This window comes from Ambystoma mexicanum, chromosome 5q (assembly GCF_040938575.1).
Source record: "Ambystoma mexicanum isolate Mex_15411 chromosome 5q, UKY_AmexF1_1, whole genome shotgun sequence".
NCBI classification, from domain to species: Eukaryota; Metazoa; Chordata; class Amphibia; order Caudata; family Ambystomatidae; genus Ambystoma; species Ambystoma mexicanum.
Genome location: NC_090933.1, coordinates 151,191,176 through 151,263,264, shown reverse-complemented (window position 1 = coordinate 151,263,264; position 72,089 = coordinate 151,191,176). Strand labels below are relative to the sequence as shown.

At 46.1% G+C, this 72,089-nt stretch overlaps 1 protein-coding gene across 1 annotated transcript; it reads right to left on the bottom strand.

Moving 5' to 3' along the window:
• Positions 1-41,556: 41,556 nt before the first annotated feature.
• Positions 41,557-50,809, bottom strand: LOC138497304 (uncharacterized). The gene is made up of 8 exons (XM_069620663.1): positions 50,485-50,809; positions 45,203-45,407; positions 44,056-44,921; positions 43,659-43,739; positions 43,443-43,581; positions 42,961-43,124; positions 42,170-42,416; positions 41,557-41,784 (listed from the first exon to the last, which is right to left on the bottom strand). Exons 1-7 carry the CDS (start codon positions 50,608-50,610, stop codon positions 42,336-42,338), a joined length of 1,662 nt encoding a protein of 553 aa, XP_069476764.1. The 5' UTR covers positions 50,611-50,809; the 3' UTR covers positions 41,557-41,784; positions 42,170-42,335.
• Positions 50,810-72,089: the final 21,280 nt, after the last annotated feature.

Below are 72,089 nucleotides of genomic sequence, written 5' to 3'. Positions count from 1 at the left end.
CCGTTGCAGGACCACTTCGATGTTACAATCTCTCTAGCTTTTAATGTTCACACCCTTTCGGTTGGATACCTAAAAGAGACTTTCGAATGAGCACCCACGTGATGCCGGACCACTCTGTCTACGGTATTGTATCTTAGCTTCAAAGTTCTTTAAGGCATCTGCTGTCTCAATAATCTTCTTTATAAAATGTTGCCACTTGCAGCCTTGGTTTCCACACAGACCAGTCTGGTATCAGTCTTCCCTACTCACTGGTTGTGCTGACTTCACTGGCGTTGCTTTGTTGTTGTAGCCAAGGACAGTACCACAGCGGCATACGCTTCTCCTTGCCTCAGCTATCGATGTGGGAGGGCCCAGGGTACCTCTGACACACAATGCAGGATTCTTTAGCTTTAAGTCTAGGTCTTACGTCTCCTATTCTCGAAGGCTCATGAAAGATGCAGTTTTTCAGTGAAAAGGTCAAGGGTACTTCCCTCTTTGCAATCCTCTTCGGTCTTTCCGTCTTCTGCCTTGTTTTAAACTGCCATCTTGGAACTGCTGCTTCCTCGTGTGTGCTTTGCCTTGCTCAGAGGAGTTGGCTTTTGTGCTCCTCCTTTTATCCATGTGAAGAAGTGTGATGGAAGTCGGGTCTGTGTGATCAACAATTGCCAGACCCTGCCTGACCATTGTAGTGGGACTTGTCAGGTATACAGCTTGGGTGTTAGTCCATTTTCCCTCACAGTCAGCTGTCCGTGAGAAAGTGTTTGTGTTGGAAAAGGGGGGTGAGTCCCTAGGTATCTTTCCTGGTAGGATGGCTAAAAGTGTTGCATGGTAGGGGATTCCACATCTTGCCATTCAGTGCCCCACTTCCACTCCCAGAAGACCCATTCAAGTGATCCTCCCGCACTGGTCCATCCCAGGAACTGGATCCAAAAATGATGGCCATGTCCTGGCCACTTGGATAACAGCTAGCCGGGGACTAGCGGGTGAGACACCTTCAGGTTTCTCAAGGAGATAGGAGGCTGTTACAGCGGGGAAGAGCTAGGGAAGACAGCCCACATGGGAGGTTGCTTGTAGCCAGTAAAACAAAGATTATGACCTGCTTAAGCAGGAGTGTTCAAACAATCAATATTGTTAAATATTTTATACAATTTACCGCCATCTACGAGAGTATCTTTAGAACTACTTTGAATGATAGGGTGAGAATTGTAAAGGGAATACATCATGGCTATCTGCCACCTGTAAAGTCAAAAGCAATGACCTGCTTGCCGAGTTAGAAACCCCTTAGCCTGCTCCGGAGATTCTTAAGATAAGGCTCTGTTACTATAAAGATGAATTGGCTAAAAGGAGGGTGGAGATTACAAATAATAACTGGGACAATTTACGTGAGTCAGCCATGTGGAAGGATAGCATAACCTTTCGGAATATTGTAGCTAAGAACAGTAACAAATAGGACATGGGATCCTGAGAGATACCTGACGTCCATATCCACAATAAGGATTGGATGAATTATTCCAGGATCGTCATGTGGTAGATGGAAATGTGGCCTGTGGGAATTGAGTAGCTTTTCCAGGGGAGGGTACTTTAAGCCCAATTACACTGCAGGAAATGGTGTATGTTTTAGGCAGACACAAGCCTCCTAAATTTCCTGGGAATTACGGTGCACCAAATTACATTTTCTGCTTCCAGACTGATCTGTGGATCCCAGGTCTTGTACAAGTTGTAAATGCTATAATTTCAACCAACTGCCGCCCCTAAGAGTTGGAGAAGTGGGAGATTTGTAAAAAAGGTAACATATCTAACCCATCCATATATTGTCCAGTTACTTTAATGGATGGTACTTCAAAGGTGTTGACAGGAATAATAATGAAAAGGTTGAAGGATTGGGTTTATGAGAAGAATATTTTGTCTCACATACAGCAGGCATGTAGGGGTAGTACTGGTATAGTTCACCAAGGTATATATCGATCCTGGCCAAATATTTGAAAAATCCTAAGATCCCCTATCTATATGGCCATCATGGATTTGAGTTTGGAATTTGACCCCATGGATAGGACACCCTTAGCTGCATGTGTGTTCACAAACCTTTGCATAATACGATAGTGGTCCTGCATGAAGATTGTAGATTTTGTGTCTGTTATGGAAAAAGGGTGAATTGAAAAGAAAGGTATAAGTTGCAAAAGGGGACCGACAGGCAGGAGTTGAAGTGAGTGCGAACTATAGGGAGCAGTCCCACTACTTTTATTTTTTACTGTTAACAGTTCCATTATGTTTTGCACCCATTTTCATATTTCCAGAACTGTACTTTTTGAATTAAAAACATACCTTTCATTCTACCCTACATACAGCTAACTGGAACCCTACATTTACGAAGACTTGATGACAAATTGGCCTTGGTGGGCTCCATCTGGTTTCATTTTAGCCAAGGACCAATGGAAGAGGTCCAGCTACCACTAAGGGCTGATCACGAGTTGGTCGGTAGCCCTTAAATGCAGCAGTAAGAGAGTTACCACTGCATTTAAGGGTCCACCCAATCTCGAATCTCGAATCAGAAGTTGAAGTGTTTATCCCCAGTTTAGAGCTCAGAGCTGGGGGTAAACACGCTGTAAAAATGCTCCTTTTTGGTGCAATTACCGCCAGAATTATGGCGTGTTTATCCCCAGTTATGGCGTGTTTATCCCCAGCTCAGAGCTGGGGGTAAACACGCTGTACAAATGCCCCTTTTTGGTGCAATTACGGCCAGAATTATTACTGCATGGTAATTGTGCTAAATATTCCCCATTGGGTGCAATGGACCCAATAGGGAATGGTGACTAACAGTTACTGCCAAACCCGTGATCTGGCGGTAATATCGCTAGATGTGTGGGTGCTAATGTTAATATATGCAGGCGGTATCCCAGGCGGGATACCGCCCAACTCATCATTAGGTGCTAAGGGCCTGATCACGAGTTGGACTTTGGGCGGTAATGGTGTTACCGTCGCATTGAAGGGACTGCCTAATCTCGAGTCTGGCGTGATTACCCCGAGCTCAGAGCTGGGGTAAATATGCCGGAAGAATGCTGATCTCCAGTGCAATTACCACCAGCGGTATTACAGCATGGTTATTGCGCTGAAAATTCCCCATTGGGTCCGATGGGCCCAATGGGGAATGTGGACTAACGGTTAGCACCCAACCCGTGATCCAGCGGTAATACCGCCGGACGGGTGGGTGCTGAGGCAAATAAAGTTGGGCAGTATCCCAGCAGTAATACCGCCCAACTCGTGATCAACCCTAAGAAAGAATTACCTCCTCATACCCCAATCGCACTGATTTTTATTTTTAAATGGTCATGTTGTAATCTCAGGTTGAAGGCTTAGACGTTATAGTCAATAAAGGTACAGGTTATTCCCAAGGGAGTCTATTTTTAATATCAGCTGTCTATGTGGGATATGTCCCTCCATGTCACTGGACAAGCATGTAGGTGTAATGCGAGACTTAGTGACTCTTCACTTGGACTATTGTCACCTTCCCCAGGTTCCAACATGTCGGCACGTGTTCCACTATGATCCCATCGAGTTCACAGTTCCACTACATTTTTGGTACACTTCTACCACTACCGACAAGGTTGTGTGCAGGCCCCCTTCCTTTTAAATTGTATATTAATTCACTTGCAGGCAATTTAGAGGCTATTGAGGCTGATGCACCTCATTGTGGAAATAGGAGATTCACAGTTGTACTCTAAGCTGATGACACAGTGTTTCTAGGCATGACCCCTAAGCCATTCCAATAATTGGTGAACAAGTATTCTCATTACGTGTCCTCTATGGGTCTGATAGTAGAACAAAATAAAAGCTTTGTCATTTGCTTCTCTGGCATCAAACATATCCTTTTTGATGGCCAATGGCTTGCCATCTGTGATCATTTTAATTGCTTGGAAATTCGATTTAACCTGAAGCTGAAGTGGGCTGAGCACTTTGAGAAAGTGGCTGTTAAAGTAAAGCAGGTTCAGAGGTTTTTTTTTTGACACGCCAAGACTCTTCATCATTATTCAGTTAACCACCTGTGATCAATGTATAGGGGCACGGTCATCCCTGTGAGGTTTGCTGTAATAGGAATCTGGACCCCTTACAGAAAGCGCAGAATGTCTTTCTTGCTTACCTTTTATCTATTCCATCAGTGTACATGACTCACTTAGAGATGGCTTCTATCTGACTTACTGATTTCTTAATGGAAAGGAAATAATTGTGAATTGACAAGAGCTGCTTCCGACAAGAATTAGATATCCTTACTCATCTGTAAGAAAATAGGATGGTGGGCTCACTTTAGGTGCCAATGGTATAAGCTGGACCTGGAAACATGTTTCAATAATCAAGAAAGTTACACACAAATGTCGAAAGGCATGATGAACGATACATTGCTTCATCTTTTTGCCCAAAAATACAGTAGACGTGATGTCTCAGAGACTGCAAGTTGGACCTTATTTACCCATGTCACTTACAGCTGGGCTGCAGCCTATCTTTTAAAGTTTACAAATATTCAACATAGGATTTTTCTCAACAAGGGAAGATTTACTGTACTTCCTCTGTAGCCGGTGCCATGTAAGTGGTGGAAGGACCAGATAGCAGAAGACAATTCCACTTGTCCACAGACCTTGGCACACATTGTCCTCTCTTACTCTCTATATACAGATATTAGGAAGGGGTGCTATTGGGTATTTTAAGAGCTAGGGGATTGAGGGAGCACAGAGCAGCACATATGCTTTTATTGCTTCCTTGAATGTGTAGGTGCTTTTTTCCTTTAATGGCTATTTTAGAGGGGCGTGGATGGGGAGGACCCATTTGTTCTCATGATCTGATTAAAATGAACACCGTGTTCCACAGACTATATACATATGTACATGTGGGCATTACTAGGGAAGTAGTTTTATATCTGGCACCCCTATTCATTCCATTACTATCCTAATGGCATGCGATGGCTATTAACTCCCCGCATAGTGCTGTTGCTATAGTTACATTTGTATTGGTGGTTTTTTATTACATATTCCAAAAGGATTTGATTGTAATCCTACTACAAGATGTAGTCAAATTAGTTTTAGCTTAGGTTTGAATTCAGTTTCATTGGATGCAACAAGAGTTAGTGTTATACGTTTTTTAATTATGATGATACGATTTGTGTATCTTTTTGTATTGTTTGTTGTATTATTGCATTAGTTGTGTTTTTGGATTGCTTTATACAAAATAAGCATTGCTGATGCTGAATTGCAAGGTTGTTAATGAATAGTGAGAAATGATTCGCCACTAGGAAACACCCGTGCCTGGCTTCTTTGTCACCCTTGAAATTGGAGTTACACTCTCCCTCAAGGACCGTTAGATTGAGTATTACCGTCAGTAGCCCCTTTCGGATTAGCGTTAACCATAAATTGTTCCAAGGTAACCCATGGAAGACTGCCTTTAGGTCCACGACAACCATGACTCGGCACATTTCCCTCAAGTTCACCAATAGTACTGAGGCCTCTACGGAAGCCTGCTTGCAGATGGGATGTTATCTTGTAAGTCAGGGTCCAATCTTCAAGGTGGGCATGAAGTGCTCCACCAAAATTCTTTCATGAGGAATCAATTAGCGAGATCGATGGTAGTGAGACGGCATGTCTCTTCCACCCATCTTATATATCAGGGCTAACATTACGTGATGCCAGGAGCTGGGGACACTTCCACTTAATAATATTAAGTTAAACACAACTGTGAGATACAGCGCCCAAATGAATACCTCATCTGTAAAGAGATCCAAGGGACACAGTCAGGACCATATGATGTATGTGATGTCTGTATGAGTATTCATTAGCTACGTGTGCTATTGAAAAAAATCAACAAATAACGATTTATTTGATCACTGTATTAGGACGTGATTCATAATGCAGATTCAATGCTCCTAGAGGTACTATATAATGTTTGAGAATGTGCAAAAAACTATAACAACAAGGTGTTCCCGTGAAAAAGAAAAACTTTAAAGTAATTTGTAGACTCAAGGCATTTATGAGGTAAATATCGTGACTGAATCACACAATTTATAGAAAGATGGAGCCTATTAGACTGTTATCATACACAGTACAGATCATTGAACAAGGAAACCAACAAATAATGAATTGATTAAGCGTAAACAAGTATTTTTATTTTTAAAAATGTTAAAGAATACATTCATAAACAAATAGACTAGCAAAGAGACATTGGACAGTCAATTAATAAACAAACAAGCTAACAGAGTATATTAATATGTGCATACACCTGTGTAGGCATAAATATACCAATGAGGAGGTGATGATTGAAAAAACACATTCAATGAAAAAAGTAAATTGTATCCGAAGCAGTTTCGCTTGTCAGCATATGCATTTAACAAATATGCACATACATTTTGTAGTTGAAAATTATAGAACTAAATTATTAAGGTGGCACAAAACAATATCCTAGGAACGAGCGTAACTCTCTGTCCCTGGGTAATTGATCTCTTGTTGTGCGGAGCGGGTGTGAGCAGCTGCCGTTGCAGTGCCCAGCCAGCAGGTTGAACCCTTCCACGGCCCCCGTGGGCCCCCAGTGAGTGTTTTTTCTTGGGAACTTGTTTTTTTTTAAATTGTATTAACGGGCCCGCGCTCTGAGCGCTTGTTCTACCCCCCTGCAGCCACTTCCTGGTCCTCCTTCCCTCCCGCCTCCCTGCCCGCCCACCCCCCCTTCTGATTGGTGCAGACGGTAGTCCCTCCAGGACTACTGGACGGCTGCTGTCCCCGCTCGCCTCTTGTTGAGCGGAGCGGGTGTGAGCAGCCGACGTTGCCGTGCCCAGCCAGCAGGTTGAACCCCTGCACGGGCCCCGTGGGCCTCCAGTGAGTGTTTTTGCTTGAGAACTTGTTTTTTTTAAATTGTATTAACGGGCCCGCACTCCGAGCGCTTGTTCCCCCCCCCTGCAGCCACTTCCTGGTCCTCCCTCCCTCCCGCCTCCCTGCCCGCCCACCCTCTCTTTCCCCGCTCCTATTGGGTGCCTTCCTGGTTTTACTGAACATCCTGGGCAGCCCCCCTGCCCGGCATCCCCCTTCGGCTAAGGGCCCCTCAGGCAAAGGGCGGCTCCCACTGCTGCGGCTCCTGTTGTGTCTGCAGGTGTCCGCAGGGGACGCCAGGCGCCAGCCCCTGTCCTTCGACCTCCTGCTCACCCCTCCTTCCGCCCACTAGCTGTTAACCTCTGCCGTTCTTCATGCACTAATCCGCCTGACTTAGTACCGCATTGTTGAAACCTAGGCCTTTTCTCCCTCTCTAGGACTCTCAAATTTAGGGGGCGCTTAACTATTTATATTGCTACCACCGCTGACACTGTATTGTTGAAACCTAGGCCTTTTCTCCCTCTCTAGGACTCTCAAATGTAGGTGGCGCTTAACTATTTGTATTGCTACCACCACTGGCACTGTATTGTTGAAACCTAGGCCTTTTCTCCCTCTCCAGGACTCTCAAATTTAGGTGGCGCTTAACTATTTGTATTGCTACCACCACTGACACTGTATTGTTGAAACCTAGGCCTTTTCTCCCTCTCTAGGATTCTCTAATGTAGGTATGTCTTCTCTCCTGTCTTTAATGCCCTCTGCCTTTCTACGCTCACCTCCTTAGTACCATTGTCTTGTCCCACTCTCCTGCGCACTTGCCTCTCGCTGTCTTGTCTTGTCTGTCTACCCCCTACACCCCCCCTCAACCCCAATTTACCCCATGGTGCTCTCTGTCTCCCCTATCTTTTCAAACTGCTTCTCTATTGACTATCCTGCTCTCCTCACTAAGTCTGGTAGGAAAAAGTTTAAAAAGGACATCCTGGTCTCCAACCCAGGCCTCCCTATCGCCAACACCTACATCAGTGCCTCCTCCAACGAAACTCTCACCAACATCCTCTTTGTCGTTCCTTCACCAGATCTATGGACCCCTCATATGGTCTCTGTTCTATCTCCTTTCTCCTCTTCTCCCATTAATGGTGGTACCCGTTGGGACGCCCTCCTGGCCTCCTTCCTATCATCTAAGGTCATCATTAATGTCTACTCTAATGGGACCATCTTGGTCCAAGGCCCTCAGGCCAACCTTCATCTCTTTGATAGACGCTTTCCGCACCTCATCAACTTCCTTTCCTCTCCTGCTGTCCCCTCCTCCCTTACCTTGGCTACCTTGCCTTCCCCTTCCCTCTCTGCCCCCTCTCGGGCGCTCTCTACACTTCCGCAGGGCATACCTCTGATCTGTACCCCTCCTCGGAAGTCCTTCAAGGTGGGAAACCTTCTCCACATTGCCACTCTTAACTCCCGCTCTGCGGTCAAACACTCCTCTGATATCTGCCGCCTTCTTGAAGAACTTGACCTCGATGTCCTCAGTCTCACTGAGACATGGTTTACGGCCAGCTCTGTCACCAGCTTTGACACTCTTCTACCCGATGGCTACAAGATCCTCTGTTCGCCCAGGCCCAATCGCTCTGGGGGTGGCGTAGCCCTTATCTTCCCTGAGTGGATTCCTGCCTCTGTCATCCGTACGCAGGCCTACTCCTCTTTTGAATGCCTCGTCTGCAGGCTCTCTCTTTCACCTAGCCACTCCCTCACTGTGGCTACCATCTATCGGCCACCTGGTCTGGTTTCCTCCTTCCTCTCTGAGTGGGCTGACCTCTCCTCCTCACTCCTGGCCTCAACCACTCAACTCCTCCTTCTGGGAGACTTCAACATCCACCTGGATGCCTCCTGTCCCCCCACTGAACTCTTTCGTGACCTCTGCGACTCTCTCTCACTCACCATTCTCCCCTCTGGCCCGACTCGTTCTGCAGGGCACACTCTTGATGTTCTGATCTCTTCTGACCTTCCCCTCTCTGTCCCTCTCTCCACTCCTCTCTCCTGGAGTGACCACTTTCTCCTATCCTCCCACCTCACCCTCCCTACCCCGCAGGCCAAGCCACCTCTGTCACTGCCACCCACCTTCTTGGTCACCCAACCTATGAAGCGTGTGTCAATTGAGGCTTTCGCCACCACCTTCTCACCCCCTTCTCCCCCCTTGGCTGACTCTCGCCCTGACACATCCCTCTCCACGCTCCACTCTTCTATATCTGATACTCTCGATATCCTTGCCCCTGTCATGCGAATCCGTCTGAAGCCCAAAGCCAAGTGTAACTCCTTGTATGACTCAGACCTTGTCTCCCTTAAATGCAAGTGTAGGGTTGCCGAGAGAAAATGGCGTGCTTCAGGCTCATCCTCTGACAAACTGGCATGCCGCCTGCTGCAAAGGCAATACCGGCTCTCCGTCCTCACCAAGAAAAGAGCCCATATCCAAGCCCGCGTCACTGCGGCATCTAACAACTCGGCTGAACTCTTTAAAATCTGCAAGGAACTGGCCAATCCTGCCGCAGTCTCTACCTCTCCTGTCCCTTGCCAGGCCCTCTGCACGGCACTGGCTTCTCACTTCATTTCAAAAACTCAGGACATCCTGTCTTCACTCTCCCTCTCTTACCCCCCTCCCGCTATTCCCTGCTCCTCCTCCGGCCCATCTGCAGCCACCCCTCCTCCCTCCTTCTCTGCCTTTCCCCTTTTCTCTCCAAACGAGATTTCTAGACAAGTCCGATCTATGAAAGTCTCGTCAAAACAGGTTCACCCCTGTTCCTCCAAAACGATCAAGGATCACATCGACTCCCTGGCACCTGCCCTGGCAGATTTCTGCAATCACTCCTTTGCCACTGGAGTCTTCCATTCCCCCCTGAAGCACTCCCTCGTGCACCCTCTTCTTAAGAAACCCTCTGCCGACCCCTCCTGCCCGGCTAACTATCGGCCAATCTCCATCACACCCTTCCTGGGCATGCTCCTGGAGAAACTGGCCATCTGACAGCTCAATCTCCACACTGAATCTGTTGGTTGTCTTCATGACCATCAGTCTGGCTTCAGAGCTGCCAGAGCACGGAAACCGCTCTCCTGAACATCCATGAAGACCTACTCACCAACCTCGAATCTAACACCCCTTGCGTTCTCGTCTTGCTTGATCTCTCTTCTGCCTTTGACACGGTCAACCATGCCATCCTGCTCAACCGTCTCCGTGATAACCTGGGTATCACTGGTCAGGCCCTGGCGTGGCTTACTTCTTTCCTCTCTGACCGACCTTCCCAGGTCCAACTTGGGGTCAACCATGACATCCTGCTCAACCGTCTCCGTGATAACCTGGGTATCACTGGTCAGGCCCTGGCGTGGCTGACTTCTTTCCTCTCCGACCGACCCTCCCAGGTCCAACTTGGGTCCTTCCTTTCCGACATCTTTTTCTCTACCTGTGGTGTCCCCCAGGGATCAAACCTCTGTCCCTGGCTGTTCAACCAATACCTGGCACTCCTTGCCCACCGCATCGCCGCTCTCTGTCCCAACTTTCAGTGCTATGCTGATGATACCCAGCTCATTTTCAGGCTACCCTCAGCCTCCTCATCTCCTTCTCTCATCTCTGACTGTCTGTCTGCCATTCAGGAATGGTGTGCCGCCAACAACCTCTGCCTTAATGCCAGTAAGACTGAGATTCTACTCATCGGCACACCCACTCCCTCCTTCTCTGCAGCTCTCTGGCCAGCCTCTCTTGGCCCTCCTCCCACTCCCACCTGCAAGGCTAAAAAGCTTGGGGTCATCTTCGACTCTGCACTCTCCTTCTTCCCTCACATCTCCAACGTCTCCAAGAAGTCACACTACCAGCTGCACCTCCTTAGAGGTATTCTTCCTTTCCTCTCCTTCCCCCAGAAGCTCATTGGGCCTCATTAGGACCCAGGCGGTAAGGGGTTTACGGCGGCGTAAACAGCGCCGACCCTTACCGCCTGATTCCGAGGTCCCTTAGCGCCATGGAGGATTTAACACCTGCTTTTAGCAGGTGTTAAAATCCATGGCGCTAAGGGACCTTGTTGTTAATTACGCCACCGTAATTTACGGTGGCGTAATTAACACCTTCCCCACTCCCATTATGCCCTATGGGGCAAAAATGGGAATGGGGAAGGGTAAATGGGTTAATGGGGACTTACCGCCCCGCCAACCTCGGAATGGGGCGGTAAGTCCACCAACCACCATGGCGTAAACGTAGTTTACACCATGGTGGTAAAGGTACGACCCAGGCGGTAACTTACCGCCTGGGTCATAATGAGGCCCATTGTCTCCAGAGCCTTGGTCCTCTCCAAGCTGGACTACTGTAACAGCCTCTATCTAAATCTGCCTGCCTCTACTCTCCGCCCTCTGCAACTTATCCAGAACAGGACTGCAAGACTTGTCCTTGGCCTCAAGCCCAGGGATCGTATCTCTCCAGGACTGAAATCTCTGCACTGGCTCCCAGTGGCTGCAAGGATTAAGTTCAAAACCCTCTGCATTGTACACAAGGCCTTCTGGGGTCAGGGACCGAAATACATTCAACTCTCTCTCTACCTAAATATCTCCCTTCTCAAGCTCTTCGCTCATCTGCCTCCAACTCCCTTAGGGTCAGTCGCTTCTCCAAGCAACGAGTTGGTGGCAGATCACTCTCTTCAGCAGGGGCCTCTCTCTGGAACAGCCTTCCTGACTCCCTGAAACTTGAGGAGAACCATCTCCGGTTCCGGAAACACCTCAAAACCCTCCTCTTTGCTTCTGCTTTCTCTCCTCCCCTCCCTTGCTGAATTCCTGACCATTATTGCCCTGGTTACCTGGCCACCCTTTTGATCTCTGGCCCAGGTCACGTCAATTACCCACCTGCACTGCCTCCCTGGCAACCCCTGCACTTGGGGACCGTTTTTCTGTATCCTTCAGTCCCCTTACTAGCACTTACGTCTGCACTTCCTTGCACTTGCCACTAGCTGGCTGTTTATGTGTCATATGTATTCCACTTCCCATGTACTGCACTTCCCCTCTCCCTTCCCCTGCACACTTTTCCTTTCCCCCTTCCCATGCACTTGCGCGATCTGAATGACACCTGGCCTAGTAGGATCGTTGTTTGTCCTCCCATTGCCCCCCCCTTGCCTCGTCACGCCTTGAAACACCTGTGTTATGCCATATCATATCATAGCAAAATACTTCATACCATCATGTTGTGCAAACAGACAGAAGAAAAGTCTTTTGACTTAGAGGGACAAAAAAATGTCATTAACAGAAAGGGTCGACCTGGTAATAAATTCCAGGGTGAGGCTGATACAAAGAAAAAAGCCTATGCCATCCGCATTATTAAATTAGTATATGCGTGTTGGGCCACCGAGTCTAGTAGAAGTAGTGGAGAAGGATCCCCAAACTAGTACAGTGGCACAGTGGCCGTTTTGGTGGTAGAAAGAACAAATGCACCACCTTTGTCAGGAAAAAATAAGTTTCTCTATTCAGCCCCGAGAGAGAAAAAGGGTAAAATTGTTGAAAACATATAGCAAACGACCGGAAATACCAGTTCAAGACATCTTACAGGAAAAAGGCTGAGCAAATGCCCTTACATTAGAATAGGAACCATCTAAGTAAAAAGTAATTATTTAGAGCGTGGTGCTGAGTGACCAATCCCAGAGAGGATTTACCTGTGGAATGTCTCTTGTATTCTAGAGTTTAGAGAGAAACCTTCACCAGTCATAGAGAGTGAGAGCAGTATTAGAGCTTAACCAGCCCACAGTAAGTGCAGCACAAGCTTCAAAATGTTGACAACATAAAACGTGCTACACCCAGCAGTGTGTTAAAGGTGTAGGAGATAGTTTAGAAAAAGAAGAAATGTCGGGTAGCAGCAGGTAGGCACATGCCTGGGTGACCTACCTAAGAGCCTTGTGCTAATCAGAACTATGAGCATTTCGTTAGATGGTGGTGAAGAGAGAACAAAAAGTTCCAAGATAACAGCTCCATCGTCAAGTTCTTATCAGGATTAAAAGGCTGTGTTGCAGGTTAACGCCTCTAATCAATATCAGGGAATTCATCTGATAGCGCCAACAGAGAAAAAATGACTGAACAGACACGGACATACTAGGTCAGTGCCATGAATAAAGAAGGAAGTTATTGAGTGATATGGACCACAATATCATGTTGTTAAACCGTGCTTACCAAAATATGATACCGCTGATTATGTCCGTAGATGCAGCAATTAGAACATAAAAGCTTCAACAATTTAAGTTCCTCAGCAGTGACTCTATGTTAAGAAAAAGAGAGAGAAGAGACAGAATATCTTGATTAGCATTGGGGTGCCCCGTAATGCTACAGGGCGTTGTGAATGCATTTACAATAGTACTGTCGGTAAAATATGTAATATGCCGCATTGCAATCTCACCTGTTGGTGTAGATGATTGTTTCTGGGGCGGCACAGCGATCGCGTACTGTCCGCAGCAGCTGGAGCCTCCAGCCTGTGTGGTGACTCACGCAAAGCATCCAGGTGGGGAACCAATTGGATTGTATGCGGAAGTATCTACATCCATGGGCAAAGAAAGAGGACAACCTAAACTGCCAATGTGCAGTAATAAGGACATGAGGAGAACTCAATGTCAGAAACTAAATCGAATAACAAATTAAACCATATATGAAAGAGCAAGACCATATAAATTGAAGGGAAACTAAAGTGGGTTTAAAACTCTAAAGTAAGTTGCCCTCTTTTTCATAAATCCTATTACTTACACTCACTGGTCTTGTTCAAACTACCATGGCGGAGAATTAGCTACGACGATGACCAGGTTCGAGCCATACTACGCGGTCCCTCACTTTTTGACCCAACAGGTTTAAATCAAGCAGCAGCCAATTATAATTCTGGCAATGATTTATTGAAATTAAAGAAGAAGAATTTCCGCACTACTCTACATGGTCATTTTCTTAAAGAGTACCTTAAAAATAATATCATTCCTACTGGCCTTATTGTTCGTAACGAACCTTGCTGTTCCTAGAATATCAGGAATACAAAACAAACTTTAGCCACATTGCTACCAAATGTAGCCGCAATCTCATGGTGCTAACTATTTCTATGGTTCAGCGACTTGGAGACGTGGTACAGCAAGAATTAGACACTGCAGAACAACTTTTTGCCAATGATACCACCAATGCTAACGCTAAAGAAAAGCTTATCGAAATTAATAAACAATTTCAAGAATTTAAAGACACGACCCTAGCAAAGAAAACCAAAAGACTTGCTAAAGATATTCAGGACTTTAAATTAGAATCTATTTATCCATACTTCGATCCTAATTATCTACAAAATATCAATAACTGCCGTAATCAACCAGGAAACTCCCAACAGCACCAATGCTGGGTCACGTTCTCAGGGAGTAGTAGTAACTCCTCTGGCTCTGACAGTGACTACTTCTTTCCACCTTATTACCCTCAATTCAGAGGGTACCCACCTTTTATAGGCACAGGCCCATCAAAGGGACCAGGCCTCAGCTGGTTCCCCCCACAATTACAGCAATGGGGGACCTACGAGCGATGAGCACGGCCACACAGGAGGAACAGCAGGCAACAATGGAGCTGTTAGACCTCCCTATTTTCAACCTTTCGCAGAGCTCACTATCTCAGACAGAAATGGCAGTCCTAGCTAAAGGGCTTACGTTTATTCCAGCACACCCCACAGACTGGTTTACTGTCCATACTGAGATTAGGAAATTCTTTGGAGCCATTCGGCTCAAAATATTTTTTCAAGAGAAAGACAATCCTATTGAATAAATGGTGGTAAGGTTCTCAGGGTTCCCCTTTATGCCATCTGTCAGTTTGTCATCTGCAGCATTATCATCAATGACTTGAACAAGCCCATCAATAGGCTGCTTGATCTTCATTCCCAACTTCGATTTCTAGTCACTTAAGTCACTTAAAAAATAACTGTTGCAAGACTGCTCGTGGCCTAAAAACAAAGGATTTTAAATCCTTTCTGATTGTTTCTACCACCTCTCTAAGCCCATACATACCTTGGATACAAATTTGTCATTGCAGTTAAAAGAGTCAGGCTGATAGAATTGTCTTGCGTGTACACTTCGTTTGTAGAAGTTTCTGTCTTAGATGTGATAAGGTCCTTAACTCTTATCCTACTTGTATTCATTGCCATTGTCTCTTCTTTTTACTGGGCTCCTTTTGACCTTGCCTAGCATTTGACATTACTGTTCTTGTCATGGGCATGGAGTTTTCCCAGCAATAAGTCCCCATGTCTGAGTTTTCAGACGAATTATACCTAACTTGCGCCAGCAAAAAGAACAACTATCAGTTAACACAGTATATTCCTCAAAGACTACTGTCAGATCCGCTTGGGGATGATGGACTAGGGCTTGACAAAGGTGTGCATTTAGTCATATCACTGCCCCTTTGTGAATGGATACTATTTCCATCGTCATTCAATGATACTAAAGAGGCTTCTTTGTGTATCTGAGCAGGTATTGAGTATGTCTTCCCTCCCTCGCATGATGGCTGTCAAAGGAGCTCATTAAGGGTAAGTGTTCTTCCTTCAACCCATTATATTTGTTTGGGGGCACGCCCTTTCAACGTCCCCATCACCCAAGCATCGGTATTTCTAGCACTGCTAACATATACTTCAATGTCGTTGTCTATTTCTGCCCTTTCTTAGATGTTCACTGTGCTTGTTCTGTGTTGGTGGTGATTTTAGACACTCTAAGGTGGATGTAGTGTTCTCAAAGCCCTTTAATAATACCTCAATCTCACATATTAATTATTATGCCTCAGTAATCGGTTTCATAACTTCCATCAATTTCTTTGCTGCATGTGCTGCAGGTGCAGAAAATGTTGTGTGGGCATGTCACCTTTCACTAAGTGCCCTTAAACTGTCGACACGTGTTTCGGCTTTTTCAAAACATAGGGCCTATATACTTTATCCCCATTACATCTCAATGTAAGTACTGAGGCATCTACGGAAGCCTGCTTGCAGATGGGATGTTATCTTGTTAGTCAGGGTCCAATCTTCAAGGTGGGCATGAAGTGCTCCACCAAAATTTTTTCATGAGGAATCAATTAGCGAGATCGATGGTAGTGAGACGGCATGTCTCTTCCACCCATCTTATATATCGGGGCTAACATGGTGTGATGCCAGGAGCTGGGGACACTTCCACTTAATAATATTAAGTTAAACACAACTGTGAGATACAGCGCCCAAATGAATACCTCATCTGTAAAGAGATCCACGGGACACAGTCAGGACCATATGATGTATGTGATGTCTGTATGAGTATTCCATTAGCTACGTGTGCTATTGAAAAAAATCAACAAATAACGATTTATTTGATCACTGTATTGGTATGCCGAGGACGTGATTCATAATGCAGATTCAATGCTCCTAGAGGTACTATATAATGTTTGAGAATGTGCAAAAAACTATAACAACAAGGTGTTCCCGTGAAAAAGAAAAACTTTAAAGTAATTTGTAGACTGAAGGCATTTATGAGGTAAATATCGTGACTGAATCACACAATTTATAGAAAGATGGAGCCTATTAGACTGCTATCATACACAGTACAGATCATTGAACAATGAAACCAACAAATAATGAATTGATTAAGCGTAAACAAGTGCTTTTATTTTTAAAAATGTTAAAGAATACATTCATAAACAAATAGACTAGCAAAGAGACATTGGACAGTCAATTAATAAACAAACAAGATAACAGAGTATATTAATATGTGCATACACCTGTGTAGGCATAAATATACCAATGAGGAGGTGATGATTGAAAAAACACATTCAATGAAAAAAGTAAATTGTATCCGAAGCAGTTTCGCTTGTCAGCATATGCATTTAACAAATATGCACATACATTTTGTAGTTGAAAATTATAGAACTAAATTATTAAGGTGGCACAAAACAATATCCTAGGAACGAGCGTAACTCTCTGTCTCTGGGTAATTGATCTCTTGTTGTGCGGAGCGGGTGTGAGCAGCTGCCGTTGCAGTGCCCAGCCAGCAGGTTGAACCCTTGCACGGCCTCCGTGGGCCTCCAGTGAGTGTTTTTTCTTGGGAACTTGTTTTTTTTTAAATTGTATTAACGGGCCCGCGCTCTGAGCGCTTGTTCTACCCCCCCCTGCAGCCACTTCCTGGTCCTCCTTCCCTCCCGCCTCCCTGCCCGCCCACCCCCCCTTCTGATTGGTGCAGACGGTAGTCCCTCCAGGACTACTGGACGGCTGCTGTCCCCGCTTGCCTCTTGTTGAGTGGAGCGGGTGTGAGCAGCCGACGTTGCCGTGCCCAGCCAGCAGGTTGAACCCCTGCACGGCCCCCGTGGGCCTCCAGTGAGTGTTTTTGCTTGGCAACTTGTTTTTTTAAAATTGTATTAACGGGCCCGCACTCCGAGCGCTTGTTCTCCCCCCTGCAGCCACTTCCTGGTCCTCCCTCCCGCCTCCCTGCCCACCCACCCTCTCTGTCCCCCCTCCTATTGGGTGCCTTCCTGGTTTTACTGAACATCCTGGGCAGCCCCCCTGCTCGGCATCCACCTTCGGCTAAGGGCCCCTCAGGCAAAGGGCGGCTCCCACTGCTGCGGCTCCTGTTGTGTCTGCAGGTGTCCGCAGGGGACGCCAGGCGCCAGCCCCTGCCCTTCGACCTCCTGCTCACCCCTCCTTCCGCCCACTAGCTGTTAACCTCTGCCGTTCTTCATGCACTAATCCGCCTGACTTAGTACCGCATTGTTGAAACCTAGGCCTTTTCTCCCTCTCTAGGACTCTCAAATTTAGGTGGCGCTTAACTATTTGTATTGCTACCACCGCTGACACTGTATTGTTGAAACCTAGGCCTTTTCTCCCTCTCTAGGTCTCTCAAATGTAGGTGGTGCTTAACTATTTGTATTGCTACCACCACTGGCACTGTATTGTTGAAACCTAGGCCTTTTCTCCCTCTCCAGGACTCTCAAATTTAGGTGGCGCTTAACTATTTGTATTGCTACCACCACTGACACTGTATTGTTGAAACCTAGGCCTTTTCTCCCTCTCTAGGATTCTCTAATGTAGGTATGTCTTCTCTCCTGTCTTTAATGCCCTGTGCCTTTCTACGCTCACCTCCTTAGTACCATTGTCTTGTCCCACTCTCCTGCGCACTTGCCTCTCGCTGTCTTGTCTTGTCTGTCTACTCCCTACACCCCCCCTCAACCCCAACCTACCCTATGGTGCTCTCTGTCTACCCTATCTTTTCAAACTGCTTCTCTATTGACTATCCTGCTCTCCTCACTAAGTCTGGTAGGAAAAGGTTTAAAAAGGACATCCTGGTCTCCAACCCAGGCCTCCCTATCGCCGACACCTACATCAGTGCCTCCTCCAAGGAAACTCTCACCGACATCCTCTTTGTCGTTCCTTCACCAGATCTATGGACCCCTCATATGATCTCTGTTCTCTCTCCTTTCTCCTCTTCTCCCATTAATGGTGGTACCCGTTGGGACGCCCTCCTGGCCTCCTTCCTATCATCTAAGGTCATCATTAATGTCTACTCTAATGGGACCATCTTGGTCCAAGGCCCTCAGGCCAACCTTCATCTCTTTGATAGACGCTTTCCGCACCTCATCAACTTCCTTTCCTCTCCTGCTGTCCCCTCCTCCATTACCTTGGCTACCTTGCCTTCCCCTTCCCTCTCTGCCCCCTCTCGGGCACTTTCTACACTTCTGCAGGGCATACCTCTGATCTGTACCCCTCCCCGGAAGTCCTTCAAGGTGGGAAACCTTCTCCACATTGCCACTCTTAACTCCCGCTCTGCGGTCAAACAGTCCTCTGATATCTGCCACCTTCTTGAAGAACTTGACCTCGATGTCCTCAGTTTCACTGAGACATGGTTTACGGCCATCTCTGTCAGCAGCTTTGACACTCCTCTACCCGATGGCTACAAGATCCTCTGTTCGCCCAGGCCCAATTGCTCTGGGGGTGGCGTAGCCCTTATCTTCCCTGAGTGGATTCCTGCCTCTGCCATCCGTACGCAGGCCTACTCCTCTTTTGAATGCCTCGTCTGCAGGCTCTCTCTTTCGCCTAGCCACTCCCTCACTGTGGCTACCATCCACCGGCCACCTGGTCCGGTTTCCTCCTTCCTCTCTGAGTGGGCTGACCTCTCCTCCTCACTCCTGGCCTCAACCACTCAACTCCTCCTTCTGGGAGACTTCAACATCCACCTGGATGCCTCCTGTCCCCCCTCTGAACTCTTTCGTGACCTCTGCGACTCTCTCTCACTCACCATTCTCCCCTCTGGCCCGACTCGTTCTGCAGGGCACACTCTTGATGTTCTGATCTCTTCTGACCTTCCCCTCTCTGTCCCTCTCTCCACTCCTCTCTCCTGGAGTGACCACTTTCTCCTATCCTCCCACCTCACCCTCCCTACCCCGCAGGCCAAGCCACCTCTGTCACTGCCACCCACCTTCTCGGTCACCCGACCTATGAGGCGTGTGTCAGTTGAGGCTTTCGCCACCACCTTCTCACCCCCTTCTCCCCCCTTGGCTGAGTCTCGCCCTGACACATCCCTCTCCACGCTCCACTCTTCTATATCTGATACTCTCGATATCCTTGCCCCTGTCATGCGAATCCGTCTGAAGCCCAAAGCCAAGTGTAACTCCTTGTATGACTCAGACCTTGTCTCCCTTAAACGCAAGTGTAGGGTTGCCGAGAGAAAATGGCGTGCTTCAGGCTCATCCTCTGACAAACTGGCATGCCGTCTGCTGCAAAGGCAATACCGGCTCTCTGTCCTCACCAAGAAAAGAGCCCATATCCAAGCCTGCGTCTCTGCGGCATCTAACAACTCGGCTGAACTCTTTAAAATCTGCAAGGAACTGGCCAATCCTGCCGCAGTCTCTACCTCTCCTGTCCCTTGCCAGGCCCTCTGCACGGCACTGGCTTCTCACTTCATTTCAAAAACTCAGGACATCCTGTCCTCACTCTCCCTCTCTTACCCCCCTCCCGCTATTCCCTGCTCCTCCTCCGGCCCTTCTGCAGCCACCCCTCCTCCCTCCTTCTCTGCCTTTCCCCTTTTCTTTCCAAACAAGATTTCTAGACAAGTCTGATCTATGAAAGTCTCGTGAAAACAGGTTCACCCCTGTTCCTCCAAAACTATCAAGGATCACATCGACTCCCTGGCACCTGCCCTGGCAGATTTCTGCAATCACTCCTTTGCCACTGGAGTCTTCCATTCCCCCCTGAGGCACTCCCTCGTGCACCCTCTTCTTAAGAAACCCTCTGCCGACCCCTCCTGCCCGGCTAACTATCGGCCAATCTCCATCACTCCCTTCCTGGGCATGCTCCTGGAGAAACTGGCCATCTGCCAGCTCAATCTCCACACTGAATCTGTTGGTTGTCTTCATGACCATCAGTCTGGCTTCAGAGCTGCCAGAGCACGGAAACTGCTCTCCTGAACATCCGTGAAGACCTACTCACCAACCTCGAATCTAACACCCCTTGCGTTCTCTTCTGCCTTTGACACGGTCATCCATGCCATCCTGCTCAACCGTCTCCGTGATAACCTGGGTATCACTGGTCAGGCCCTGGCGTGGCTTACTTCTTTCCTCTTCGACCGACCTTCCCAGGTCCAACTTGGGGTCAACCATGCCATCCTGCTCAACCGTCTCCGTGATAACCTGGGTATCACTGGTCAGGCCCTGGCGTGGCTGACTTCTTTCCTCTCCGACCTACCCTCCCAGGTCCAACTTGGGTCCTTCCTTTCCGACATCTTTTTCTCTACCTGTGGTGTCCCCCAGGGATCAAACCTCTCTCCCTGGCTGTTCAACCAATACCTGGCACTCCTTGCCCACCACATCGCCGCTCTCTGTCCCAACTTTCAGTGCTATGCTGATGATACCCAGCTCATTTTCAGGCTACCCTCAGCCTCCTCATCTCCTTCTCTTATCTCTGACTGTCTGTCTGCCATTCAGGAATGGTGTGCTGCCAACGACCTCTGCCTTAATGCCAGTAAGACTGAGATTCTACTCATCGGCACACCCTCCTTCCCTGCAGCTCTCTGGCCAGCCTCTCTTGGCCCTCCTCCCACTCCCACCTGCAAGGCTAAAAAGCTTGGGGTCATCTTCGACTCTGCACTCTCCTTCTCCCCTCACATCTCCAACGTCTCCAAGAAGTCGCACTACCAGCTGCACCTCCTTAGAGGTATCCTTCCTTTCCTCTCCTTCCCCCAGAAGCTCATTGTCTCCAGAGCCTTGGTCCTCTCCAAGCTGGACTACTGTAACAGCCTCTATCTAAATCTGCCTGCCTCTACTCTCCGCCCTCTGCAACTTATCCAGAACAGGACTGCAAGACTTGTCCTTGGCCTCAAGCCCAGGGATCGTATCTCTCCAGGACTGAAATCTCTGCACTGGCTCCCAGTGGCTGCAAGGATTAAGTTCAAAACCCTCTGCATTGTACACAAGGCCTTCTGGGGTCACTGACCGAAATACATTCAACTCTCTCTCTACCTAAATATCTCCCTTCTCAAGCTCTTCGCTCATCTGCCTCCAACTCCCTTAGGGTCAGTCGCTTCTCCAAGCAACAAGTTGGTGGCAGATCACTCTCTTCAGCAGGGGCCTCTCTCTGGAACAGCCTTCCTGACTCCCTGAAACTTGAGGAGAACCATCTCCGGTTCCGGAAACACCTCAAAACCCTCCTCTTTGCTTCTGCTTTCTCTCCTCCCCTCCCTTGCTGAATTCCTGACCATTATTGCCCTGGTTACCTGGCCACCCTTTTGATCTCTGGCCCAGGTCACGTCAATTACCCACCTGCACTTGGGGACCGTTTTTCTGTATCCTTCAGTCCCCTTACTAGCACTTACGTCTGCACTTCCTTGCACTTGCCACTAGCTGGCTGTTTATGTGTCATATGTATTCCACTTCCCATGTACTGCACTTCCCCTCTCCCTTGCCCTGCACACTTTTCCTTTCCCCCTTCCCATGCACTTGCGCGATCTGAATGACACCTGGCCTAGTAGGATCGTTGTTTGTCCTCCCATTGCCCCCCCTTGCCTCGTCGCGCCTTGAAACAGCTGTGTATAGGCGCATTATAAATGCCATATCATATCATAGCAAATTACTTCATACCATCATGTTGTGCAAACAGACAGAAGAAAAGTCTTTTGACTTAGAGGGACAAAAAAAATGTCATTAACAGAAAGGATCGACCTGGTAATAAATTCCAGGGTGAGTCTGATACAAAGAAAAAAGCCTATGCCATCCGCATTATTAAATTAGTATATGCGTGTTGGGCCACCGAGTCTAGTAGAAGTAGTGGAGAATGATCCCCAAACTAGTACAGTGGCACAGTGGGCGTTTTGGTGGTAGAAAGAACAAATGCACCACCTTTGTCAGGAAAAAATAAGTTTCTCTATTCAGCCCCGAGAGAGAAAAAGGGTAAAATTGTTGAAAACATATAGCAAACGACCGGAAATACCAGTTCAAGACATCTTACAGGAAAAAGGCTGAGCAAATGCCCTTACATTAGAATAGGAACCATCTAAGTAAAAAGTAATTATTTAGAGCGTGGTGCTGAGTGACCAATCCCAGAGAGGATTTACCTGTGGAATGTCTCTTGTATTCTAGAGTTTAGAGAGAAACCTTCACCAGTCATAGAGAGTGAGAGCAGTATTAGAGCTTAACCAGCCCACAGTAAGTGCAGCACAAGCTTCAAAATGTCGACAACATAAAACGTGCTACACCCAGCAGTGTGTTAAAGGTGTAGGAGATAGTTTAGAAAAAGAAGAAATGTCGGGTAGCAGCAGGTAGGCACATGCCTGGGTGACCTACCTAAGAGCCTTGTGCTAATCAGAACTATGAGCATTTCGTTAGATGGTGGTGAAGAGAGAACAAAAAGTTCCAAGATAACAGCTCCATCGTCAAGTTCTTATCAGGATTAAAAGGCTGTGTTGCAGGTTAACGCCTCTAATCAATATCAGGGAATTCATCTGATAGCGCCAACAGAGAAAAAATGACTGAACAGACACGGACATACTAGGTCAGTGCCATGAATAAAGAAGGAAGTTATTGAGTGATATGGACCACAATATCATGTTGTTAAACCGTGCTTACCAAAATATGATACCGCTGATTATGTCCGTAGATGCAGCAATTAGAACATAAAAGCTTCAACAATTTAAGTTCCTCAGCAGTGACTCTATGTTAAGAAAAAGAGAGAGAAGAGACAGAATATCTTGATTAGCATTGGGGTGCCCCGTAATGCTACAGGGCGTTGTGAATGCATTTACAATAGTACTGTCGGTAAAATATGTAATATGCCGCATTGCAATCTCACCTGTTGGTGTAGATGATTGTTTCTGGGGCGGCACAGCGATCGCGTACTGTCCGCAGCAGCTGGAGCCTCCAGCCTGTGTGGTGACTCACGCAAAGCATCCAGGTGGGGAACCAATTGGATTGTATGCGGAAGTATCTACATCCATGGGCAAAGAAAGAGGACAACCTAAACTGCCAATGTGCAGTAATAAGGACATGAGGAGAACTCAATGTCAGAAACTAAATCGAATAACAAATTAAACCATATATGAAAGAGCAAGACCATATAAATTGAAGGGAAACTAAAGTGGGTTTAAAACTCTAAAGTAAGTTGCCCTCTTTTTCATAAATCCTATTACTTACACTCACTGGTCTTGTTCAAACTACCATGGCGGAGAATTAGCTACGACGATGACCAGGTTCGAGCCATACTACGCGGTCCCTCACTTTTTGACCCAACAGGTTTAAATCAAGCAGCAGCCAATTATAATTCTGGCAATGATTTATTGAAATTAAAGAAGAAGAATTTCCGCACTACTCTACATGGTCATTTTCTTAAAGAGTACCTTAAAAATAATATCATTCCTACTGGCCTTATTGTTCGTAACGAACCTTGCTGTTCCTAGAATATCAGGAATACAAAACAAACTTTAGCCACATTGCTACCAAATGTAGCCGCAATCTCATGGTGCTAACTATTTCTATGGTTCAGCGACTTGGAGACGTGGTACAGCAAGAATTAGACACTGCAGAACAACTTTTTGCCAATGATACCACCAATGCTAACGCTAAAGAAAAGCTTATCGAAATTAATAAACAATTTCAAGAATTTAAAGACACGACCCTAGCAAAGAAAACCAAAAGACTTGCTAAAGATATTCAGGACTTTAAATTAGAATCTATTTATCCATACTTCGATCCTAATTATCTACAAAATATCAATAACTGCCGTAATCAACCAGGAAACTCCCAACAGCACCAATGCTGGGTCACGTTCTCAGGGAGTAGTAGTAACTCCTCTGGCTCTGACAGTGACTACTTCTTTCCACCTTATTACCCTCAATTCAGAGGGTACCCACCTTTTATAGGCACAGGCCCATCAAAGGGACCAGGCCTCAGCTGGTTCCCCCCACAATTACAGCAATGGGGGACCTACGAGCGATGAGCACGGCCACACAGGAGGAACAGCAGGCAACAATGGAGCTGTTAGACCTCCCTATTTTCAACCTTTCGCAGAGCTCACTATCTCAGACAGAAATGGCAGTCCTAGCTAAAGGGCTTACGTTTATTCCAGCACACCCCACAGACTGGTTTACTGTCCATACTGAGATTAGGAAATTCTTTGGAGCCATTCGGCTCAAAATATTTTTTCAAGAGAAAGACAATCCTATTGAATAAATGGTGGTAAGGTTCTCAGGGTTCCCCTTTATGCCATCTGTCAGTTTGTCATCTGCAGCATTATCATCAATGACTTGAACAAGCCCATCAATAGGCTGCTTGATCTTCATTCCCAACTTCGATTTCTAGTCACTTAAGTCACTTAAAAAATAACTGTTGCAAGACTGCTCGTGGCCTAAAAACAAAGGATTTTAAATCCTTTCTGATTGTTTCTACCACCTCTCTAAGCCCATACATACCTTGGATACAAATTTGTCATTGCAGTTAAAAGAGTCAGGCTGATAGAATTGTCTTGCGTGTACACTTCGTTTGTAGAAGTTTCTGTCTTAGATGTGATAAGGTCCTTAACTCTTATCCTACTTGTATTCATTGCCATTGTCTCTTCTTTTTACTGGGCTCCTTTTGACCTTGCCTAGCATTTGACATTACTGTTCTTGTCATGGGCATGGAGTTTTCCCAGCAATAAGTCCCCATGTCTGAGTTTTCAGACGAATTATACCTAACTTGCGCCAGCAAAAAGAACAACTATCAGTTAACACAGTATATTCCTCAAAGACTACTGTCAGATCCGCTTGGGGATGATGGACTAGGGCTTGACAAAGGTGTGCATTTAGTCATATCACTGCCCCTTTGTGAATGGATACTATTTCCATCGTCATTCAATGATACTAAAGAGGCTTCTTTGTGTATCTGAGCAGGTATTGAGTATGTCTTCCCTCCCTCGCATGATGGCTGTCAAAGGAGCTCATTAAGGGTAAGTGTTCTTCCTTCAACCCATTATATTTGTTTGGGGGCACGCCCTTTCAACGTCCCCATCACCCAAGCATCGGTATTTCTAGCACTGCTAACATATACTTCAATGTCGTTGTCTATTTCTGCCCTTTCTTAGATGTTCACTGTGCTTGTTCTGTGTTGGTGGTGATTTTAGACACTCTAAGGTGGATGTAGTGTTCTCAAAGCCCTTTAATAATACCTCAATCTCACATATTAATTATTATGCCTCAGTAATCGGTTTCATAACTTCCATCAATTTCTTTGCTGCATGTGCTGCAGGTGCAGAAAATGTTGTGTGGGCATGTCACCTTTCACTAAGTGCCCTTAAACTGTCGACACGTGTTTCGGCTTTTTCAAAACATAGGGCCTATATACTTTATCCCCATTACATCTCAATGTAAGTACTGAGGCATCTACGGAAGCCTGCTTGCAGATGGGATGTTATCTTGTTAGTCAGGGTCCAATCTTCAAGGTGGGCATGAAGTGCTCCACCAAAATTTTTTCATGAGGAATCAATTAGCGAGATCGATGGTAGTGAGACGGCATGTCTCTTCCACCCATCTTATATATCGGGGCTAACATGGTGTGATGCCAGGAGCTGGGGACACTTCCACTTAATAATATTAAGTTAAACACAACTGTGAGATACAGCGCCCAAATGAATACCTCATCTGTAAAGAGATCCACGGGACACAGTCAGGACCATATGATGTATGTGATGTCTGTATGAGTATTCCATTAGCTACGTGTGCTATTGAAAAAAATCAACAAATAACGATTTATTTGATCACTGTATTGGTATGCCGAGGACGTGATTCATAATGCAGATTCAATGCTCCTAGAGGTACTATATAATGTTTGAGAATGTGCAAAAAACTATAACAACAAGGTGTTCCCGTGAAAAAGAAAAACTTTAAAGTAATTTGTAGACTGAAGGCATTTATGAGGTAAATATCGTGACTGAATCACACAATTTATAGAAAGATGGAGCCTATTAGACTGCTATCATACACAGTACAGATCATTGAACAATGAAACCAACAAATAATGAATTGATTAAGCGTAAACAAGTGCTTTTATTTTTAAAAATGTTAAAGAATACATTCATAAACAAATAGACTAGCAAAGAGACATTGGACAGTCAATTAATAAACAAACAAGATAACAGAGTATATTAATATGTGCATACACCTGTGTAGGCATAAATATACCAATGAGGAGGTGATGATTGAAAAAACACATTCAATGAAAAAAGTAAATTGTATCCGAAGCAGTTTCGCTTGTCAGCATATGCATTTAACAAATATGCACATACATTTTGTAGTTGAAAATTATAGAACTAAATTATTAAGGTGGCACAAAACAATATCCTAGGAACGAGCGTAACTCTCTGTCTCTGGGTAATTGATCTCTTGTTGTGCGGAGCGGGTGTGAGCAGCTGCCGTTGCAGTGCCCAGCCAGCAGGTTGAACCCTTGCACGGCCTCCGTGGGCCTCCAGTGAGTGTTTTTTCTTGGGAACTTGTTTTTTTTTAAATTGTATTAACGGGCCCGCGCTCTGAGCGCTTGTTCTACCCCCCCCTGCAGCCACTTCCTGGTCCTCCTTCCCTCCCGCCTCCCTGCCCGCCCACCCCCCCTTCTGATTGGTGCAGACGGTAGTCCCTCCAGGACTACTGGACGGCTGCTGTCCCCGCTTGCCTCTTGTTGAGTGGAGCGGGTGTGAGCAGCCGACGTTGCCGTGCCCAGCCAGCAGGTTGAACCCCTGCACGGCCCCCGTGGGCCTCCAGTGAGTGTTTTTGCTTGGCAACTTGTTTTTTTAAAATTGTATTAACGGGCCCGCACTCCGAGCGCTTGTTCTCCCCCCTGCAGCCACTTCCTGGTCCTCCCTCCCGCCTCCCTGCCCACCCACCCTCTCTGTCCCCCCTCCTATTGGGTGCCTTCCTGGTTTTACTGAACATCCTGGGCAGCCCCCCTGCTCGGCATCCACCTTCGGCTAAGGGCCCCTCAGGCAAAGGGCGGCTCCCACTGCTGCGGCTCCTGTTGTGTCTGCAGGTGTCCGCAGGGGACGCCAGGCGCCAGCCCCTGCCCTTCGACCTCCTGCTCACCCCTCCTTCCGCCCACTAGCTGTTAACCTCTGCCGTTCTTCATGCACTAATCCGCCTGACTTAGTACCGCATTGTTGAAACCTAGGCCTTTTCTCCCTCTCTAGGACTCTCAAATTTAGGTGGCGCTTAACTATTTGTATTGCTACCACCGCTGACACTGTATTGTTGAAACCTAGGCCTTTTCTCCCTCTCTAGGTCTCTCAAATGTAGGTGGTGCTTAACTATTTGTATTGCTACCACCACTGGCACTGTATTGTTGAAACCTAGGCCTTTTCTCCCTCTCCAGGACTCTCAAATTTAGGTGGCGCTTAACTATTTGTATTGCTACCACCACTGACACTGTATTGTTGAAACCTAGGCCTTTTCTCCCTCTCTAGGATTCTCTAATGTAGGTATGTCTTCTCTCCTGTCTTTAATGCCCTGTGCCTTTCTACGCTCACCTCCTTAGTACCATTGTCTTGTCCCACTCTCCTGCGCACTTGCCTCTCGCTGTCTTGTCTTGTCTGTCTACTCCCTACACCCCCCCTCAACCCCAACCTACCCTATGGTGCTCTCTGTCTACCCTATCTTTTCAAACTGCTTCTCTATTGACTATCCTGCTCTCCTCACTAAGTCTGGTAGGAAAAGGTTTAAAAAGGACATCCTGGTCTCCAACCCAGGCCTCCCTATCGCCGACACCTACATCAGTGCCTCCTCCAAGGAAACTCTCACCGACATCCTCTTTGTCGTTCCTTCACCAGATCTATGGACCCCTCATATGATCTCTGTTCTCTCTCCTTTCTCCTCTTCTCCCATTAATGGTGGTACCCGTTGGGACGCCCTCCTGGCCTCCTTCCTATCATCTAAGGTCATCATTAATGTCTACTCTAATGGGACCATCTTGGTCCAAGGCCCTCAGGCCAACCTTCATCTCTTTGATAGACGCTTTCCGCACCTCATCAACTTCCTTTCCTCTCCTGCTGTCCCCTCCTCCATTACCTTGGCTACCTTGCCTTCCCCTTCCCTCTCTGCCCCCTCTCGGGCACTTTCTACACTTCTGCAGGGCATACCTCTGATCTGTACCCCTCCCCGGAAGTCCTTCAAGGTGGGAAACCTTCTCCACATTGCCACTCTTAACTCCCGCTCTGCGGTCAAACAGTCCTCTGATATCTGCCACCTTCTTGAAGAACTTGACCTCGATGTCCTCAGTTTCACTGAGACATGGTTTACGGCCATCTCTGTCAGCAGCTTTGACACTCCTCTACCCGATGGCTACAAGATCCTCTGTTCGCCCAGGCCCAATTGCTCTGGGGGTGGCGTAGCCCTTATCTTCCCTGAGTGGATTCCTGCCTCTGCCATCCGTACGCAGGCCTACTCCTCTTTTGAATGCCTCGTCTGCAGGCTCTCTCTTTCGCCTAGCCACTCCCTCACTGTGGCTACCATCCACCGGCCACCTGGTCCGGTTTCCTCCTTCCTCTCTGAGTGGGCTGACCTCTCCTCCTCACTCCTGGCCTCAACCACTCAACTCCTCCTTCTGGGAGACTTCAACATCCACCTGGATGCCTCCTGTCCCCCCTCTGAACTCTTTCGTGACCTCTGCGACTCTCTCTCACTCACCATTCTCCCCTCTGGCCCGACTCATTCTGCAGGGCACACTCTTGATGTTCTGATCTCTTCTGACCTTCCCCTCTCTGTCCCTCTCTCCACTCCTCTCTCCTGGAGTGACCACTTTCTCCTATCCTCCCACCTCACCCTCCCTACCCCGCAGGCCAAGCCACCTCTGTCACTGCCACCCACCTTCTCGGTCACCCGACCTATGAGGCGTGTGTCAGTTGAGGCTTTCGCCACCACCTTCTCACCCCCTTCTCCCCCCTTGGCTGAGTCTCGCCCTGACACATCCCTCTCCACGCTCCACTCTTCTATATCTGATACTCTCGATATCCTTGCCCCTGTCATGCGAATCCGTCTGAAGCCCAAAGCCAAGTGTAACTCCTTGTATGACTCAGACCTTGTCTCCCTTAAACGCAAGTGTAGGGTTGCCGAGAGAAAATGGCGTGCTTCAGGCTCATCCTCTGACAAACTGGCATGCCGTCTGCTGCAAAGGCAATACCGGCTCTCTGTCCTCACCAAGAAAAGAGCCCATATCCAAGCCTGCGTCTCTGCGGCATCTAACAACTCGGCTGAACTCTTTAAAATCTGCAAGGAACTGGCCAATCCTGCCGCAGTCTCTACCTCTCCTGTCCCTTGCCAGGCCCTCTGCACGGCACTGGCTTCTCACTTCATTTCAAAAACTCAGGACATCCTGTCCTCACTCTCCCTCTCTTACCCCCCTCCCGCTATTCCCTGCTCCTCCTCCGGCCCTTCTGCAGCCACCCCTCCTCCCTCCTTCTCTGCCTTTCCCCTTTTCTTTCCAAACAAGATTTCTAGACAAGTCTGATCTATGAAAGTCTCGTGAAAACAGGTTCACCCCTGTTCCTCCAAAACTATCAAGGATCACATCGACTCCCTGGCACCTGCCCTGGCAGATTTCTGCAATCACTCCTTTGCCACTGGAGTCTTCCATTCCCCCCTGAGGCACTCCCTCGTGCACCCTCTTCTTAAGAAACCCTCTGCCGACCCCTCCTGCCCGGCTAACTATCGGCCAATCTCCATCACTCCCTTCCTGGGCATGCTCCTGGAGAAACTGGCCATCTGCCAGCTCAATCTCCACACTGAATCTGTTGGTTGTCTTCATGACCATCAGTCTGGCTTCAGAGCTGCCAGAGCACGGAAACTGCTCTCCTGAACATCCGTGAAGACCTACTCACCAACCTCGAATCTAACACCCCTTGCGTTCTCTTCTGCCTTTGACACGGTCATCCATGCCATCCTGCTCAACCGTCTCCGTGATAACCTGGGTATCACTGGTCAGGCCCTGGCGTGGCTTACTTCTTTCCTCTTCGACCGACCTTCCCAGGTCCAACTTGGGGTCAACCATGCCATCCTGCTCAACCGTCTCCGTGATAACCTGGGTATCACTGGTCAGGCCCTGGCGTGGCTGACTTCTTTCCTCTCCGACCTACCCTCCCAGGTCCAACTTGGGTCCTTCCTTTCCGACATCTTTTTCTCTACCTGTGGTGTCCCCCAGGGATCAAACCTCTCTCCCTGGCTGTTCAACCAATACCTGGCACTCCTTGCCCACCACATCGCCGCTCTCTGTCCCAACTTTCAGTGCTATGCTGATGATACCCAGCTCATTTTCAGGCTACCCTCAGCCTCCTCATCTCCTTCTCTTATCTCTGACTGTCTGTCTGCCATTCAGGAATGGTGTGCTGCCAACGACCTCTGCCTTAATGCCAGTAAGACTGAGATTCTACTCATCGGCACACCCTCCTTCCCTGCAGCTCTCTGGCCAGCCTCTCTTGGCCCTCCTCCCACTCCCACCTGCAAGGCTAAAAAGCTTGGGGTCATCTTCGACTCTGCACTCTCCTTCTCCCCTCACATCTCCAACGTCTCCAAGAAGTCGCACTACCAGCTGCACCTCCTTAGAGGTATCCTTCCTTTCCTCTCCTTCCCCCAGAAGCTCATTGTCTCCAGAGCCTTGGTCCTCTCCAAGCTGGACTACTGTAACAGCCTCTATCTAAATCTGCCTGCCTCTACTCTCCGCCCTCTGCAACTTATCCAGAACAGGACTGCAAGACTTGTCCTTGGCCTCAAGCCCAGGGATCGTATCTCTCCAGGACTGAAATCTCTGCACTGGCTCCCAGTGGCTGCAAGGATTAAGTTCAAAACCCTCTGCATTGTACACAAGGCCTTCTGGGGTCACTGACCGAAATACATTCAACTCTCTCTCTACCTAAATATCTCCCTTCTCAAGCTCTTCGCTCATCTGCCTCCAACTCCCTTAGGGTCAGTCGCTTCTCCAAGCAACAAGTTGGTGGCAGATCACTCTCTTCAGCAGGGGCCTCTCTCTGGAACAGCCTTCCTGACTCCCTGAAACTTGAGGAGAACCATCTCCGGTTCCGGAAACACCTCAAAACCCTCCTCTTTGCTTCTGCTTTCTCTCCTCCCCTCCCTTGCTGAATTCCTGACCATTATTGCCCTGGTTACCTGGCCACCCTTTTGATCTCTGGCCCAGGTCACGTCAATTACCCACCTGCACTTGGGGACCGTTTTTCTGTATCCTTCAGTCCCCTTACTAGCACTTACGTCTGCACTTCCTTGCACTTGCCACTAGCTGGCTGTTTATGTGTCATATGTATTCCACTTCCCATGTACTGCACTTCCCCTCTCCCTTGCCCTGCACACTTTTCCTTTCCCCCTTCCCATGCACTTGCGCGATCTGAATGACACCTGGCCTAGTAGGATCGTTGTTTGTCCTCCCATTGCCCCCCCTTGCCTCGTCGCGCCTTGAAACAGCTGTGTATAGGCGCATTATAAATGCCATATCATATCATAGCAAATTACTTCATACCATCATGTTGTGCAAACAGACAGAAGAAAAGTCTTTTGACTTAGAGGGACAAAAAAAATGTCATTAACAGAAAGGATCGACCTGGTAATAAATTCCAGGGTGAGTCTGATACAAAGAAAAAAGCCTATGCCATCCGCATTATTAAATTAGTATATGCGTGTTGGGCCACCGAGTCTAGTAGAAGTAGTGGAGAATGATCCCCAAACTAGTACAGTGGCACAGTGGGCGTTTTGGTGGTAGAAAGAACAAATGCACCACCTTTGTCAGGAAAAAATAAGTTTCTCTATTCAGCCCCGAGAGAGAAAAAGGGTAAAATTGTTGAAAACATATAGCAAACGACCGGAAATACCAGTTCAAGACATCTTACAGGAAAAAGGCTGAGCAAATGCCCTTACATTAGAATAGGAACCATCTAAGTAAAAAGTAATTATTTAGAGCGTGGTGCTGAGTGACCAATCCCAGAGAGGATTTACCTGTGGAATGTCTCTTGTATTCTAGAGTTTAGAGAGAAACCTTCACCAGTCATAGAGAGTGAGAGCAGTATTAGAGCTTAACCAGCCCACAGTAAGTGCAGCACAAGCTTCAAAATGTCGACAACATAAAACGTGCTACACCCAGCAGTGTGTTAAAGGTGTAGGAGATAGTTTAGAAAAAGAAGAAATGTCGGGTAGCAGCAGGTAGGCACATGCCTGGGTGACCTACCTAAGAGCCTTGTGCTAATCAGAACTATGAGCATTTCGTTAGATGGTGGTGAAGAGAGAACAAAAAGTTCCAAGATAACAGCTCCATTGTCAAGTTCTTATCAGGATTAAAAGGCTGTGTTGCAGGTTAACGCCTCTAATCAATATCAGGGAATTCATCTGATAGCGCCAACAGAGAAACAATGACTGAACAGACACGGACATACTAGGTCAGTGCCATGGATAAAGAAGGAAGTTATTGAGTGATATGGACCACAATATCATGTTGTTAAACCGTGCTTACCAAAATATGATACCGCTGATTATGTCCGTAGATGCAGCAATTAGAACATAAAAGCTTCAACAATTTAAGTTCCTCAGCAGTGACTCTATGTTAAGAAAAAGAGAGAGAAGAGACAGAATATCTTGATTAGCATTGGGGTGCCCCGTAATGCTACAGGGCGTTGTGAATGCATTTACAATAGTACTGTCGGTAAAATATGTAATATGCCGCATTACAATCTCACCTGTTGGTGTAGATGATTGTTTCTGGGGCGGCACAGCGATCGCGTACCGTCCGCAGCAGCTGGAGCCTCCAGCCTGTGTGGTGACTCACGCAAAGCATCCAGATAGGGGAACCAATTGGATTGTATGCGGAAGTATCTACATCCATGGGCAAAGAAAGAGGAAAACCTAAACTGCCAATGTGCAGTAATAAGGACATGAGGAGAACTCAATGTCAGAAACTAAATCGAATAACAAATTAAACCATATATGAAAGAGCGAGACCATATAAATTGAAGGGAAACTAAAGTGGGTTTAAAACTCTAAAGTAAGTTGCCCTCTTTTTCATAAATCCTATTACTTTCATTCACTGGTCTTGTTCAAACTACTATGGCGGAGAATTAGCTACGACGATGACCAGGTTCGAGCCATACTATGTGGTCCCTCACTTTTTGACCCAACAGGTTTAAATCAAGCAGCAGCCAATTATAATTCTGGCAATGTTTTGTTGAAATTAAAGAAGAAGAATTTCCGCACTACTCTACATGGTCATTTTCTTAAAGAGTACCTTAAAATAATATCATTCCTACTGGCCTTATTGTTCGTAACGAACCTTGCGTGTTCCTAGAATATCAGGAATACAAAACAAACTTTAGCCACATTGCTACCAAATGTAGCTGCAATCTCATGGTGCTAACTATTTCTATGGTTCAGCGACTTGGAGACGTGGTACAGCAAGAATTAGACACTACAGAACAACTTTTTGCCAATGATATCACCAATGCTAACGCTAAAGAAAAGCTTATCGAAATAAATAAACAATTTCAAGAATTTAAAGACACGACCCTAGCAAAGAAAACCAAAAGACTTGCTAAAGATATTCAGGACTTTAAATTAGAATCTATTTATCCATACTTAGATCCTAATTATCTACAAAATATCAATAACTGCCGTAATCAACCAGGAAACTCCCAACAGCACCAATGCTGGGTCACGTTCTCATGGAGTAGTAGTAACTCCTCTGGCTCTGACAGTGACTACTTCTTTCCACCTTATTACCCTCAATTCAGAGGGTACCACCTTTTATAGGCAAAGGCCCATCAAAGGGACCAGGCCTCAGCTGGTTCCCCCCACAATTCCAGCAATGGGGGACCTACGAGCGATGAGCACGGCCACACAGGAGGAACAGCAGGCAACAATGGAGCTGTTAGACCTCCCTATTTTCAACCTTTCGCAGAGCTCACTATCTCAGACAGAAATGGCAGTCCTAGCTAAAGGGCTTACGTTTATTCCAGCACACCCCACAGACTGGTTTACTGTCCATACTGAGATTAGGAAATTCTTTAGAGCGATTCGGCTCAAAATATTTTTTCAAGAAAAAGACAATCCTATTGAAGAAATGGTGGTAAGGTTCTCAGGGTTCCCCTTTATGCCATCTGTCAGTTTGTCATCTGCAGCATTATCATCAATGACTTGAACAAGCCCATCAATAGGCTGCTTGATCTTCATTCCCAACTTCGATTTCTAGTCACTTAAGTCACTTAAAAAATAACAACTGTTGCAAGACTGCTCGTGGCCTAAAAACAAAGGATTTTAAATCCTTTCTGATTGTTTCTACCACCTCTCTAAGCCCATACATACCTTGGATACAAATTTGTCATTGCAGTTAAAAGAGTCAGGCTGATAGAATTGTCTTGCGTGTACACTTCGTTTGTAGAAGTTTCTGTCTTAGATGTGATAAGGTCCTTAACTCTTATCCTACTTGTATTCATTGCCATTGTCTCTTCTTTTTACTGGGCTCCTTTTGACCTTGCCTAGCATTTGACATTACTGTTCTTGTCATGGGCATGGAGTTTTCCCAGCAATAAGTCCCCATGTCTGAGTTTTCAGACGAATTATACCTAACTTGCGCCAGCAAAAAGAACAACTATCAGTTAACACAGTATATTCCTCAAAGACTACTGTCAGATCCGCTTGGGGATGATGGACTAGGGCTTGACAAAGGTGTGCATTTAGTCATATCACTGCCCCTTTGTGAATGGATACTATTTCCATCGTCATTCAATGATACTAAAGAGGCTTCTTTGTGTATCTGAGCAGGTATTGAGTATGTCTTCCCTCCCTCGCATGATGGCTGTCAAAGGAGCTCATTAAGGGTAAGTGTTCATCCTTCAACCCATTATATTTGTCTGGGGGCACGCCCTTTCAACGTCCCCATCACCCAAGCATCGTTATTTCTAGCACGGCTAACATATACTTCAATGTCGCTGTCTATTTCTGCCCTTTCTTAGATGTTCACTGTGCTTGTTCTGTGTTGGTGGTGATTTTAGACACTCTAAGGTGGATGTAGTGTTCTCAAAGCCCTTTAATAATACCTCAATCTCACATATTAATTATTATGCCTCAGTAATCGGTTTCATAACTTCCATCAATTTCTTTGCTGCAGGTGCAGAAAATGTTGTGTGGGCATGTCACCTTTCACTAAGTGCCCTTAAACTGTCGACACGTGTTTCGGCTTAGAACTCAGTCTTTTTCAAAACATAGGGCCTATATACTTTATCCCCATTACATCTCAATGTCAGATACATTATTCTCTGGTAATGTCCAGTGCACATGCAGTAAGCCGATGTGTGTAATTGAAGACCACCACAGAGGAGGGATTGTAAGCCCACATAACGTCATACTTGCACTTGACATTACCAGAGAATAATATATCTGACATTGAGATGTAATGGGGATGAAGTATTTGGGCCCTATGTTTTGAAAAAGGCTGAGGTCTAAGCCGAAACAAGTGTTGACAGTTTAAGGGCACTTATGTTACAATAGACAAACAGTAAAAAACCAAACTGTGATAACTAAATTCCTTTGTGGCGCTTTATTTATGTGAAAATACCCTTTCACTGTTTTGAACCAAGTAGGTGGGGACAATTGGCTCCTCCGATCAATTTTCACACTATTGCAACATGCCAAGAATGTTTAAATAGCCCAAGTCGGAAGGCATAATTAGTCGCCCCAACTAAAGTATCCACAGTCTTTATTGTCTTTAACTACATAACTGTTTTCATCCTTATTAGGGATCATCAGTGCAGTATAGTCTTGACAACTTTGTGGTTGGAGCATTTGGCCGTTTTTTCACAACACCAAGAATTTTATGGTGGCTTTAAAAAGGTTTAAAAAAGCCTTTAACCTGAAATGTGAAAATGAAGGTCTAGGACCTCATCACCATTAGGAATCCGAATACCTGTACCTTTGGACACATAAGAAGTGATATCCTTGAACCACAGTTCATGAATCCAGGTCAATGACCACCCAGTATATGCGAGAATATTTTAATGAACTATGAATGTATGTACAACTCGAAATGCTCTTGCATAACAGTTTATACTGATGCCACTGTGTCTTTCTTGAACTATAGGTTTTCCTGAAAGTTTCGATAGAAGGTTACCCAGGTCGATTGCTTCTGATGAAGGCTATTATAGCTGAAATGCGTTGAGATTATTAATATATATTATTTTGTATTATTACTCTTTTTGAATTAGACTGTATGTCTATATCCACTAATTTGGAATTGTTTGAATCGAAGGTTCCAACTCAGGTTGTTTATTTTTGGCTGAATTCCAAAATATATATTTGTCACAGAGACATAACGACTGGTGATTTCTTGAGAATATTATGAACTATTCACACTAAGATTGACTACTATTTGTTTTAACTTTTGACTGATCACAGTATATAGGCATGCAGAGGGCATGAGGGTTTCCTTAAATAGCACCTTCTTGTTCTCTTTTTTATATTACCCAGCCTTGTGCCAGGGTTGTCCATTCCTCCCCCCCACCCCCGCACCCTGAATAAACAATAGATTCCTTTGCTCTACAACCTTCAGTATCCATTTAAAAGGCGTGCATACAGAGGGACATCTCTAGTTCACTCATGCTGACAGTTGTGCAACACAGGTACGCTTCTGTGGCAGTCCCAGTAAAATAAACCTTTCCAAAAACATAGCGGCATGTTTAAATTCTATAGATTTGAATGGTGTTGGCAAGCAAGGCACCCCTGCAATGTAACTGTTTTTTTTTCTTTCATTTTAGCAGACCTATTCAAAACTTAGCTTGATCCATTTTGAACTACTGCTCATTAGCTTTATCTTAGGGACGGAAGATTTCGTCTCAGAATGTGCATCTGTGGGTATTCACGTTCACTGTTAACAAGGGACAAACTAAAAGGGGGTGATGAGAAGGGTCAATTTAGTACTCTGAGTAATCATTCCTGAAAGGAAATCTGTTTTCCTTTTCAATTCCAAGCCTTTTCGGAGCTGCCCATGTCCTGATCGAGTGGTATCTCATGTGTCCTGGAGGATGTTGCTCGTGTCCTCTTGACAGCAAATCCTGCTTCAGTTTGCTCTGGCATCTCATTTGCCCCAGAGAAAGTTGCTCTTGGCCTCTGGTCAGAAATTTGTGCTGCTGTTTGGTGCTGTGTATCAGAAGCTCTTGATATTGATTTTCACCTTGCATCAGATGCAGCTTTTCCAAGTGATGTTCCTTGTTTGTGTGGCATGTTTCAGTCACTTAATAGCTTCAGCACATTTGAGAAAATGTTCAAGAAAGATTGATTGAGCTCTTTTCTCGTGAACGAACGTAAGAAAACTGTACCCTTACCATTTCCCAAATTTGGAGTGGCGTGATAAAAAATAATATTTATTTTTAATTCCCTTTAAACATGCTTTAGTAAACAGTTACAAACTGTATACAGTAGTAATACATTTTACAGGAAAAACCAACATATGGAACACTTTGCTTCAGACTTTTCCAAATGTTGCCTCCTTCTGGTATCTACTGTAGTGAATTGGGGTGAGCATCAGTAAACAAGGGTGTCTACAGAGTAAATCTTTTGCATCCAAACATAGACTACTATCTTGCCCCAGACAAATGAGGAATCCATATAGAATTTGGTAGCAGTGGGTTCAACAGTGTGGATTTGTATAGTCGGACAAACATACACACACACACATAGACATTTTCTTTTGCATATTAGAATTTTACATCCTAACATAGACTACGATCTTGCCCCAGACAAAAGAGGAATCCATGCAAAATTTGGTAGACGTGGGTTTAACAGTGTGGATTTCTATAGCCGGACAAACATACACTCAGCTTTATATATAAGCATGCAAGGATAGTGGTATGGGTATTTGAGCTGCACCGGCTCAATAAGTGCTTGGCCATAACTCCAAACTCGATAACAAACACAAATCTTAAGTGGTCACCTGCCTTGTCAGAAAGCTGCAAACTGACCTCCTCACTTCTATTCTGGTTCTCCCTAAGCTCCCTTGGAGTCTTCCTGACCAAATACTCACCTTTTAGACACCTGCGTTCCTCTGGCACCAACTCCTTTGCACTTGAAGAAGTTTGCAAAACAGAGAGCTGGTGGTTGATTGCTTTCCTCAGTGGGCACCTTTCTGTGGAATAGCCTCCCCTTCCCTCTGCGTCTTGAGCAGCACCTCCTTAAATTCCGGAAAAACCTCAAGACCTTTCTCTTTACCTCTCCCTTCTCCGCCTCTCTTCCCTGCCAACAGACTTTAGCGTACTGATGTGCATGGCCCTTATGTATCCTCGGAGCACTGACCCGTTCACACTTTTTATCATCCCAGCCGCTGTCAATTTACTGCACTTGCTAGGCTCACCATCCACACGGGAGGTTGTTTTTTTCTCTGCTTAGCACTTCACTCTCAACACTTCTCCATGAGCATCGCAGCATGTATCCCTTACTCTTCTCCCCTCTGCACTTGCACGTTCTGAACACTCACAAGGCATAGTAGTCTTGTCTCCTCTCTCTATTTCTTATTTGTTTGTATTTAATAATTCAAGTACTTATCTCTTTTGTAATTCATTGTCTAACTTCCCCTGTTGCCACCCTGTTGTGCTGTGGGCGCTTTGAAACAATTTTGCTAATTGTATTAAAGCCTAACAAGTTACCAATAAATAAATAAGTACATACATTTAATATCTCCAGACATTTATGCCACTTCACATGTCACCAATGACTTACTGTCTTCGTGCCAATGTTTGCTGTATCTCACCACCTGTGATATGATTTTGTAGTTAATCTTCCTGGAGCAACAGCTCCCAATTAAGAGTTCTGCAATGTTAGATGGGTTGAGTAGAATACTAGACTGCAGCTTGTTTTGTTTTATCTTAAAGTCATTAAGTCACGAACATGTTTCACCAGCAATACAATTGTGCAGGGTGCCTGGGGCAGAAACATGTAACCTGAAAGTTCAAAGCTACTTTAATTTTGCGCAGTGTGTTTTTACAGTACATACATGAAGTGCCACTGACTGTTGGACACTGGTTTCGCATGTTAATAAGTTTTATGCCCAGGCAACTTCCAAACTGTAAACAATTATGGAAAATGAACCAGCAAGATCTCCATCTGGGGCATTCATGGAGAGCCAGGGACATTATTGAGTCAGTATCCCACCAAAAGTGATGATGGAAATTGTCTAGGGCACAGCTCATGGGTTACTTGATACAAGCCTGTGAAAAAGGCTTAACTCTTGAATGGCATCTAACATTGTTGGTCAGAGACAATCTCCAAGTACGTTTCCAGTGGCTATTAAGTGGAATGCTGTTGCCACAGACATGTGAGCTTTGGGCATTATGACTGTACTGTACAATACTTCACACCCTCTCTGAAGATGGCCTGACTGGGTCAACTACTGTAGTGCATTTGAACATTTCATTCTTTTTTATCACATGTTTTGCTAATTAAATGTGAAATACATGACCTATTATGTTGAATATTCAGTCAGCAGCAATGCTCCAAACAGTTCTTTCACTGAGGAAAATACCACATGATACCAACTGGAGCAGTAGAAATGACCTCCCATCATCTTACAACCTACATATTGTAGTCGCAAACATGCCAGCATGACATTTTCCATAATTCACAAAATACAACGTTTAGGCCACCGCAGCAACTTGATTAGAAATGAAAACAGATATTGGGGGTATTTTGTGTCGCTGAAAACGTGTTGACACCAGTCAAATGTCAAACACCTGTAGGCATCATTAAGCAACCAGCAGCTTGAGAGAATTAAACAACGGATTTTAATTTGCTGAGTAATGACTTCAAAACAGGGGCAGAGATGTCCCAAAACCTGAGAGCCAGGAGGATGAATGCAGATTTCTTTTCTAAATGGTTAAAAGATCTGGATAGTTGACACATTTGATTATTTAGGTATCCAGCCGAGGGAAAGCAACTGTATTTTGAAACAAAGGGCACGGGTGTCCCTTTCACTCATGAACAAACTTCGTTGTCAAGCTGCCCAATCCGCTTTAGAGGGTTATAAAGCTGCAGCTCGTTCAGCCGCCATTAATGGGGCAGGACTCTGGGCATATTCAACACTGACCAAGTCTGAAGTGGCTGAACTACATTCTCTTCAGTAACCTCGGGCTGATGGCTCACCCCAGTCAAAAAGGAAGATCATCCTGGAATCATTCTGGAGTCATCCGATAACTCCATTCTAGAGTCATCCATGGATAGTTCAGGAAGATCATCCAAAGTATTCACACAGGCCAAAATATTTAATGAGATGATGACTCTAGAGTTATCACAGAAACTACTCCAGGATGAGTTTGGATTACTTCCAGTGATGATCTTGGATTACTCCAGGATGACTCCATGACAACTTCAGGATGAGTGGGGATTACTCTAGGATGACTCCATGACAACTTCAGGATGAGTTGGATTACTCCAGGATGACTTCGGATTACTCTAGGATGACTCCATGACAACTTCAGGATGACTCCACGACAACTTCAGGATGACTCCACGACAACTTCAGGATGAGTTTGGATTACTCTAGGATGACTCCACGACAACTCCAAGACAACTTCAGGATGAGTTTGGATTACTCTAGGATGACTCTACGACAACTCCAGGATGACTCCACGACAACTTCAGGATGAGTTTGGATTACTCTAGGATGACCCATGACAACTCCAGGATGACTTCATGATAACATTAGGATGGGTTTTAAATTGTAAATGATTATTGCAGACCACTCCAGGATGACTTTAAATGATTTCAAGATGGTTCCAAAAGATTTAGGAAAAGGGGTTGGATTACCACAGGAGGTATCCCTTTTGAGTAACATTGGTGGCATTACTTTACAATGACTCTAGTTAGACTTCTGGATAGTGTACTGGAAAAAGAAAATCTTTGCTAGAGCACCCGTTAACCAAGTTTGCCGATTTAGTGCACACAACTACAACCCCCATATCACAAACCAACTCCCCCATTTCAATTCTCACCTCTAGACAACATGGCCTCACACCCCATAAAAGTCCCACAGTTCCAAAGCACTACACCAAAATACACACTTCCAGCTACCTAAACAGCATCTGTTAAAGGTCTACCAGCATGACAGACTTCCGCCAGTCACTTCACCCAATAACCCTAAGAGCAGCTAATTATTACCGAGTTCATATTGTGATAGTAAAATTCTGCAGCTATAAATTGTTGATATTTTAATATTGTATTGCTCTGGCTATAAGATATCTTCAATCAAACATAGGCTCAGAAAGTGTACAACTTTTTTTATTCAACAAATTCAGTTTAACGGCATAGCTCCATAAGAATAAATAGGTTTACAAAAATACAAACAAACAATCATTGATCCTGCATTTCAAAAGGTGGAGTCTTTTTTAGGCCTCTTCTGGCATTGCAAATTTTGGTAGCAAGCTTCCTCCTTATTACTCGGCAGTCCATAGTAGGCCAGCTGTTAGCCTTGCAGACAGATCTCAAAAATTCTACAAAAAATAAAAAAATAAAAAGGATATATGAATAAAAATGGACACCCGAATAGGCACTGTTAAATTCCTTATTGCAGAATACATACCAGATTAACTAAATGTTAAAATGTCAACTTACAATTGCGTCACTACATTTAAATGCATTTGTACACAAAGGATTAAACAGGCTTAAAAGATAGATTTGAACTGAAAATGAATAATGGTTTTCGGTGGCTGCAGAAGATTTATGGTCTTTAGTGGAGCAATATTGATTTATATCACACAGTTAGAAATAGAATGCATAAGTGGAAATGTACAGTTTTCAAAACCAATACAACTAATACGTCAAAGTGATGATTAAGCATTAGATTCGGAAAAAGAATGAGACTTTTCAATGACCTACCGTGCAAAGCATCAACCTTTTCTACATCAAGGACATCACTCCCAGCTCTGGCTGTTGTTACTCCTTTAGCAGAAGCAAACTCATTCTGGGAAAAGAGAAGCTCGCTGACCCCATTCAAAAGGAAGCTTGCACCATCTCGAGCAGCTTTAGCCCCCTCCAAAAGTCTTTAGAGCTCTCGCTTTGGCACAATTATACCTCTAAATCTGGTGGGGTCATTGGCATCCGTAACCAGCTGTTGCATATCAGCCTGGAAATATAGCACAATATATAATTGTAACACAAATCATCATGACATGCAAGTACACATTGTATTATAAGCAATGATGTGTACAAAACATGGTGAGGTGAATTTCCTGCATAGGAAATGTGACCCCTAAACAGTTGGATTGATATAAATCCTAACATTTGTACTTAATCAAGGACACCTTCAGCTGCCTTCTAGGCTTGCACTTTGGCCGCCATGGCACAATATGAATTAATAACTGTACGAGAACAACATTTCACTGCTAGGATACATTATATATTATATATGGCGTGGTTGCTGGTGAATAGCAGGAGAGTAGATGCACAAAATATAGTGTGTCTGCACACATTTCAAATACAGCCATGCCTACAACTATGGTGCAAATATCCATCATCTAGGTGATATTTTTTAAGCTATAAATGAAAAAATGGGCCTGGCCAGAATCTATGCAGAATATTGCTTCTTAATTTATATGCACACAAAGATTTGGTTATACACTAAGATTAAGGAATAGAAACAGGTTATAAAAGAGATGAAAAAGTATCACCTTCTGTTGTGTGGATGATCTAGTGTCCATTTCAAACAACTTCTCTGCTGATTCCGGGAATGCTGCTGATTCCGGGAATGAATTGGTCCTGGTCTGAGCTGCCAGTGATGCCTGCAAATGATGCATTGCCAACTTACTGTGTCTTTGCGTGGCTTGTAACTGTTCTACAATAAAATAAATTTTAAAAAACAGTTAAAAGGCATGTACTCTTTGTCATCACAAACTAAAACAGTGGATGAGGGGTGAATGGGCCAACATCAGCATTATTACTCAAAGTTACAAATATTGCGAACAGTGTTACGCAGATGAATGAAATCTGGGATGGAAAGTGGAAGGTAGAGCTGTAATTTAGCCCAGTCCACCTTCCCTCCAAGCTGTTTTCGCTGCTTCAACCTCTGATGTACTGTTAGGAGGCGCTAGCCTTATCGATTGGTTACTAGATATTGGGTTACTAGATATTGGTCAATGACTGGACTAGTTACCTTTTAAGCAATGGTTCTCTGCACGTAGAGATCTTATTTCTGCCAGTAATTGGGCTGTATCTTCAGTGTGAGCATTAGGACAATCCGATGAATAAGAATTATTTTCATTCACTAAAGACAACGAATTATACACCATTTCCTTGGGGATAAAAAAAAAAACAACAAAATTGTAGCATTGACAACTGGGCTATTAAAGAAAATATTGTAGGTGTATACCCTAGTGTCAAAAGGTTGCATTTCTCCATTTCCAAAGTCCATTGATTCATCAGGATGTTGCAGGTCAGACAAAAATGAAGCCTGAAAAGTAAAGCATTGCCAAATAAACAAGCTATGTATGATCTGCTTCGAACAAACATTGTCTTGACATCATTTATTCATGCTACAAATCAATACCAGTAGTATTTTAAAGTGTTATTGTTTATCTTCAAAGTTGTTAGTCTATGTACTATATGGAGACAAAGAAACCAATAGCCTAAGATGTGGATCATTATTAGCACAGGAATGAGTTAAGACATATGTAAATTCAGTGGACTGACTAATAAGTCAAGGTCACATTGCTAATGTGTGGGGAGTTTCATAGGAGTCAACTATTGCATGCATAATGTTTACTTACATGTGGGCTTTCATCCGCACAAACAATAGGGCCTGCATCTTGGGGTGCATGCTGTACATCCACATCAATCCTGGATACATTGTAGTTAGGGTTTTTTAGAGGAGTTGAAACAGCTTGTTTCGGGCAGGTAAACAGTATTTTCTGCATTTTCCCTTCACATGGTGATACACTGCTTTTTCGGTCACTAGTGGGGACTGACACAGCAGTCAAACTCTGTTTTGAGGATGTTCCCAATTCCGCTGTTTTTAAAGACTGTAGTCTGAATGATTGAGCAGGTTTGTGTGCACGTGTGGGTGTCAACTCGCTGTCTAAACAGGCATGACTGTCATTCTGCAACAAGGACACACTATTTAGAAGACGTGGGGATAGAGTTAAGCATGTCAAACTAGATCTATCCGACAAAATATTTGTAGCCGACAATTCACTGTTATTTGATAGTCCATTTAGTGGTTGTTGCGCAGCGTCTTTATATTGTCCAGGTGAAGCAACAGAGGTGGGCTCTGAGGAAGGAATAAAAGAATGAAGAACACTAGCCATCCCTGCCAAAAGAGTTAGGTTCTCCAGTTTTTGTGACTGTAGTTGTGAACAGGCCTTACTAAGTTTGGGAGCAGTCACTTTCCTCCCATCAGCTTTTACTAAATAATTCTCTTTGTTTTCTTTTGTTTTTTTCACTGGATGTTCTTCTTGCAGTTCACGCAACACTCTTTTAAATTTTCCAGCACTTCCCCGATTGCCCGAATCCACCAGTAGCTCCTTTTCCTCTTCTGCCTTCCTTTTTAAGGCCTGAATCAGTCCCTCTGCATCACCGCAATAGTCTTTAATTATTTCTTCAAATATTTTTTGTGTCTTGATACACTGTTTCTTGACTGCAGGTATGAAAAAGGCAAGTTAAAACCTCAAGCGAAAATTTCAAAATGTGACTATCTACACAACCAAACTGTCAGAACCATGTTGTGCATCTATACTTTATACATTAGATTTACTCTAGAGGAAGTAGAGATGCTGTGAAAGAGTGGTGGGCATTGTGCAGCACTCATCTGTATGTTAGAAAAAAGGGGATGCCTCACTGTAGGGACGTTAGATGTACCCTCCTCCCGAAACATCAAATGGAGGGAAACAGAGGGAAAAACATATATACTTTGCTTACCTGCCGATTGGAAAAGCACTACCGCTTTGAAATCCCTTTCTTCACGTATTTCTTTTCCACTTTCATCAAGACCCTCTACCAGCCATTTACAAATCACTTCACCAGGAATTGCCAATGGCTCAAATTCCCCATCCTTTCGAATACAGAGAGAGTTGTCGCAATCAAAGAAAAGCACATTAAAGAGGGCCATGGTTTGAATTATTACCTAAAAGACGAAAAATAAATACATTTAGTGTGCTCAAAGTATTTTTGTGAAACTATTCTGTACAGGATCATTAATTTATGGTCCCCTTACTATGGACATGTTCCTGCCTGAAGTGTCCCCATTTGTGATTGAAGCTAGTATCCTAATATGCAGCACCTGAATGACCCGCTGTGTCCTCATTGCAACATGACTTGCATTGGAACCACCATCATTAACTTTACAAATACGTTCTTGCCATTTTTTACACTATCCTGCATTTAGCCCATCTCTGTTAGTGAGCCAGATCCTGCATTTAGCCCATCTCTGTTAGTGAGCCAGATCCTGCATTTAGCCAATCTCTGTTAGTGAGCCAGATCCTGCATTTAGCCCATCTCTGTTAGTGAGCCAGATCCTGCATTTAGCCCATCTGGGTTAGGAAGCCAGATCTTACATTCAGCCCATATGTGCTAGTGAGCTATTTCTCACTAGAGGGAACACATCACCCCTGGAGGCACCATATGGGACTCATTTAGTCAGGACAGCGCAGGTTTCAAAGGTGCTGCCGCTAAATAACCCTGCTAAAAACTCACCCTTCTGCATACACCTTCTCAAACACTGAATATTCAGATTCAACTGTAAGAATTACTGGTGTCCACTTAATGAGATTCTGCACTTTACTTTGTCTACTGTAGCTGAGAATGGCCTATGAATGGTATATGAAGTAACACCTGCAATCTAAAGACCACATATCCCCACATAATTCCATGACCTCACAACCTACATGCCGATGTTTGGTTTGTGTAAGAGAACAGAACACACATTCAAGCGGTAGTCTTGACAAATCACACACAATGAGACAAAACCCTCATAGTCTTGCCCAACACCACATGGCAGCTACCAACCGAAAAAAAACACCTATGCTCGGCGAACAGTGTTCCTGAGTTTAACCACAGCAAGTAAGGCCAGCACACAGGTGTGAGAACAGAGAGTAAGCTCACCTCTAAAATAGATTTGGAGTACTTTCAAGAAGGGAGACCTTCGACCAGAAGAGCAGCACATAATGGAAGGAGAAACTATGGACGCAAAGTAGCATGTGGAAAGAAAGCATCAAGAAGTATTAGGCCACACGGTGGGGTGGAGAGAAAGTGTAACAGTGATGTGTGTGTGAAAGGTTAAGAATGAGAGGCATGGCCAGATGGGGTTCTAGGAAGGAGTGTGACAGCATGTAGGGTTGAGCGAGAGACCTGTGCATACTAGGAGCGGCAATTAAAACTCTGCTCTATTCCAGCAACATAATTGCATGAACATGAACAGGTAGCCAATCCCAGTGTTTGGTTTCCGCATTGTAAACACATTCCTGGATCGCTCTCCCAGGCCTGCCTTTAATCTGTCCCCGCCCCGGAAAGCTCTGAGGGGGGTGGGGGGGCAGGGACCCCAGCCCCCGGGATGAGTTGAGATTATCGCCAGCAGCAACGTGAGAGAAATCATGGCTTATTACCACCCTCCTGTCACGCCATGGCATATGAGCAGGCCCTGGGCTGGGAAGCAGGGTCCAAGCAGCACTGGAGAGTCCATTCAGGTCAGAGACAAGAGAGGAGGAGTGTCAGAGTAGGGCTAGGAAAGCAGGGTCCAAAAAAAGTAGGGTCCTGAGGATTCGAGCAGGACAGAGACAAGAGGATCTGTGCATGTATGGAGCAGGAGCGTGAGAGCAGGGTTGACAAAGGGGGTGTAGCACGAGTTGTAAAACATGCATTGGCAATGCCAACAGTTTTGCCTTTTGTGTAGTAAGGCACTTGCAGTCTCTTCCGTAGTGGTATTAACTGACCATTGATAGTAACATGTGCCAAATGGTGTGAGTGGCTGGGCATCTAATAGCAATACCTGGCAGAGGCCTAATCCTTACACAAAAGCCCAAAGTGTTGGCTTTGCCAATGTTTGTTTATAATAGGAGTTCAGTGAAGGACACGCACAGTGCTTATAAATCAGGTGGCTGAATCAGACCTGGTTAAGGGGGGTTTGCAAATCCAATTAAGTCATTAACTCCCAGAAGACTGCTTTGAAAAAACACTGGCAGGCACCTTGACTGCAAAGTTTGATGGTAAGGCTTGATCAAAGCGAACGCAAGAGAGTTCCCATGGGGTGGTGTTTTGGGCTGGGAGGGGCAGGACCTGGGTGGGAATGACCATAGGGTTTAGCATGGCCATGCGTAGCCAATGGGTGGGCAAATAACCAAACACCTACAGGCTGTGTGTCCCTCCTCATATGCCACTTCTCCCTATCTGTGCTCTAATGCAATAGTTTTAGTTCATAGATGGTGCTAAAGCGCCACCTAATAGCCCAAACTAAAAAGTGTGGGACTCATTAACATATACAATGGGAAGTGATGTCCCAGGAGGTTAATATATCAAAATTACACCCATGCACTCTGGGGGCCACTGGACAGTCCAGCATTCGCTCCCAAATGGTACTGTTGCTGACATGTTTCCCCCTAGGATTCACGGAATCCTTCACCCACAAGATCATGCATTTTCCCAGACAAGCCTCGTTGCGCTCTCAGGGGAATTATAAGCAGTGCTGGTCATTGGGCCGGCTCTCGCCGGATCCGAGATCCGGCACCAGATGTGAAGCCGGATCTCGTGATCCGTCCAGAGTCAGCCACCCAAACACCAAACCCATGCTGTCCAGCTGGGTTTTGAGGAAAGAATTTTTTTTTTTTTTTAAATAACTCCCGCAATGCCATGGCGTAGGGGGGCGGAGCAGCTCATTGCCGCCATGAGCGCTCTTCTGGCTTTGCCCCCCTACGTATACACAACAGCAGGACACCATAACAGGCCTTCTAAGGAAGGCTGTCCTGCACTATCACTACGAGTTCTTCATGCAGGCACCATAGCCGGGCCCGCGAAGGTGGGGGCTGTGCTGCTTGGAGCAGTCTGCTCCGAGCAGCCCAGCCCCCACCCTCGTGGGCCCGGCAGATCTGCCCTGTGCGACAGTGCACACAGACAGGGCCGGCCTTAGCACCCGCAGCGCCCTGGGCGAAACAAAATTTGGCACCCCCCCACCCCCAAAAAAGAATACACACGCCAATCTTGAAACACCTAGGCAACACAAACACCACACCATCCACACACATTAAAAGCAAAGGCCCCTACACAACATGCCACACACCATCCACATGCATGCAGTCACCATCCACACACATTAAAAGCAAAGGCTACACAAAATGCTCACACCATCCACATGCATGCACTCTCCATCCACTAACATTAAAAGCAAAGCCCCCTACACAACATGCGCACACCATCCACATGCATGCAGTCACCATCCACACACATTAAAAGCAAAGGCCCCTACACAACATGCGCCCACCATCCACATGCATACAGTCACCATCCACACACATTAAAAGCAAAGGCCCCTGCACAACATGTGCACACCATCCACATGCATGCAGTCACCATCCACTAAAATTAAAAGCAAAGCCCCCTACACAACATGCGGCCACCATCCACATGCATACAGTCACCATCCACACACATTAAAAGCAAAGGCCCCTGCACAACATGCGCACACCATCCACATGCATGCAGTCACCATCCACACACATTAAAAGCAAAGGCCCCTACACAACATGCGCACACCATCCCCACACATACATTAAAAGAAAAGCCCCCTACACAACGCACGCACATCATCCACACACATACATTAAAAGAAAATCCCCTACACAACACACGCAAATCATCCACACACATACATTAAAAGAAAAACCCCCTACACAACGCACGCATATCATCCACACACATACTTTAAAAGAAAAGCCCCCTACACAACGCACGCACATCATCCACACACATACATTAAAAGAAAATCCCCTACACAACGCACGCATATCATCCACACACATACATTAAAAGAAAAGCCCCCTACACAACGCACGCATATCATCCACACACATACATTAAAAGAAAAGCCCCCTACGCAACACACGCACATCTTCCACACACATACATTAAAAGCAGCTCGTGCTCGCACAGGGCATTGCTTTTAATGCAAAATGCAGGGTTCCTATGTCTTTATTTCAAAATGAAACCGCTCCAGAACGGTTTCATTTTAAAATAGTGTAGGATCAAACTTGCACTTTCAGTTCACTGCACGTTTCCCCAAACAGCAGGCACATGTGTTTTGGGGTTTGTACTGTGCGTGGGGGGGGGTTGCGGGGGGCTTGTGGGGTGAAGTAAAATTGGGTGCACCAGCACCATGGAAGTGGTTTAAAGTGGAATTGATATATAGCTTGAAAAAGAAGTAGCATGAAAGAAATGCTGGTGAAATTCCCAACCTTCCTCTCAAAATACATTACATAGATATTCAAATAAACAACATTTTAAATGGATTGGGGGGGGGAAACTTTGGGATAAATGCTGGACATTAAAATCAACGCATGTAGCATTTAAAATGGATTGAAAGAGAACGTTCCCTGGCTTCAACGACCTCCATAAATAAATCACTCCCTCACGCCCTAAGAGCCATTTGCCAAAGCAAAACGGTCAGGGACCCATCTTAGACCCGCGATCCCCATGCTGGGGGTCCACTGAGCACCACCAGGCCTGGAGTGCCCCAGATCCCATCTGCCTATCTTCTTAGCAACTGCCGATGTGCAGGAATTCAGGACCGAAATTACAGATGGAAAAATGCTGCTATGCAGGGCCCTGCCAAGTGCATTCTCCCAATACATGCGAGCCCACAGGCCTGGGCGCCCCTCATCCTGGCCATTTTACTTTGAGAATGTATCCATACACCATGCACCTAACAAGGCGCTTCGTTCACTTTCACATAATAGGAAGCAGAAAAATACATTGCAATTAAAATACATCAACAATATGCTACAAATAAAATGCGTGTATAATTTCAGATGAAAATTGCCACCCCCAGCCAGCATTACCACGTTGCTTAATCTTTGAGGTGTGTCAGTTTCACAGCACCCCTAACTTTGGCAATACAGTACGTGCTAAAAAGTGCCATATAGCTCGATCCTCGATCGAGTCCATGGCGGCCATATGCCATGCATTGTGGCTACTTCTATTTGGGAGGATGTACTTACCAGGACAAAGAGGAAACAGCCACGAGGACGACGACGAAAACCGAAAGAACAAACAAAGCCACCAGCAGCTAAATATACCTGCCGGTGCACGGCATGGAGTCCTCCTTCCTCCATGATTGTCTTCATCAGCTACATCATCACAGTGCGTCATACGTAAAAAAAAACGTCCCCACGTCATGACGCCTTAAGGCATTTCAAAAAAGTGTCGGCAAACTTTTAAACAAACACACAATACTCTCGGGTATCATATGGACTTTATCTATGTGCTAAGGAAAGCAACATAAGGCCTTCCTTCACCAGATGCTCCTTTTCAGTTTCCAGCCAGCTTATCAGGTGAGTGTGCATCCTGCAGCTCTGTTTCTATGCATTTTGCACGCGATTGAAAAATTCTGTTATTTGCTGCAGCAACTTGATCAGGCAGCTGCGTTTGTCTTTTTTGGGGGGGTTCATGTTTTTTTTTTAATGCGGGATATATTTAAATCAAATGTGGCTTAATTGGCAATATCGGATCCCTGCTGGAACTTGCAGGGTGCATGATCTTTATCATTCATGCCACCTGCCCATTATGCTGTCACCAATCAACCTCACACAAACGTTATCTCTATGGTACATGCTGGGAATGTTACATGCCGAATGGTATGTAAATGTGTGTTTACACTGTACCATCATGTAGTAGTGTATTTATTTAGTTTATATGTAATGCGCTGGGACAGCGCACAAGGGCATGGAAGGGTGCTGGGTGCCGGCCCTTGCCACAATGGGGATTTTGAGGGTGCTGGGTGCCTGTTTTTCACTGGGATGGCAAAGGATTCTCACCCAGGGGGTGCATGCTATGTTTAGGCCTCATGGCTTCCATTTTAGCCCAACATAGTCTCAAGCTTTACCCTTGCCACAATGGGGATTTTGAGGGTGCTGGGTGCCTGCTTTTGACTGGGATGGCAAAGGGTTCTCACCCAGGGGGTGCATGCTATGTTTAGGCCTCATGGCTTCTATTTTGGCCCAACATAGTCTCAAGCTTTACCCTTGCCACAATGGGGATTTTGAGGGTGCTGGGTGCTTGTTTTTGACTGGGATGCCAAAGGATTCTCACCCAGGGGGTGCATGCTATGTTTAGGCCTCATGGCTTCCATTTTAGCCCAACATTTTAGACGACTAAAAATGCACCTTGGTATCCATGAATACGCAGGGCACCCCTTTTGTCACCTGTATTCTGTTCTGTTATCTTAATTATTTGACTAACTTTTAATTGCTTGTATAATCTGGTTAGGGTATTTCTGTCAACCAACACAGCCATACAAATGGAAATGGATGAAAGGCCCCCTCGAGGAAAAGGAAAGAAACGAGGGCCTTACAAAAAATGGATTGCACTGCTACCGATAAGAGGTCTCCTACATGCTTTTACTCCCCAAAAATACATTCTTCCTAAAAACAAGCAAATATTTCTAAAATAAAAAGGAGTGAAAGTGCACCAAAAATAAACTCCTGTATTCGGCTTGGTCCCTAACCACCAGATTACCTCTAACCACCTGATTACCTCTAAAGTTGGGAAATTAAGTCTGCTTTCATTACATGTCATTTATTTTCTCTATTCTCTGCATTCATACTTTACACTCTCTGGCTCTTAAAGCAAGACCTGTATGACAATTATGCAATTCTAATACTGGTTTTATGTGTGGCTGCAGAAGGAACATTTCATCGTAGAAACTGATTCTTCAAACACTCTATGTGGAACATCCAAGAAGGCGATAGAAGACCATGCCAAGACTTTTAATAGAGCAGATGACCTTTTCTTCCTAGGTACATTATAACCATTCCAAATGTATGTTATAGTATTTTATTGCACATAACCACAAAACACTGTTATTGATACATTCAGTTAAAAAACTCACTGCACACAAACAGCTATTGGTAGTCTGTAACGCTTACTCCTTGGTCCACTTACAATAAATGATCTGAATTGATAAACTAATTTAAACTGATGCTAGCTGATTCTCATACAAATAACACAAGTTTACTATTTCTATTTATACCTATGCACAACCCAATTTTTACTAGTTGAATTAATCAATTTGTCCTGTGAGTGACCCGCTATTGCATTGCATTGCATTGCAGATCCTTCTACCGCATACTGTGAAGAGCAGCACACCCAAATTGAGGAGAACATCATTGGTAGAAGCACACACACAGCTCCCATTAGTGTCTCTGAGGAAATGGACGAGAGTGACTGTACAACCTTATCAGATTCTACACCACAAGCAGATGAAGACATGACTGAACTATGTGGAATGAGTTATGTGGCACCCTGATGGGTGAAATGAATGGGCATGTTCATGATTCTGGTCATGATTCTGAGCATAGTTCTGGTTTGCAGGTACTTGCCGATCAAATTGGATACACCATTCAAAATGATTATGAAGAAGTTCAAGTACAAGCTGATGAAACGCTACCCTCAGATGAAAAACAACCTATGTTTGAAGGGTCAACCAGGTGTTTGGGAGTGGTTGTTCTACTAGTTTGTTGCTTTATGATTCGTTTTCGTTTGAGTGATGAAGCTGCTAACTACATGCTTAATCTTATTTACCTACTTCTTCCACCCAGTAACAGAATGATACGAACAATGTATCATCTTCAAAAATACATAAAGGGTTTTGTTAAAGCCCCCATTATTAATTACTACTGTGCAACTTGCTATACACATGTTGACAAGAATACGCAGACTTGCCCTAATACTCATTGTTTAAAAGATTTGACACCAAATGATTCAATCTCCTATTTTATCCAACATAGTCTGATTGCCCAGTTACAAATCATGTTTAGTCGAAAAGGCTTTACAGAAAATGTGCGAAACCATCGATTTCATCACTATATGCAGAAAGAAAAACATGAAATGAAAGATGTTTATGATGGGGAACTTTATTTGGATTTGTTTGAGAGGGGCTTTCTAAACAACCCAAATAGTCTATCATTTGCTATGAACACAGATGGCGTTCCTGTATTTAAAAGTTCCAAAGTATCAATGTGGCCAGTGTACTTGATTGTTAAAGAGCTGCCCATTTCCCAAAGGAAACTTCGAGAAAATGTGTTATTGTATGGCATATGGGTGTCCTCAAAAAAGCCAATAATGTGGTCTTTCTTAAAGCCATTGTATGCTGACCTTGCACAACTTGAAGATGGTGTTGTATTTAATGACCACAACAATTCCAGCTTCACGTGTCATGCTACACTTCTCACAGTTACCTGTGATTTACCTGCACGCTGTCTAGTGTCAAATAGCGCGCAGTTCAATGGAAAGTTTGGCTGCTGGCATTGCCTTCAAGAGGGTGAAAGCACAGTTTCGGGCAAAGGGCACTGTTGGGTATTTCCTTATAATGATGAAGGCCCAAAAGGACCACCAAGGAAACTTGATACAATTACAGAGGATGTAAAGCATGTTATAGACAGCATTAAGACTGGGCAATCTAGTCACACTGTGAGAGGAATTAAAGGACCAACGTGGTTTATGTTCCTGAAGTACTTTTGTATAACCAAAGGATTTGTCATTGATTACATGCATGGCGTATGTGGAGGCATTATGGAATTATTGCTGACAGTCTGGTTTACAAAAGATTACAAGCATTGTTCATACTCCTATTATGAAAAAGTAACAATAGTAAATGGTTATTTGCGAAGGATAAAACCGACTTTAGATGTAAGTAGAGTACCAAGGTCTATTGATGAACTATTGTACTGGAAGTGTTCAGAATTTAGGAACTTTCTACTTTTTTTGGGAATACCAGTCCTTAAAAATGTTCTACATAAGGAACACTACTTGCACTTTTGTATTCTTTCGAAAGCAATCCACAAACTTTTAAGTGAAAACATTAACCAGGAAGATTTACATATAGCTGAACAAAGTTTATTTCTATTTGCGCAACTCTTCACAGAGTTATATGAAAAACGATTTATGACCATGAATGTTCATCAGTTAGTACATTTAGTAGACAGCGTTCGAGCAACAGGGCCTCTATTTACAGCTAACTGTTTTGTTTTTGAAGATCTCAATGGTTTCATTTTGCAGCATTTTCATGGTACTACAGGTGTAGAAACACAGATTCTCGATGCCATAAGTATGATACAGGTGATCCCAGTTCTGAAAGAAAAATATTTGTTAAGTGGTAGTGATGAGGCAGAGTTCTACCAAAGTATGATGAGCTTACATAATAGAAAAAAGTATGTGAACATTGAAAATGGTGTTTACAGTGTTGGGTCGACAAACCCTTACACTTTATCTGAAGATGAATATGTAGCAGTGACTCGGATTGCCCAAATCACTGACTCTGGCGTTGTATCATGTAACAAGATCTTTATGGAGAAAAATAATCTTCTTGTTTACAGTTCAAATTACACTCGTATTCAGAGGAGAGATCAAAGTGTGATCAAATATGTGAACGAGGGTGGATTGCATGCCTATGGTAGGGTCAGTAGATTCATACAGTGTAGAGAAGCAGATGCGTTCACCAATTTGGCACTCGTTATTCCACTTGTGTGTCAGTCTTATGATATGAAAGACCCAGTTCATCTGGTAGTCGAAGAGAAAAGCACATTAGCCATCCAGATACCAGTAATACAAAAGGTATGTTTTTTCATCAAAGTTGAAAATGAAACTTGTATATCTGAAATGCCAAATTGTTTTGAATTGGATTGAACATAACTGGTTTCCTATATTCAAATGCATGCTGGAAGTGCATCTTTTAGGCTTCAAGGAAGCCCCGAGAAACACTTTGCTTACTTTTGTAGCTAGAGGGGGCTACTTTTAGAAATGTTTATACAACCCCAATGGGCCCATTGCTAGCAACTTGAATCCATAACCCTAAACTGGGAATTCCTAAACAGCTGTCTAAACTCACCTGTGGGATGGGTTCTCTAGTTTATCTGGTCATTCACCACTCAACCCCTTCTTCCATTAAGTGCTGCTAGTATTTTTACTGTGTGTTTCCCTTACTTGTTCCTTAGGGCCAAATATGTGTTGGGGACATGTGTGACCAGATTTTGGGGGCCGGTGAAGCCATCTTATATTTCCTTTGTCACCTTTTGAGTGTGGTCTGCATACCTGTCTTTTCCTTCTATGTGTAAGGGAAGGGCCTGGTAGACTAATTGCCCCTTTCTGTTGAGATGTTATGGTCAGTGGTCTATATCATTAAGTGGCAGACCTGGTGAACCAGGTCTGGTAAGTGCATATTTTCTGGAGACCCTGTGTTAGCTCCTATACATAATGGGGTGTTCATATGAAATAATGTACTCACCTGTAATGTTGAGATTAATTTATATCTAAACGTTTATATAAAGACTATATTTTTAACCAAACTATATTGTGTGGGCAATTTTTCTTTTGTACTTGTGGTGGTTGACATTTGGTGAGTCAGTTTAACTTGAGAGACTTTGCTTGTGGTTACCAGCAGAATGGAGGACACACTTTATCTACATACCAGGAGCTTTGATGTATTTTCTGTATGTACATAGACAGGGCAGTATGAATGTGGATTGGGCAATATGACAAAGTGAGTCTATTATCATTCATATATAATAAGCTTGACTTTTTATGTCCAGTGAAAACATTTCACATAACTTGTACTGAAGTAATTGAATTTTTGGCAGAAGTGAAAGAATAGCGCTATATATGCAATTTTTCTTTTTTTGAAAAATTTTGGTTGGACAAGATTTCATTTTGGAATCATTAAAGTAATCCTGTTTCAGTCGCTTATCTTGCCAGCTCACATTGCCTTCGGGAAGTGTATAGACTGCCAGTCGAAGCCTTATTCAAACATATGATTGGGATCACTCCAAGTTTGTAGTAGTGTGGGGCCTGAGTAATCATTTTAGACCGTACTCCTCGCTGTACTCATGCAGAACAGTAGTCATTGCGTGATAGGCACCAATGTAAAATGAGTGCACTGATTACTGTCTAACAAATGTTAAGGTTGGATAATTGTGGCTTAATTTGGGCTCCATGGCAAGTTCTACCAATATGTGTCTTGAATCACATGGATTTGGTTTGGAAGGGTGCATGACTAATTAAAATGACTATTTTTGACTATAGAATGTACTTAGCGGCGCATTCCCATACATATGCGTTAGTCACTTATTACTGCAAGAAAACTATTTCTGTGGCATGTATGCTTTTTAAGTGTGATTCCTGGTCAATGGTTTAGCACTTTTACATTGGGTGTTGCAATTTAAATGATCATATCCATATTATGCTTTTTACATGCAATTAAAACTAATGCCAAACAGATGTGCTTAGCAAAGCATTAAAAATCATTCAGCACAAGTGCAACTAAGCAAAAGCTGAAAGACTATCCGTATTAGACCGCAAATCATCCTACAAACTCTGTGATTAATCAGTAAGGCGCATCCCCAAATCATCAAGAACAAACATGTTTCATGACGATGCTCTTGACAGTAGGTCATCCCAGAATCATCCCCAAATCATCAGGGACAAACATGCTTGTCAAGTAATCAGCAGGTCATCCCAGAATCACCTGGGGCAAACCTGTCGATGCTCTTGAAGTAATCGGCAGGTCATCCCAGAATCATCCCCAAATCATCATGGTGATGCTCTTGAAGTAATCGGCAAGTCATCCTAAAATCATCAGGAACAAAGAGTTTTCTAAAATAGGGATGATGTTAGCATCATCAGCAAGTCATCCTAAGCTCATCCCCAAATCATCATGGTGATGCTCTTGAAGTAATCGGCAAGTCATCCTAAAATCATCAGGAACAAAGAGTTTGCTAAAATAGGGATGATGTTAGCATCATCAGCAAGTCATCCTAGCTCATCCCCAAATCATCACCCACCATTCTGAGACATTTGCTGATGACTTTAACAGCATGATGACTTCTGATGATGTGGGAATGACTTCTAATGTAGTTCGATGATCATCGGATGACTCCAGGATGGTCTCTAAAGTCATCCTTTTTGACCTGGGCAGTGGCAACGTGCTCATTTTGGACGCATGACAGAACAGCACAGGTTCGATCCTCAGACCGCCCTTAGAAACCTCTGGGTATTAAACATATTATGAATAGCCAATTACACCCCAGGGTGTGCTCCCACAATTCCGGTAGCAATTCATAACTACTTATTATGTTCTTATAAAACCGTTTTTATTGTGGTTATTCCTGAATCACCTGGAAGAATTTACAGTGCATACGAGTATGTTATGGTCTCTTGCAAATGATCTTAAGGGCAGCAGCTGGAAGTGGCTGAAGCTTATTAAATCTGTAGTAGTTGATCCTGGATATGCCCATACTTGGAATGAATCCAGTGTTTTCTGGACTAATTAAAAGAGTACTTAAAGGTGGTCTTTGATCACTGGGCCCAGGGACATCTTGTGGCAAGTATCATAATGAGAGAAACACATAGATGGTATTTAATGCTGAAAGAAGTGGGGGGGGCTGTGACTTGGGTGCAACACATTGTTAGAAAAAGCTCTTACAAAGGTCTGCTTATATTTTACCGCTAGCACCTTTAATTCTAAATGGAAATCTACTGCTTTTAAACAATGCCCTTTTTGTCGTGACGTTATTGAAACAGTTGTTGACTTTTTAATGTTTCTGTCCGATGTAATTTGCTTTAAGAAACAGATTTAGGCGTCTTTCAAGGGACAAGAGATTAGGCAGGTCGATGAAGCTTTCAGATATCTCAAATAATCATGTGGAAAGGAGGAATCAGCTTCTCTGACCAGCCATATGTCTTGTCTCAGCAAGAGCAACTCGATGAACACATTTAGACTTGTAAACTGAATTCTATTGAATGCACTGGTAATTATAAGATTGTTTTTATTATTTTAAGATTACTTGCACTGATTGTTATGAGACTGACTAATATATATTTTTTTATAAGATTGTTTTTATTATTTTAAGATTACTTGCACTGATTGTTATGAGACTGACTAATATATTTTTTATGAGATTGTTTTTATTATTTTAAGATTACTTGCACTGATTGTTATGAGACTGACTAATATATATTTTTTATAAGATTGTTTTCATTATTTTAAGATTACTTGCACTGATTGTTATGAGACTGACTAATATATATTTTTTATAAGAGTGTGTTTATTATTGTAAGAGTACTTACACTGATTGTTATGAGACTGACTAATATATATTTTTTTAATGTGAAGTTATTCTGTTGTTGCTGTTTGCACTTTAATGGCCTTTTGCGCTGAATAAGGTTTTTTAAATGTTAGAAGTGTCTATGAATGTCTTGATAAAATAGTTGTTTTGGAAATAAAAAAAAACAACATTTTGTCCAAAGGTCTCTCTCATGCTCCGGAACTATACCTTAATCCACTTATTTCATTCTTCCCAGGGAGTCCAACATCCTCCTTCTACGCCTGGTATCAGCTGGCTGTGCGTTCCCATCATTTCTTAAGAGAAGGGGAGTAATAGGGAACTTGAGAGAAACAGCATAATAGTGAGAATTTTAGGCCGAGCCAAATGACCATGCCAGTCTACCATGGTATATCTTCTTTCTAGGCAGTCTTGCATGTGAATATTGCTGGAGGCTAAACATATGGAGACCACAGGAGAACAGCAGATGGAAATATTTACTGCTGTGTAGCCGAATGCTGTCCAAAAGAGGCCAAACACAATACTCAGATTAAAATAGATGTTTTTTGAACATACAAAGGTTCTCTCCTGAGTCAGATTAAAAAACCGAAAGGGTACGGATAGTCTCTTTTCAACAGCACCCACAGTGTTAGGGCTTCCTTCTCAAGTACACCATTTTGGGGGTATTCCCTCCATCAGTCTTAAGGATGCTCTCTATGTATCTTTTTGCTGTTCTCTGGTTGTTGGTGTGAAACAACCCGCTGGGTCACTTCGTAGGTCCTGTAGACACTGCTGTGTCTGCTTCACGAAATGTGGGTAAGACTCAATCTTCTCTTCAGCTTACAGACAGAGCCTTTTGGGTGTGCATCCCCGAGTCTCCACAGATGGGTTTAGGAGGACTCAGTCACTTCCATTTCCCAGGGTGCTGAACTCCCTCTTCACCACCTCTCTATCCCTTTTCAGGTCTTGATCATACATGACACGACAGCATGTGTGTGTTCCTCCTCCCACAGTAGGCTTTACCCCTTCAGATCTCACCCCTTGCCCCATGCCTCAGACCTTCAATGTTCCTGTGATCCTTCCTGATTTTCCTAGATATGCCCGTGCTAGCCTCTTTCCATTTCTTCCAACCTCCTCCCGAAGTCTCAACCTAGCCTTCTCCTGATTTTTCTAACCAACTTCCTATAAATGTTTCCAACCAACCTCCTCCTCCTGCTTGTAATCCACCTCCTTCTGGTATCCCCAAACAACATCCTCCTTATCCCTCCAGAGAGTATCCTCTTCTACATTCCCCCTCTTCTCTCCAACCATCTCATCTATCTCCCCTGTTCCTCCAAACTCCTTCCTTGTTCTTCAACTCATTTTATGTAACGCTCACCTGGTATCCACGGGGACGTCACCCAGCCTGTTCTGACCTCTTACAACTTAGAACCCTTCCATGGAGGCTATTCGACTGGAGACTGGGCCTGAAACACAGGATTGGTAGAGTTTAACTCCCTATTGCCTCTGTGTACTTGAACCCCTTCTTCCCCAGGGTCCAACCCTTCCCTTCGATCCACAGCTCACCTTGTTTTCTTGGATAGTGTGCTCTCGGTCCTGCCTTCAGCGCAGGGGCGCGTTGATTGATGCGGGCTCATTGCTGCCTAGTTACTTCACTGGCAAGAGTCCGACAGGTAAGTATAATGAGTCTTTTGAACAGTTCTCTAACTTCTTTCCTTTCCTTCCTTAGATGATGACCGGCATCCGGGGATGGCGGCGTGCTGCTGAGATGAGTAGCACTGAAGGTGAGTCAAAGCGTGATGCGCGATGCACCCCTTTCGTATTTGCATTGAACCGAGTTCTTTTTCTGTGTCTTTTAGGTGCCGTGACGTTTTCAGTGTGGATGCCGCTTATGAAGAACAAATGCGGTGGGTAAGCGCGGCATGCAGCGCCTCTAGATGTTTCCACTCTAACCTGGAGTGTCTTTTCCCTCTTGCAGATGGATGAGAAGTTCCGGAGACAGAGTTCCCCCAGAGCGGCTGGGATTCAGGTAAGCGTTTGAAGCTCGTACAGTATTTAAAAATAAGCAAAGATTTGCAGAATGCTTACTAATGCCTTTTTTCTGTTCTTTTCCCTTTTCCTTAGGAAGCAGCGTGCCAGGATGGGAATGACGCCACCGAAGATGACCGCAGAACAGAAGGAGCGATGACTGATGGGCAGAAGCGCCGCAAGGTAAGACTGTTCCTAACAGTGTTCTTGTTCTTGCAGGAGCTGAGCGCAGAAGAAAGATGCAGGCCTACTGGAGACCGATCCGAACACGGTGAGTGTCACGCTGCAGGCGCAGAAAACGCAAAGCATGTTTCTCAGCCTGAGTGTGGCTTAAATAGTCTCTGGGTATCCCAGATGCCTCAGGGTGAACCACACCCAAAAGACTAGACAGTACATGCAGTTCTGGAAACCGAAATATGTGGGGGCATCCATCTTGTCCCCATCAATGCACTACAAGTCCAATCCCCAATGTTATCCTATGGGAGTGAGTGAGTCGGTGCCACAAGCGCCAAGTCTGACTCCAAGGCGGTCTTTAGAGGGATGGAGAGGCCCTTGAGGGACATGTAGGTGATTGTGGCCTGGCTCCAGCCTGACATGTTGGAGGGCTGGGGACATGAGGGGCAGGAATCATGACACTTTTAAACTCCTGACACCAGCCCCTCCTCCAACATCCACACTGCCTGACTGGGGTCTGAGTGAGTTAAACCTCTGATGACACCCCTGCTGTTGGGATTCCTGTGGGGGTCTGCACCTGTCAATGTGAATGAGTGAGGAGTTGTGCCTGGATGTACCTAATTGATTTACCCAACAGACTTCCCACACTTTCTTTCACTCCACCCTGGGGGAACTCAGACTGTTAGTCTTCATAATGGGGTGAACAGGACACAGCGTAAGAAGCTCCCAACGTAAGCCTGCTCTTCCTTCTTATTCAGTCAGCTGAGGACCCTGAATTACACCATGCCTCGACACCCATGCTTCATCCGGCCTCAACATGCGTGCGCCTCCTTCACCTCCATAGTAGTGTGATCGAGGAGCAATACGCGCTTTGGACCACATATCTAAAGGTTATCTGGGTCAGCACCCTGCCTCGGCTGGTTTGCGCATCCCCCTTAAACATGCATTGGCCTTATATCAAGGGCCAATGAAAGAAATAAGGATCGTGGTGACATAATTAAAGCCGCCAGTGGCCAATTCAATTGATTAATTCAAAACCCCCATTCAGCACTATATTTTAGAAAAGTAAAAGGCTCTCTAGACAATGCTTTTCCTCTGGTCATGTCACCTTCTTATATAAGACTACATTGTCAGACAACTATTTCTTTTAAGCCACTTCGAATGTACTGATATTGGTCTTCGTTTGAATCCAGTAAAAAATACAGCAGCGCGTTGTAGCATGATATGATTTGATACAATATTTTATTTATATTGCGCCAATGTTTCAAGGCGCAAGGAGGCAAGGGAAGGGGACAAAGGGGAACAAGACAACGATCTTACTATGCCCGGTGACATTGAGATTGTGAAAGTGCAAGGGAGTGGAAAGGGGAGAAGTGCAAGTGGAAGGGAAGGAGGAGCAAGTGCAAGACATAGGATTGACAGGCCGATTCATGGAATCAACGTGCGCCGAAAAAACGGCGCACGCGTGCGAAAACGTGCGATTCGCAGTGAAATAGCGAAAATCGCAGTGCAAGTGCGATTATCGCAGTGCAAGTGCGATTATCGCACAGAAAACATCGCACATCTATTCATGGAAGTCCGTGCATGCGCAAAATGTGGGATGTGTGCTGAAAAAGTGCGCGGCGCACGCTGGCGCACGCTGGCGCACAGGTCACCAAACGCCGTGCGATAAGGCCACAGCGAATTCGCACATAGCGCGGCGCACATAACAAAAGTAGGCGTAACACGGGGCGTTACACGCAGAATGGGGAACAACTCGTGAAAATGTGGGCGCCACGGGGGAAGTACAGGAGGCAAGTGCGCAGAACGCCCACACGCTCGCCTACAACACGTATTCATGGAATCGAAAAGGGAAAAACAGCGCACGGCCAAAGACGCGCACAGGCCCATACATGTCCGCCACACGAAAGCAGGCGGTAGCGTCCCTGAGCAGGAAAAAAATGTGCGCCAAAGTCCTACACGCGCGAGAAGTTCCACACGCGATCGGGCCTGGGGGAGCGTGTGTGTGTATCTCAGAGGTGTGCGAGAAGTCCCACACGCGATCGGGCCTGGGGGAGTGTGTGCGTGTATTTCAGCGGTGCGCGAGAAGTTCCACACGCGATCGGGCCTGGGGGAGCGTGTGCGTGTATTTCAGAGGTGTGCGAGAAGTTCCACACGCGATTGGCCTGGCCGCGTGTATTTCAGGGGTGCGCGAGAAGTTCCACACGCGATTGGCCTGGGCGCGTGTATTTCAGGGGTGCGCGAGAAGTTCCACACGCGATTGGCCTAGGCGCGTGTATTTCAGGGGTGCGCAAGAAGTTCTACATGCGAATGGCCTGGGTGCGTGTATTTCAGGGGTGCGCGAGAAGTTCCACGCACGATTGGCCTGGGTGCGTGTAGTCCAGAGGTGCGCGAGAAGTTCCACACGCGATTGGCCTGGCCGCGTGTATTTCAGGGGTGCGCAAGAAGTTCTACACGCGAATGGCCTGGGTGCGTGTATTTCAGGGGTGCGCGAGAAGTTCCACACGCGATCGGGCCTGGGGGAGCGTGTGCGTGTATTTCAGAGGTGCGCGAGAAGTTCCACACGCGATCGGGCCTGGGGGAGTGGGGTACGTGTATTTCAGGGGCTCGCAGGTGGTTTTACACGCGATCGGGCCTGGGGGAGCGGGGTACGTGTATTTCAGGGGTGCGCGAGAAGTTCCACACGCGATCGGGCCTGGGGGAGCGTGTGCGTGTATTTCAGGGGCTCACGGGTGGTTTTACATGCGATCGGGCCTGGGGGAGTGGGGTATGTGTATTTCAGGGGTGCGTGAGAAGTTCCACACGCGATCGGGCCTGGGGGAACGGGGTACGTGTATTTCAGGGGCTCGCGGGTGGTTTTACACGCGATCGGGCCTGGGGGAGCGGGGTACGTGTATTTCAGGGGTGCGTGAGAAGTTCCACACGCGATTGGGCTGGGTGCGGGTATTCCAGGGCTGCGCGGGAAGTTTTACACGCTCGCCTACAACACGTATTCATGGAAACGAACGTGGCCAATCCGGAAACACGTACGCCAGCAGGAAGTAGGCGTACGTCCACCCGCACAGCATAAAAGTGCACGCAAACAACAAACAAGCTCAGACGCCAGGATGAACATACCTTTCCTAGCAGCAGTGGCCGTGGGATACCGCAGGAGGAGGAGGAGGATAGTCCGGGCCAGAATTTTTACACCCAGAACCAGCCTTTTTGGGATGCCTGATGACCATGTGTATGGGAGGTACAGGTTTCCACCTCACATAATACTCGACCTGGTCAGTGAGTGGGAGGATGACCTCACATCAACCACCCTGTGCTCCCAAGCACTCAGCCCCCTGGAGAAGGTCCTCAATGTACTGCACTTCCTGGCCACTGGATCATTTCAGCGGACAAGTGCCATAGTGGGGGGGGTGTCACAGGCCACGCAGTCACGCTGCCTACACCAGGTCTTGGCCATCATCACTGCACGCCCATCAGTCCGCAGGCACATATACCTGCCCAGAACACCTGCAGAAAGGCAGGCTGTTGCCCAGGATTTCTACGGTGTGGCACAATTCCCCAAAGTGCTAGGTGCCATTGATTGCACCCATGTGGCTCTACGTCCCCCCAGGGCAACAGAGCACATCTATAGAAACCGCAAGCACTGGCATTCCATCAACGCCCAGGTAGTATGTGATGCCAAGGGAATCATCACCTCAGTATACGCCAACTATCCAGGCTCCACCCACGACAGTTTCATCTACAGAATGTCTACCCTAAACCGGGACATAGAAGCTGGGCGGCATGGCGATACATGGCTGATCGGTGAGTATAAATGCCACTGCGCATGAATGCATGTCAGATACTGAATAATGTCACAACCCCACTGATGATACCCATCACCACCTCCCCAGGGGACAGTGCCTACCCTCTCAACACCCACATGATGACGCCAATTCGGAACCCCACCACGCCACCCCAGGTAAGATACAACACAGCCCACATTGCAACCCGGGGCATCGTGGAGCGCACATTCGGAATGCTCAAGTCACGCTTCCGCTCCCTTGACCGTTCTGGCGGGCAGCTGTTATACGCTCCCCCAGTAGTGTGCAGGATCATAGTGGCAGCATGTGTCCTGCACAACGTTGCAACACGCCGGGGCCTGGCCGTGGACATGGTGGTGCCCCCACATCCCCAACCACATGCATGCCCACTGCGCATGGGAGGGGAAAGGGCACGGGGTGAGGCAGCCCATACGCAGCTCGTGGCTAATTACTTCACATAAAATCACACCCCTGTGGAGTGCACACAGCCCTGGCACATACCAGCTGACAATCAATGATGATTGTAACTGACAATTATGATGTGTCAATGGACAGTCAACTGTCACAACCATACCAGCCTGAGATTGTACATCTGGAAGTGTTCCATTGTGTGCTTCCCTACCTACACAAACACCACCAATGCTGTGTTCAAAAGACACACTTCTATGCTGCTAAAATCATTACCCCCTTGCAAGACACAACATGACAACAGTGCCATGTCACCCAACCCCTCCCCAGCACCGCCACCCAACACACCATGGCATGACATGCCATGTGAGAGCAAACAAAGTCATCCCCCAAACATGACACGTTTCACAAAGTACAGTGTCCCTAATGGAAACTGGCCACACACAATATGCCCACATAAATGTAGAAACAACAACACACATGACCAAATACTTACCACAATACAATCGACATAGCATAAACATGATAGTACTAAGGCAAAGGATACGTAGTCTTACAACATGAGAATGCCAGCACATCCACCACCTCCAACTGTACAGTGTTGTTGCCACGCACATCTGGAAGTCCACTGCTCACAACATGAGCTCCATCTCCAAAGTGGACGGCCTTTTGAAGACATGAGGAATGAACCTGCAAATTAGGAGGGAGACATGGATGCACAAGCACACATCAATACACCATGCAGTGCACAATACAACAACAATATGCACTAGGAATGTATACACAGTATTGACTACAGACTGCCCACACAGCTCATGGGAGTCCAACGTCACTGTGTAATTCACTGTCACTTGGGCACACCGTTTGCAAGCCCATGGAAACAGGAAGCAGGAGGGGTGTGTGTCTCACGAACCCAAGCATCTAACCCAAACTCAGGACAAGCCTGCATGTGCCCAGCCGGAATACAGTGGATGCCCACGGGAGCCACACAAGGCAACACACTGCAACAAAAAATCAAAAATCAAAAATGGCCATGTGTGGGCCAGGGGGGGTGGGGGAGGCCACCCAGGAGGTCTGAGGACAGGGTGCCCACCAAAAGCCACCTGCGTGAATGTTGCAAAAAAAAAAACACCTCCATGGGCTCATGGCCTGCACGGCTACTAAATAGTGGGAGATTCACTGCTGGATTCGCTCTCCTCAACCTCTGCTGCTGCTTCCACAGGGGGTGGTGGTGCTATGGGAGGCAGCCCACGCAAAGCCCTAGTTTGGTCCCCCATGGCAGCAAGCATGCGGGTCTGGAAGGCCTCGTTCTGGAGGGATATGGTGCGGAGATCCCCATGCAACACCCGACGTGTTGCCCGGACCTCCGCCCGAGTTTCCTGCATCTCTGCTGAGAGCGTACGGGTGATGCGCTCCAGCAGCTGTTCCGTCCTGGTGACAGTGGAAGCCTCAAGGTCCACAAGAGTCTGCCTGAGGTGCCGGACCTCTCCCCTCAGGGCTTCCCTCTGTCCCTGGGCATCTATAGAAATTGATTTCCTCAGATTGTCCAGGGCCGCTTGTCTGTCCCTGTTGGACGCCAACATGTCCTCCCTGACTGATTGGCAAATGGAGTCTGTTGCCTGCTGTAGTAGCTCCATCTGCCTTTCTGGGGGGACAATGAAAGTGGCCACCCTCTCCATGGCTTGAGCAATCATTTCTGATGATGCTGCCTCTTGGTTGGCCATACCGTAAATGGATTGCTCCCATGCGGTATTGCCTGGTGGCGGACGGCCACCACGTTGGCGGGCACCACACCTGTCTGGGGCAAGGCGAACTGCGCCTTGCTGTGTCGGCACTGCCTGAGGCTGCAGGACTGCATTTCCCCTCTGAACTGCTGACCCAGGAACAGGATCAGATGTTGCGGAGTGTGGCCCTGCATCCGTAACCACCACAGACGCACCTACCAACACTGACATCCCCATAGTGGGCTCTACCCCTGGTGCAGGTGGGTCGGACAGAACAGTATCCCTTCCATGAACACATACCTGCGGATCCACATAGGCCTCATCCGAATCAACACCTGAAAAGAGTTCTGGGGAGGTGCAGCCAGGGACACCCCTGGACAGTATGGCCTGCAGCAAGAGAGGGTTCTCCCCCACCACCAAACCACGTCCCACACTGGTGCCTGGTCGTGCTTCAGATCCCTCCTGGGCCTGCACCATCTCCTCTCCCTCAATAGCATCAGGTGCGTCATCCTCTGCAAAAACATGAAAGACAAAAAATGGAAAAAGGCATTAGCACCATGGCACGCTATTAGGCCAGACAAGCTGCAGTACCAGTACTTGATTTACACATGTCCCACATGACTATAACCCTCCCATGCATGCACTGTCCATGAGTTGGAAGGGGAGGAAAATGTCAGACACTGATGACACCAAGATGGGAGAGCAACACATCAGCTGCATGCTGGCTAGCAGTGCCATCACACATTGGCCTGTGAGTGGCATGTCCAAAACACATACATGACACATGCCATCACACAGATGGCATGTACCATAGGCATGTCATATATGTGACAATAGGGCAGAGTGATGCGCAGTAGAACCAGGTGAATTCCTACAATCAGCCTGAATGAACACAGCTAAATACGGAACAATGTTGTAGCAAGATGCCACTTCAAGGGCAACTGGCGCGATGTAGTGCAAAACGCCTACTGTGGCCAGAAGGGATACTGTAATACCCAAATCCCGGGGCGCCGTATGCATTGGATGAAGCACATGGGTGGGCCAAAACACTCAGGCACACACACCCTGACCTGGCACTCAACCAGAACCCCTCCCACAAACAACATACACATGGATCACACACACATGCATGTGCACTCACCGGACAATGCCTTGTAATCTGGCAGTTCTCCCACACCTTGGATCTGCTCCTCTGTGATGTAGGTCCCAGCAACATGCTCATGTAGAGTGAGTTCTATGTCCTCTTGTGGAGACCCACCTCCAGTCACCAGAGTTGCGGCATGACTTGAGGCCAGCTTTTTCTTTGCCCTACGCTTAAGGTCGTTCCAGCGCTTGTAGCACTCAACAGCTGTGGGCCTCATAAACCCAAGGGCACTTATGCTGTCCGCGATGGACTGCCAGTGTGCCTGACGTCGAGCAGGTGTAATCCTACACCCTGAAGTGACCAACATTTCAGCGTCATGTTCGGACACATACTGCACATGTGCATCCAGTTCGGCATCATTGAAGCTAGGCTTCCTTGGCGTGCCGGACCGTGTAGCCGTGTCGGGGTCATCAGCCTGTACTGGACGAGCACTCTTCCTCTTTCTTTTTGTGGGTGGTGGGGATCCGGAGTGCCCTACGCCGCTCTGGACACTAGAGGCAGGAGCACCGGTGGACTGTGTAGTAGTAGTGTGCGATGGCACACTGACCACATGACTTTCTGCAGGCATTAGCTGAAGTGTGATGATGGCAGGGGGAACCTCAGTCTGATGTACAGGGACCAACACTGTCCTTGCTGGGAGAGTCAGAGCTGGGGTGGACGGAGCTGCAGCTGCCCCTGCAGCCTCCCCACCCCGCCTACTCGGGGCAGCAGATGACATGGCTGCCCCTGTACCACGTGGCCTGGTGACACTGGCTTGCGCCGCCACCCGTGGCCTAGACTTGGCGACCTGGAAGTCAGCCTGGGAGTCACCCTGTGCTAGGTCAGGTGCCACAAAGGGCCGGTCCAACAAGGGCTGAGCAGGGATGGTATCAGCCACGTTTCCCTCAACCATGGGGGGGGGTGTGTCCCTGACTGGTCCTCCACACGTGGGGGGCTAGGGGGAGTCTGCAAATCCTGGCCACGTCCCCTACCACGCCCACCACGCCCACCTCTTGAGGCTCTGCCACCTTTGCCACCCTTACCACTTGCTCGCCTCCCAGCCATGGCACTGATGGAGTTGTGCGTATGGGAATTGCAGTGGACAATAGTCCTGGGCGATTGGGGGTCAAAGGGGTAGGGTACTAGATGGAATTCGTACCCAAGTGCTCTAGCAAGGCTGTATGGAACCTCTGGGGAAAGATGACGGGTCACGCAACGCACAGGCACCCCTAAAACAGAAAATGACGTGCACGCGACCCCTCGTAGACCACGTGCGTGGGCAAAGGAACCTGCACTACGCTGTGGCACCCAGAAACACAAAAATGAACGTATGCGTGTCACACGCAGCCTACAATGACCTCTGAAGGGGTACGCTACACACGGGGCTAGCACAGTTGGTAAATACGTGCGCGACTCACCGTCTGCCTGGGAAATGAGCGTGAAAAATACGCGCGTGTGCGCGTTGGCAACACCCCCGCCAAAAGAAGAATTGTACACTGTCTGAGGAGACAGGACAAAAGGAGAAGTCAACGCTGTTTGAGGAAACAGGTCGAAGAGAAAATCAGAAAAATACTGACAGAGGTAATAGGGAGTACGAACTAGAAACGCTGTGAAGTAAATCGCGTGTGAATCGACAAGAAGTACAGATTTCACCCACTCGCTCTCCACGGGAAGCACGTACAAGGAAATTACGTACTACATGCACCTTTTAAACCGCACCACAGGTCCAACGTCACTTCCGCGTATACGCACTGAGGCACTATCCTCCAATTACGCGGGCTGACACTCGGGCGTGCAGTTTTTGGTCTTGTAACATTCCCCCGGGTACAGGGACACGCCCGCGCGTGTCACGTCACAGACGCGCCTGCGCTGTCAGGGCCTTTGGTCCAATGGAATCGCGTACACAGGCCAATCGCGTGTGGAACTTCTCGCGCACCCCTGAAATACACGCACACGCTCCCCCAGGCCCGATCGCGTGTGGAACTTCTCACGCACCCCTGAAATACATGCACACGCTCCCCCAGGCCCGATCGCGTGTGGAACTTCTCGCGCACCTCTGAAATACACGCGCCAAGGCCAATCGCGTGTGGAACTTCTCGCGCACCCCTGAAATACACGCACACGCTCCCCCAGGCCCGATCGCGTGTGGAACTTCTCGCGCACCTCTGAAATACACGCGCCCAGGCCAATCGCGTGTGGAACTTCTTGCGCACCTCTGAAATACACGCGCCCAGGCCAATCGCGTGTGGAACTTCTCGTGCACCCCTGAAATACACGCACACGCTCCCCCAGGCCCGATCGCGTGCGGAACTTCTCGCGCACCCCTGAAATACACGCACACGCTCCCCCAGGCCCGATCGCTTGTGGAACTTCTCGCGCACCCCTGAATTACACGCACACGCACCCCCAGGCCCGATCGCGTGTGGAACTTCTCGTGCACCTCTGGAATACACGCGCCCAGGCCAATCGTGTGTGGAACTTCTCGCGCACCCCTGAAATTCACGCACACGCTCCCCCAGGCCAGATCGCGTGTTACACTTCTCGTGCACGCGTTTTCCCGAAACCCATAATACACGTTCGCCGCTTTGCGTTTGCTGTTTGCCAGTCCGGTAAACTGGTACAGGGTTGGGGCAGCCCTTTGCGATGGTTTTGCGATCTTGATGGCTTTTCCTTGCGCGAGGGCGTTCTTGGGGGCGTAACTGGCGCTGCTGCAGGGTCGCTGCGCCACTCTGCGCCACGTCTGCTTTTGGAGACGAGAATCCATGAATACGCTGTGCGCGGAAATTGATTTTATCGCACGCGGCTGGCGCAGACATTCGCAAGGGCACGCTGTGCGCCAGCCGCGTGCGACACTTTTGTGAGGAATTACATGAATCGGCCTGTGAATGTTGAAACAAGAAGTGTGGCCAGCAGGGGGCAGTGCAAGGATTAAGTGTAGAAAAAAGGTGATAGAAAGTGCCAGATTGGGGGCTGTAGGGTTTCAGATAAAGCCCAAAGTGCAGGGTTTGCCAGGGGGCAGTGCAGGTATGCATCTGGGAGGGCAGGAACCTCAGCCCTTGGTTGCCTATCTTGCATGCAACATACAATGATGATCTTGTCATACAAGCTAGGTGTGGAAGTACAGTAGCAGGTATACAGCTGACACGTGCTCTGTGCTACGCATGCGCTTCAGAGAGGCTCAGTTCTTTCGGTTCAGGTTTTCTAAATGTCTTAGTAATTGCGTGTTATCTTTTTTTGTTATGAAAGATATCTCTCAGGTTTTTCGTTTTTCTAATTCCTTCAGGTGTGTGTGCGTTCATCTAAGTTCCGACTGCTGGAATTCTGTTATCACTTCCTTTCATAGTCATAACCCACGTTTAAGGGATGACCGGCAAAGGAACATTTCTCAGATAAATTCTCCAAGGAGTGAAGCAATGCAACTAGATCACCACTAGTAATGTAATCACATTACTTACATGCTTTTCCAGCATTTGCATCGAAAGAATAACTCTTAAACCTCAGATGTTGAGGAGAGAATTGAGACAAAGTGTAACCCACAGATGGGGAGACATGGCACCCAACAATGGGCCGAATGTATCAACCCCGTTTGCGTTTGCAGAACATGTGCCAAGCAAACACATTCGTTTTATGAGTCCAAAACCGGTGTTTGCAATTTATCAAAGCAGCACTGCGCCCTCATTTAGCTTTGCAGGTTGAAATGTTCACACGTGGACGTCGAGAGCTGCATGCTAAGAAGTGCAGGCGCTTGCTTTGCACCCTGGTGACTATTCCAAGGGAATTAAGCACCGCGAAGGGCCCGCTCTTGCAGGTTACAATTCAGTAAACCTGCTACTTGTGGCAGGTAGTACATTTCAAGCATACTCAGGGATGTTGCTAGGCTTGGAAAAGATTTGTGGGCTACGCTAATGTCAGGACTGTCGGACCCGGGGCTAGCTAGCCTTCTGATTGTATGTAGCACCTGATTTTTTATCTGGGGCTACAACCAAAATACCCAGGGCTGTAGCCCCCCCAGCAACCCCCAATTCCCAGCAACGCGTCTGCAAGCAGTGCATTGTTGGCGCTACTATGGTGCCTGCGGCAGGGTCTGGCCTAAAGGATGCAGGCATGCATTTCCTGAGATTCTGTCCAAACTCAAGAAGTCTGTGATCTGCGCTATGCATCGCAGGTGCTTTGCCTTTAAGGGACCGCAGTGGCATTGAATCTTGTGTATTTAGGCAAGGATTCCATCTGGTCCTTGCTGGTTTCACACCTACATTA

What these genes read in the sequence shown, in the direction of transcription:
- LOC138497304 (XM_069620663.1), bottom strand. Translation starts at nt 50,610, where the DNA reads ATGAAGACAATCATGGAGGAAGGAGGACTCCATGCCGTGCACCGGCAG. An exon ending in GCTGTTTCCTCTTTGTCCTG is followed by an intron (nt 45,408 to 50,484) that starts GTAAGTACATCC and finishes TTCGTCTTTTAG; the next exon opens with GTAATAATTCAAACCATGGC. An exon ending in GTGCGGATGAAAGCCCACAT is followed by an intron (nt 43,740 to 44,055) that starts GTAAGTAAACAT and finishes TTTACTTTTCAG; the next exon opens with GCTTCATTTTTGTCTGACCT.